Raw genomic sequence first — 72,089 nt, 5'->3', positions numbered from 1 at the left:
AAGCTATCAAGCACTCAAATAGTTTTTTCCAGAGTTAACTTCTGCCAAAAATTTTGCCAACATTTTCCGCCAATTTTTTTGCCAATAAAGGACATTTTTCATATGATGCAAAAAGCTGCTAGCAGTATCTGGTGACATTGAAAAAAGATCCAGGTCCACTCTTATCACAATCATGTTTTCAAATTCTAAACCTCAAATTCAATAAATCTAAAGCTCTTCCATTTAAACTGTAAAAGTTCAAAAAGGAAGAAAACAGAAATGGACAGTTAAAGCGACCTGAGTGAAAACTGGAACTAAGTGTTTTGTGAAACATTTTTAAGAACAATCCGGAGGTGGTTGGTGTCGTGATACTGACACCCAAGCAAGCATCTCAAACCCAAAACCGGAAAAAACTTTTAACAACCTTGATTCAATGTTTGACTCAAAATGGATAGAGCTGAAGTGCAAAGCAAATAAGTCAACAGGTTGCTAAACATTTCACACAATTCTAGCAAATATACTTTGTATCTCTTCGAGAATTTAGCTCAAATATTAATAACGCAACCTCTGATAACAAAGATATAGTTTTGATGGTTGATTACAACATCGAATTTCTAGGCGAACAAGAAAAACTCATGTCATGACAGAGTTTCGAACCTGCATGACCTAATCGACCGTAACAACTGTCAACCTACAAGATATTCCGAGAACAGGTACTCTGATAGAATAAATCATTACTGATAATTCGTTGAAAAACAACTACAGTGAAATCTTGACTCACCAATAAAAAGTGAGCATTTTGCACATTGTCATATCAGACAAGCAATTGGAAAAAGTTCAGAAACTAACGAAGAAAACAATCTACAATAAAAACTACAGAGTACAAAAACCCTTACGGTAATCAACTGGCCAGTAGTTATTATGCCAGCTTTTGAGCAAACACTTGAGCATGCTATTAATTAAATGCTCCCATAAAATTTATTGGAAATTAGAAACCAATATTCTCGCTGGTTAAATTTTTTCTGACATGGAAAACAAAACAACTTGATATGAAGACAAAGAGATGATCAATGGGCAAAATTTGAGAAACTTAAACACGTTACAAATTTGAATAAAAGCTATCTGGATGACTTTGAGCGCATTCACCAACAACTAATTTTCATTTCTACACCCTGGAGAGAAAAATGAAAAATAATCAACAAAACCAGAAGCGGACAAAAACAAAAACTTCTTATTTTTCAAAAATAACATTTCTTGTGGATTTAGTTGAGGATAATAAGATTTTGTATTTATTGTATTACAGATTTGGTAAACTTGACCACTTCCTTTTTGAATAGAAAAAAAGATTTCTAAAACGTTAAAAAACACTCTTCGTGTGCAGTTAGTTTACTTGTAAGAAAAGCTGGAGCATCTTAATGAGATTAAATTCCAACTAACCCCAGAGTCCTTCAAAAACCACATATTGGGTGTTTGGAAGGCGCATTCAAATTAGCGGAATTAGCAATAACTTTTCCTTTTCGAGAGTATCCGAAGATACAGCAGTTTCCATGTAGCCTGATGAAGGCAAACATCCCTCCCCTTTTTAAAAGGGCTCACATTGAAGATCCATTAAACTATCGACCAATTTCGCGTACGCCGGCATTAGAGAATGTTTTTGAAATGAAACCAAAAAACTTGCTAAAAACTCTCTTTTCTTGATATGGCATGAATGACGTTAGAACAACCAGTACCTACTTGGATCACAGGTAAACCAATTCGCTGAACAAGGTGCTAAAAATTGGAAAAAGTGTTAGAGCAGGGAGACGTCCTTGGTCCGCTTTGGTTTAACCAAAATGCAATTGGCATGTGCACGCAAGCAAACTGTAAAACTGCCCAGTATTCCGATGACACCGTTTTAATTAACCAACAACGACAAAGTTGTTGAAAGAGCAAATGTACTTGACGTAAACTGCCTTAACTACAGAAGTCGCAACTATGACCCTTTAAAATGCGATGAGCACATAAAATTGAATACAACGCCAAAAAGGAGTGTTGCAGACTCTACTGATCACTGCAAATCTACCGGAGGTCAACTTTTTGGTGATCTCGATGGGAATTAATAAAAGTAAGAACTTCACTTCAACCACTTATCAAGAGAGTATATAAATCTCGGTATTACAGATACAGTTCAACTCATAAATTTGCTGCTTTTCTTCATTTATCAATTAAAGATTTAAGCGTTTGATTCAATAGATCATAATAGCATGTAAAGAAAACTATTTTCTATAGGATTCGCCATGAAAGCAGTTAGAACAACCAGTAGCTACTTGGATCACAGGTAAAAGAAAATGATTGAATACGGAGCAAGAGATTGGTTAAAACATGAAAATTGGTTAGAGCAGGGAAACGTCCTTGGTCCCCTTTCGTTTAACCTGTATGTAATTGATATGTGCACGCAAGCAAACTGTTAACTTGCCCAGTATTCCGATGACACCGTTTTGATTAGCAGTAATGACAAAATAGATGAAAGTGTGAATGTACTGAAGTAAACTGCATTATCAATATGACAAACTTCATTGAATTTCTTTCAATGAAGAAAGGCTGACAAGACAGAATTCATGGTTCAAGTCAAGTCAAGATGTGAAATATCTTGGTGTAATAATGGACAAAAATGAGGTGTCACTCGAAAGCAAATTCTAACAAAAATGGCTAAAGGAAGTATAGCAATGTATTCCTTGAGAAATCTTTTACCATTTTTTGTGAGCGTGATATAACATTTAATCATTTTGATCTAATTTTCATGTTTTGAAATTTTTGAAAGAGTCCTTGCTTAGCAAAATGTTTCAAGAATCCTCAATTTAAACTGCTGTAATTGTTTGTGACAAAAATAGAGAACCAAGTAGCAGACTTCTTAAAATGGTCTATTTTCCACTCCGAGCAAAAACAAATTTTGGCAAATATAAGTTTGCGAGAAAAACGTTTTTTTTTGGGAGAGAGCAATTTAGAGAAATCCTCTGAGAAGCTAGCCAGAATTACCGGCAGGCTTTTCTGAGAACGATTAAAAAAGAACAGAAAATCAAGATTTTCGTCAAAATAAGAAGTCTTAGAGAACATTTAGAAAAAATTTGAAGTTTGATTTTTATGTCTATGCAATACTTCAATTCAAATGGTGTATGAGATTAAGCTCAAGAAAATGTACTAAGTACTATTTTGCCGGGATATTTTTACACTAAAAATTATTCTGTCGGTCAAGAACAGTGTACAAACCTGGAAACTGGGAACATCAGAATTGGAATGCTCTGCTACTGATGAAGGTTGAGATTGACTGTTCTAAGCTAAGTCATATACAGTATTCAGCAGCTTTGCCAAAAACAAGCTTTAATTTAAATATAACATTAGAAAAACTACTCAGTTGGTCGGTGAAGGTCTCCTTCCATTGTGCTAAAAATGATTCATTAGCACAACTAAAAATGAAAAGCCAGGTCCTTCCAACTAAGTTCCTATTAGAATAGCGGCTAGCAACATGTCAGACTCTTAATTAAGCACATTTTCAACCGGAATTGGATCAGAAACACTAACTGCTAAATTCTATATGAAAAAAGAACAAATACAATTTCCTTCGCAGAAAAATCATCCTCAGGGTCACTCGATGTTAGTATTGTAAAGGAAATTTAATTCAAATTTTTTTTGCCTAAATATTATCTAGATATCAAACGTTGCACAGCAAACGTCAATTATAAGATTTTTTAATGGAACAATTCAAGAAAGACTTTGGACAAATACATGGCTCAATGAGTTGATGAGCATTCAAATTCAGTAATTATTATTTATATTTTCGTATCTAAGAAATGTAAGCTATTAATGATGCCTCATCAGAATTTACGTGGCTCATCATGTATGTTTATATACCATCTGAGAAAATGCAGTGTTCTTTTTGTTCAAATTGCAGCCTTTAAGACTGCTTTGAGAGCACCAAAATGAACAATAATTCAAAAAAAAATAATTCTTTGTTTATTGGAGAAGGAAATAATGATTTTTGACAGACCCGAGAGTGCAAAACAGGTACCCTTGGAGGAATTCCCGATTGCGAAGGTCCCGATACTTACTACGAGGCAAGAATTCATAATTCAGTAGTTGAGCTTCCATTTTGGGAAGCAGTTAACGAATGCAAAAAGATTGGGGCACAGCTTATTGGAGAACACAATGATTTCGTATCACAGCTTAACGTTACAAAAGTCAATGGAAAAGTTTGGGTGGGTGTCGTAAAAGACGACGACGGCGTCTACCGAAGTCTCCGAGGCACAGTACCACATGCGGTATGGTGGGTCAATGACTATCCGAATGGACAAAAGTATGTGTTCACTATACTTGACGAAAATGGTGGAAAAATCGAATTTAGAAACACAGGAAATGATTCCGAGCCAATGAGCTTCATATGTACCAAAGTTTTTGCCGAATGGCAATACGACACCTTGAAACTCCAGATCACGGACAATAGCCAAGAATACAATGAAACAACGACCCAATACTGCTACAGAAGCCACGACTATGACCATCTAAAATGCGAGGGAGAGCCCAAATCCCAACTAACAAAATACATAAAATGGAATACAACGCCAAAAAGGAGTGTTGTAGACTCTATTGATCACTGTAAATCCATTGGAGGTCAACTTTTTGGTGACCTTGACGGGAGTTACGAACAGTTAGAATTTCTATTCAACCATTTATCAAGCGAATATATACATCTCGATATTACAGATACAGTTCAAGAGGGCAAATGGGTCAATTTTAGAGGTCAAGATGTCACAAATATCGCTTTATGGAAACCTGGCCAGCCAGACAGTGCAAAAAACCGAGAAAACTACGCGTTCATCAATAATGACGGAAACCGGCTGCACATTCATGACACTACCGGAATTTCCTCTGGTAAGTCCGCCTGTCAAATGATTTGGGCTGAGCTCACACCCTGGACAACAGTATCCGAAGAATCGACAGATCCGAACAGGTACATGGATGCCCATCAAAACAGATCATGTTCCAGGGGGAGTTATGGATCACCTCCGGATTGTGTTGGTCAGTTAGCAAGAACAATTCGCTATCATTGGATTACACAGGTTTGTAGTCACAGTAGGATAACTGATAGCGACATGTTGCTGATGACCAGGTTTAAAAACCAAATGTAGACATCAGAGCTATCATAATTTAATATGATCTCTTGAATTTAACAACGATCAATAATCGATTCATTAAAATCTAATTTGACTTCCAATCAAGCTAGTTCTCTAAAATATTTCAGTTGTACACATTCGGAGATGCAACATCCAATTGCGAGATGCTAGGAGGCACGTTGTTCGATGATCTCGAGGGAACGGTAGACCAAATCAAGTTCCTTTCAAATGGGATGAGGAGTAAAATCTTTTGGACTGGAATATCGGGCAAAGTAAAAAAGGGCGATTGGTTGAACTTGCAACAACAGAATGTTGAATTTCAGGTTCATATCTTTCAATGATAGCATTTCCAAGCATCGAACAATATGGCAATCAAAACCATTTCAATTTTGGACACGGGTTGAGGTTACGCCTTATAAAGATGTGCCAATTGGAATAATTTTTGATTTCTAATGTTCGATCCTTCATTTGATTACTGACAGTTGAGAAGCGAACAATAAGTCATACGATTGAAACACTTTAAAAACGATCATTTTTGAATTATGAACGAAAACACAACAGATGCAAAAATACTCAAAATAGCAAAGCAAGAAAATTTTGTTTATCGAAAGTATAGATCAAACTGGTACACAGTTCGATATTCCACAACGGTGCGTACGTTTCCTCCAAACTATATGAAACAGCCACATTTATTGTAACACAGTAAAAACATCTGCTACAATCTGTGCTAATTTCGATGCTATTATCCCATTACGTGGCCAATGTCCCAAAAATCGAGTACATGCTCGATTTTGTCGCTTTGTACGACCCATGTTTGTATCGATTAGAGTTGCAAGCGTGCTTGAAAACGAGTGAAACTAGGTTCAGTTGGTTCAAAATTGCTTATAACTACCCCTTTCCCACGGATACAGTATCTAATTACAGAAATTAAAGAAAGCCCATTTGGCGATTAATTTCAAAATTGTCCCTAGTAATAGTAGTAGAGGATTTAGGAGCTGGGTCCTCGGGTTGTTAGTCCAGTCGGTTTTGTGATGTAGATCGTGAGTAACGTCCGTGAGTTTGACTAAAGTATCGCAGCCTCCAGAGAGAACTCCTCAAGTGTGTGTGTGTGTGTGCGTGTTTCCACCTAATCACACGTTTTCTAATCACCCTGCCACAAAAACTTGTTAGCGGTTACGTTAGCGGTACAGCTGCCATATCAATAACTCGCAATAAATAATTGTTGAGTATGGTAGTTCGTCGGAAAAAAAATCCGTTCAAATTTTGGTATTTTGAAGTCCTGATTTTGGTATTTGGAGTTCCTTTCTACTACCTTGAAGTGTATTCAATTGTACTTTATCACCAAGCTTCAATATTTTATCATAGTATTTGATGCCTCGAGCAGAAGTAAATCTTGCAACTCCGTGTAAAGAGAACCAATAATACGAGTATTTTTAATTTTTCGTTCTACTGGAGATTTGCTCCAACAATCCATTATGTAGCCGATAACTGTACTTTTTCTAAGGATCTGAGATTAGTTTTTGACAGATAAGTTAACTGTGAGGCGTACGTAGTCATGTGCACAACGTAGCGTGGATATGCGTTGAGTTTGTTCTGCAAAGTGGAGTTGTTTGACAGATTACGCTTCAATTGAAAGACCTGAAGTAGCGTTTTATCTACGTCTCTTGTCAAGCTATTTCTCTAAAATATTTCAGTTGTACAAATTCGGAGATGCAACATCCAATTCCGAGATGCTAGGGGGCACATTGTTCGATGATCTCGACGGAACGGTAGACCAAATTAAGTTCCTTTCAAATGGGATGAGGAGTAAAATCTTTTGGACTGGAATATCGTGCAAAGTAAAAAAGGGCCATTGGTTGAACTTGCAACAACAGAATGTTGAATTTCAGGTTCATATCTTTCAATGATAGCATTTCCAAGCATCGAACAATATGGCAATCAAAACCATTTCAAGTTTGGACACGGGTTGAGGTTACTCCTTAAAGATGTGCCGATTGGAAAAATTTTGGTTTCTAATGTTCGATCCTTCATTTGATTACTGACAGTTGAGAATCGAACAATAAGTCATACGATTGAAACACTTTAAAAACGATCATTTTTAAGTTATGAACGAATACACAACAGATGCAAAAATACTCAAAATAGCAAAGCAAGAAAATTTTGTTTATCGAAAGTATAGATCAAACTTGTACACAGTTCGATTTTCCACAACGGTGCGTACGTTTCCTCCAAACTATATGAAACAGCCACATTTATTGTAACACAGTAAAAACATCTGCTACAATCTGTGCTAATTTCGATGCTATTATCCCATTACGTGGCCAATGTCCCAAAAATCGAGTACATGCTCGATTTTGTCGCTTTGTACGACCCATGTTTGTATCGATTAGAGTTGCAAGCGTGCTTGAAAACGAGTGAAACTAGGTTCAGTTGGTTCAAAATTGCTTATAACTACCCCTTTCCCACGGATACAGTATCTAATTACAGAAATTAAAGAAAGCCCATTTGGCGATTAATTTCAAAATTGTCCCTAGTAGTAGTAGTAGAGGATTTAGGAGCTGGGTCCTCGGGTTGTTAGTCCAGTCGGTTTTGTGATGTAGATCACGAGTAACGACCGTGAGTTTAACTAAAGTATCGCAGCCTCCAGAGAGAACTCCTCAAGTGTGTGTGTGCGTGTTTCCACCTAATCACACGGCCACAAAAACTTGTTAGCGGTTACGTTAGCGGTACAGCTGCCATATCAATAACTCGCAACAAATAATTGTTGAGTATGGTAGTTCGTCTGAAAAAAAATTCGTTCAAATTTTGGTATTTTGAAGTCCTGATTTTGGTATTTGGAGTTCCTTTCTACTACCTTGAAGTGTATTCAATTGTACTTTATCACCAAGCTTCAATATTTTATCATAGTATTTGATGCCTCGAGCAGAAGTAAATCTTGCAACTCCGTGTAAAGAGAACCAATAATACGAGTATTTTTAATTTTTCGTTCTACTGGAGATTTGCTCCAACAATCCATTATGTAGCCGATAACTGTACTTTTTCTAAGGATCTGAGATTAGTTTTTGACAGATAAGTTAACTGTGAGGCGTACGTAGTCATGTACACAACGTAGCGTGGATATGCGTTGAGTTTGTTCTGCAAAGTGGAGTTGTTTGAGAGATTACGCTTCAATTGAAAAACCTGAAGTAGCGTTTTATCTACGTCTCTTGTATTTTCATTCCATGACAGAGAAGTATTGGTAAGTTTTTTTGACGTTCAATCTCTTTTGTAATTGGTTTGTCGGGGTTGAAAACACTTGCAAAGTCGTATTGAAAAGATCACATTTTTCTTGCTTCATTTCGCTTTTTCCTTAACAAAATGCATCGTCAACTGGAGTTGTGGAGCTCTTCAAATATTTCTCCGATATATTTTTGATTCTAGAGAATTTTCTACTGCTACGATATTTGATTTGTATCTGAAAGGTCAGCTTCTGTAGCTTTTTAATCTGAGTTTCTATATTCTCCATCTTCTGCTTTTCTTGGTTCCTCGGAGCGCTTTAACCTTTCAAGCTTTAGTTTTCTCTTGATAAGGTTGAATGTTGGCGGCGAAAACCATGGCGGAAGATTTGCTATGTTTATAAGTTTTGGTACACAGATTCTCAATCTTCTCCTAAATCCACCGATACCATTGATCAGAAGATCGATGCTGCAGTAACAACTGCCACGTGATGCCGTTGAATTCAATCAAAATTTTAAAAAAATTATCATTTCAAGCAACAGTCTTTTATTTCATTTGAATGTTATTTTATTGAGTACCTCAAGTGTGAACGGTAATCTGGATGTCATTCAAAGTGCAGCAGTGCTGGATCGATTTTCTCTCTTGTATTGCTGCTCACAATACTGAATTTCAAAATAATTTAATTCATGAATACCAACTGATTTTCAAAAATCAAGATGTTAGTTTGAAAAAAATAAATTGCTCCTAGCAGAGAAACAACAAGATCGAAAATTTGCAAGCACAACCACTTTTCCTGCAACCTGCAAATCTAAGCAACGAAAAAACGGAGATTTGACAGATCAGAAAGTTGCGTACAGTTTTGATATTAATTTCTACAAGACAAAAATCTTGTAGTCAAAAGCTCAGTATAGCAGACATGCAAGCATACCATCCGAAAATTTCTCATATCAAACTCAGCGCCCTAAAAAGACATTGTTCAAAAGATACCAAAGAAAAGACGTTCTTTTCCAAAAAAAGACGTTCTTTTCCAAAAAAAGACGTTCTTTTCCAAAAGATACCAAAGAAAAGACGTTCTTTTCGGCACATAGATTAGTGAAAATTGTCGGATTGAAATAAAACGACAACAAAATGGGGGTATTGCAGTACTGCTTCGAAAATGTGATTTCCTTTGATTTTGATTAACTGTTTGTCAGAATTTATATAAGTTAAATATGTATAAAGAAACAATTAGTCAAAAATCAGAAGCCATTATATATTTGAAACAGTACTGCAACTTAATACCCCGAGTTTGTTGTCGTCTTGTTTGCTTCATTTCAACAAATAGGAGTCGCTTTGCTACCCTCGAGTTGAACGGCAACCTTTCTAGGGGAGAGACTTTCTTTCAATTGAGAATAAAAAAATTTCCGTCAAGGCAAGAGTTCATTTCATTTGCAGGGATTAATCCGGTGGGAAAGTGGACACCCATCCACTTTATCAACTGACATCGAGGTAAATGGGGCAGCTATCAATGGTCCATGTGTCTCAAATACATCCAGAAATGGCAACTGTGTTCGAAATTACGATGTCAGCACTCAATTGGCTTCTGTTTGCATTAGCATGAGATGATAGACTGACATTTACGAACTCACTGAAGCTTGCACTTGACTAGCATGCTTCAACGAAACAGTTGTACATTATGCATGCAATTTATGATCGTGGTTAATTAATTATAACCATGGTTAGTTTTTATAAAAATCATATAAAAAATTGTTCAATTCGAAAAGCTCAAAAAAATTATTTCAATTAATTTTAATTTTAATTGAAAGAAAGATACAAACGCTGCAATATTCGGCAGAACCTTATGGAGTGAGTTAAAATTCATATGATTCCTATGAAATTGACCAGAATATTACTTGTGCTCCATGTTCATTATGTTTTGTGGACATTAAGTAGAGAATAGTTCGGTAATTTCTAATTTCTCAGAAACGCTCGCTCAAAGCAGAGAGCTTGCTGCCATTAAAACGTTGTTGGTTTGCATAATTAAGCCGAGTGCTTCACATTTTGACTTTTTTCAAGAAGTTCGAATTTTTATTCGGAAAAACAAAAAAAACGGTTTTCTAGAAAAACAGGTTAACTTCTAGAACCAAGCTAACACGACCACTTTTTCAGCCTTTAATCACCTACACATTACTGACACATCATAAGAGAAAAAACAATTCAATAATCAATCTCAAATTGTACATTTTTTTCCAACAAGCATAGCTTACGAATTGATCAGATTCTCATGAGAAGTAAACTAATAGAGAAAGCAATGGCAAGGAAGCTTCTTTTAGAAGATATATATCTTTTTTCACCTTCAAAACTCTTTAGTAATTTCTACAGTTATTATCCTTCACTAATCATCAATACGATCTGATGTGTCTCTCAGTTTGAACTGCAATATAAATATAACCGGCTATTAAAGTAGGACAAAATCCACTCAAACAAATGGCACAGGGTTGGATTTTGTTCTGAAGCTTTCCTAAGCGCAAGTAGGCAGAAAAGTCGAGGAGGCGCCTCAAAGGCTTCGGCGAATTACGGATATACAATTGTGACGCCCTCGAACGTCAACAGTTTATTGTAAGCCACTAAAAATTGACTTCCAGACGAAAAATCCTTACTAAGAAAAAATCTTAAAACAACCAACAGGACTAATATAATTGCTAAAAACTTCGTCTGAGAAAGATTAACGAAAATGAGAAAGATTAAAGAAAAGACAATTTCTTCTTTCATTAGGTTAAAAATACAGCCTATTTCTTTGGGTCAGTCGAGTGACTTTTTGTTTAAATTTAGCGCTATCTGGCATCAGTCAAGTGAACTGCAAGTGGAAAATAAGTAAAGAGAGGAAACCACTATAATCATAATGTTTCAAACAATTGACTTTTTGTTCCGACACAACTTAGAAGGGAAGGAACTATTTGCTCAACTTTCCTTTAGTCAGTCAATTTTGGCCGATCGATATTTTCACCGTAGAGTTGTGAGTGGTATCATTAGAAAGCCCATCCATAGTAAAATCTATAACAAACATTTTTTAATTTTTTCCACAGTTATGGAGGTTTCTTGAACACTCGGCTGATTTCCGTAGTTTTTGTTAACATTTTCAATATTTTTGCTCAAGTTTTGTGACATTTGGAAAAACAATACGCTAAAATTGCTCACGACAGTGTGATTGGTTTAACGTGTAAAGAAAGATAAGTGTTGCCGAACTAAGTGTTACTGATCCGACTTTTTGTCTAAAACTTCCAAAATTCAGCCAATTTTTTAAATCAAAAATGAGCCCAAATAGGCTCATTAGCCCACACAGTTGCAATATGCCGGAATCAGAAACCCAACTAACTGCTGACACAGTATTCTAAAACTCCGGAGACGACTATTGTTAATTCCGCGTCCTATGAAAGTGAGAGTTCTACCAGTTTTTCATTAAATCCAAAATTTACCATGTATTTTTTGATATATACGAATATTTTGTCAAATTATTAAGGCAAAAGCACGAATGATTATGGATGTTGCCAATTAACTATTGTGTCGCTGTCTTTTTAATGATTAAATATTTTCGCAAATTTTGATATTTGGCATTTTATGCCGACAGAATGATTTTAAATCAAGGCTCCGTTATTACCACATCAATTTACGTGCAAATGAGACCAAATCAACACATAGATTAAAAAGTGATTTTTACGGATTCAACACTGTTTGCGTAAAATTGTTATCGAAATTATGAATTTGGCCGATATTCGTTGTCATTGTTTAGTCTTAGAACTTAGTCTCACTAATTAGAGGTCCTATGAGCATCCTAACGAATCAAAGTTAATCTATTTAGTACTCTTTTAGTTGAAAACTAATAGTTGTTACGACTTTCAAAAAAAATCGTTTAAAAAACAATGAAAGTTTGAGCTATATCTTTCTGTCAACTTGCATCATATTCACAGCCAAGAGAGGTCGTTTCTTCTTTTTAGTGAATTACATTTTAGTCTTCATTGCGGTTTCAAGATGGAAATAATGGTTTTTTGGCTACGAAAAAAGTTTTCATTTTTTTTATTCTTTAAACAGTAGCCCAATTTTGCGGTTTTGTCACAATATCATAAGAAAGATATCTCAAACATCACAGTAATTGCTCTGAAAGAAAGCACAATTCAACATATCTAATGTTTTCAGCGAATAGATTATGGTTTCGACGTTTTCACGAAATTTTCATTAAATTTCAATTTTTGCCGGATGTGGATATTCTTTCTGTAGTTGTATGACAGATTCTGTATAAAAAGGTCTCGGTGGTGTATTATGGAGGTATATATGAACCTATTTAATGATTTCAGTTGGAAGCTAATGGTTTTCATGACTTTGAAATCAATTGTTTTCAAAAAACTATAAAACCGACTAACGTCGGGCGCATAGCTCTCAAACAATCGGCTACCGTTTAGAATTGGTAGTAACCAGTTGGGGCTTAGGGATTTTAGCATTAGGGGCGGTGGCGGAACTTCCAGTTTCTGAGGGTGGACGGGGGAGCGTTGAGGGGGGTGACCAGGGGTGGGGGTGCTTGAGGGGGGTCAAACTTAAGGGTCAAGATCAAGCAGTGCTGGATCGATTTTCTCTCTTGTATTGCTGCTCACAATACTCAATTTCAAAAAAAATTTAATTCATGAATACCAACTGATTTTCAAAAATCAAGATGTTAGATTGAAAAATAAATTGCTCCTAGCAGAGAAACAACAAGATCGAAAATTTGCAAGCACAACCACTTTTCCTGCAACCTGCAAATCTAAGCAACGAAAAAACGGAGATTTGACAGATTAGAAAGTTGCATACAGTTTTGATATTAATTTCGACAAGACAAAAATCTTGTAGTCAAAAGCTCAGTATAGCAGACATGCAAGCATACTATCCAAAAATTTATCTCAAAATCAGCGCCCTAAAGAGACAAATTGTTCAAAAGACACCAAAGAAAAGACAACGTTCTTTTCGGCACATAGATTAGTGAAAATTGTCGGATTGAAATAAAACGACAACAAAATCGGGGTATTGCAGTACTGCTTCGAAAATATGGTTTCCTTTGATTTTGACTAATTGTTTGCCAGAAGTTAAATATGTATAAAGAAACAATTAGTCAAAAATCAGAAGCCATTATATATTTGAAACAGTACTGCAACTTAATACCCCGAGTTTGTTGTCTTGTTTGCTTCATTTCAACAAATAGGAGTCGCTTTGCTACCCTCGAGTTGAACGGCAAACTTTCTAGGGGAGGGGCTTTCTTTCAATTGAGAATAAAAGAAAATTTCGTCAATGCAAGAGTTCATTTCATTTGCAGGGATTAATCCGGTGGGAAAGTGGATACCCATCCACTTTATCAACTGACATCGAGGTAAATGGGGCAGCTATCAATGGTCCATGTGTCTCAAATACATCCAGAAATGGCAGCTGTGTTCGAAATTACGATGTCAATACTCTATTGGTTTCTGTTTGCATTAGCATGAGATGATAGACTGATAATTACGAACTCACTGAAGCTTTCACTTGACTAGCGTGCTTCAACAAAACAGTTGTATATTATGCATGAAATTTATGATCGTGGTTAATTAATTATAACCATGGTTAGTTTTTATAAAAATCATATAAAAAAATTGTTCAATTCGAAAAGCTCAAAAAAATTTCAATTCAATTAATTTTAATTTTAATTGAATGAAAGATACAAACGCAGCAATATTCGGCAGAACTTTATGGAGTGAGTTTAAACTCATGATTCCTGTGGATATTAAGTAGAGAATAGTTCGGTAATTTCTAATTTCTCAGAAACGCTCGTTCAAAGCAGAGAGCTTGATACCATTAAAACGTTGTTGGTTTGCATAATTAAGCCGAGTACTTCACATTTTGACGTTTTTCAAGAAGTTCGAATTTTTATTCGGAAAAACGAAAAAAATTGGTTTTTAACACGTTAACTTCTAGAACCCAGCTTACACGACCACTTTTTCAGCCTTTAATCACCTACAGATTACTGACACATCATAAGAGAAAATACAACTGAATAATCAAGTCTCAAATTGCACATTTTTTTCCAACAAGCATAGCTTACGAATTGATCAGATTCTCATGAGAAGTAAACTAATAGAGAAAGCAATGGCAAGGAAGCTTCTTTTAGAAGATATATATCTTTTTTCACCTTCAAAACTCTTTAGTAATTTCTACAGTTATTATCCTTCACTAATCATCAATACGATCTGATGTGTCTCTCAGTTTGAACTGCAATATAAATATAACCGGCTATTAAAGTAGGACAAAATCCACTCAAACAAATGGCACAGGGTTGGATTTTGTTCTGAAGCTTTCCTAAGCGCAAGTAGGCAGAAAAGTCGAGGAGGCGCCTCAAAGGCTTCGGCGAATTACGGATATACAATTGTGACGCCCTCGAACGTCAACAGTTTATTGTAAGCCACTAAAAATTGACTTCCAGACGAAAAATCCTTACTAAGAAAAAATCTTAAAACAACCAACAGGACTAATATAATTGCTGAAAACTTCGTCTGAGAAAGATTAAAGAAAATGAGAAAGACTAAAGAAAAGACAATTTCTCCTTTCATTAGGTTAAAAATACAGCCTATTTCTTTGGGTCAGTCGAGTGACTTTTTGTTTAAATTTAGCGCTATCTGGCATCAGTCAAGTAAACTGCAAGTGGAAAATAAGTACAGAGAGGAAACCACTATAATCATAATGTTTCAAACAATTGACTTTTTGTTCCGACACAACTTAGAAGGGAAGGAACTATTTGCTCAACTTTTCTTTAGTCAGTCAATTTTGGCCGATCGATATTTTCAGCGTAGAGTTGTGACTGGTATCATTAGAAAGCCCATCCATAGTGAAATCTATAACAAACATTTTTTAATTTCTTCCACAGTTATGGAGGTTTCTTGAACACTCGGCTGATTTCCGTAGTTTTTGTTAACATTTTCAAAATTTTTGCTCAAGTTTTGTCACATTTGGAAAAACAATACGCTAAAATTGCTCACGACAGTGTGATTGGTTTAACGTGTAAAGAAAGATAAGTGTTGCCGAACTAAGTGTTACTGATCCGACTTTTTTTCTAAAACTTCCAAAATTCAGACAATTTTTTAAATCAAAAATGAGCCCAAATAGGCTCATTAGCCCACACAGTTGCAAAATGCCGGAATCAGAAACCCAACTAACTGCTGACACAGTATTCTGAAATTCCGGAGACGACTATTGTTAATTCCGCGTCCTATGAAAGTGAGAGTTCTACCAGTTTTTCATTAAATCCAAAATTTACCATGTATTTTTTGATATATACGAATATTTTGTCAAATTATTAAGGCAAAAGCACGAATGATTATGGATGTTGCCAATTAACTATTGTGTCGCTGTCTTTTTAATGATTAAATGTTTTCGCAAATTTTGATATTTGGCATTTTATGCCGAAAGAATGATTTTAAATCAAGGCTCCGTTATTACCACATCAATTTACGTGCAAATGAGACCAAATCAACACATAGATTAAAAAGTGATTTTTACGGATTCAACACTGTTTGCGTAAAATTGTTATCGAAATTATGAATTTGGCCGATATTCGTTGTCATTGTTTAGTCTTAGAACTTAGTCTCACTAATTAGAGGCCCTATGAGCATCCTAACGAATCAAAGTTAATCTATTTAGTACTCTTTTAGTTGAAAACTAATAGTTGTTACGACTTTCAAAAAAAAATCGTTTAAAAAAACAATGAATGTTTGAGCTATATCTTTCTGTCAACTTGCATCATATTCACGGCCAAGAGAGGTCGTTTCTTCTTTTTAGTGAATTACATTTTAGTCTTCATTGCGGTTTCAAGATGGAAATAATGGTTTTTTGGCTACGAAAAAAGTTTTCAATTTTTTTATTCTTTAAACAGTAGCCCAATTTTGCGGTTTTGTCACAATATCATAAGAAAGATATCTCAAACATCACAGTAATTGCTCTGAAAGAAAGCACAATTCAACATATCTAATGTTTTCAGCGAATAGATTATGGTTTCGACGTTTTCACGAAATTTTCATTAAATTTCAATTTTTGCCGGATGTGGATACTTTTTCTGTAGTTGTATGACAGATTCTGTATAAAAAGGTCTCGGTGGTGTATTATGCAGGTATATATGAACCTATTTAATGATTTCAGTTGGAAGCTAATGGTTTTCATGACTTTGAAATCAATTGTTTTCAAAAAACTATAAAACCGACTAACGTCGGGCGCATAGCTCTCAAACAATCGGCTACCGTTTAGAATTGGTAGTAACCAGTTGGGGCTTAGGGATTTTAGCATTAGGGGCGGTGGCGGAACTTCCAGTTTCTGAGGGTGGACGGGGGAGCGTTGAGGGGGGTGACCAGGGGTGGGGGTGCTTGAGGGGGGTCAAACTTAAGGGTCAAGATTAAGAACCACCCTTCACACGAAATTGTCGCCCCCAAATTTTCAGTGAATCACCTACTTAGACTAATACGTCTCTAAAAGAGCTGAAAAGCCTCTTAATGCTTTTTCGGCTTCAGCTGTTTATCCAGTCTTTGAAAACGTAAAGTTAAAAGGCCAAGATCAAAATTCGGTAACGCGAAAAATCGCATACAAAATAGCACAGGACTAATATAATTGATATCATCCAATTTATAACACATCTAATTGCGATACTAATTTGACTTAGTTTTTGAGTTTTTTAAAAAAACCTTTATTAGTTCTGGTCATAAAAATTGGTTTTTGCTGTTATTAGATATTATTTTTTGTCTTGTCTCGGCCTCACCGGCTCTCTAATGGTGCATTTTTTACCTCATTTAGTGATTTGAGATCAGAGCATTTTTTTAAATGGACACGCCAAATATTTTCGACCAATATATGATTTTTTAAGTTTCCTATCTCTTCCTCATTTGGTTGACAATTACGTCAAAAACGTGGTTGAGCGGTGACGGAACATAATGTGCAAAAGCACAAAACCGAGCCTCCTTTTTACAGTTTAGTATATAATTCTGCAGAGAACACAAAATAGCAACCTGTTGGACAAATAAGAACATAGACGGCAGATTGCCGGAAAATAGCCGCAATAGACGCTTGTGGCCTTCCATGAATTGAAACAACTGAAGAAATAAAATAGACAGATCGACTATCACTACATTAATAGACCACTAGACGTTTTGGGTTAGATTCGGACTGTCAATTTAATGACACACACGGTCTATAAGGAAAAAATCCTAAGGAAGCTTTTCCAAAATTGATATTCGAAAACAGAAACTCAAGACTAATACTCAAGAATTAGGGCATATAAATTTGGTACTACTTAGAAGCACGCTATTGATCTTTAACTAGTAAATGTTCAAATGGAGTTGAGAGGTCATTCTTTTGAGTGATGTAAGTCACCCAGTTGACCAAAAGCAGAAATGACGTCACGCACGCACATTTTAACTGCAAATCAGTAGAAATCACTGAAGTCATTGAAAAAGTCAATTCCAAGTTAGGTCATAAGAATCATCGATGGAGACGACGAATTAAAAAACATAGCAGGACTGACTCCTGACGAAAACAAGGCCTAGAATGAAGTATGAATGGATTGCAAAAACCATTTAGAAAAAAAATCAGATCCAAAATGTCAAAAAAACAGTAAAAATCAACGTGAAATTGCCGCATGTGAACAAAAAACCACAAGCGGGAAAGCGAATTTTAGTTCAAACACCTTTTCTCATTCTATTTTAAAAATAGAGCAAAAAATTTCACGCCGCAAAACCATTTGCTTTTTCGCTCCACTCCCTCGTTCGGTGTGACCAAAATCACTCCTCCAATTTGACTTCAAAAATCATGAAAATCTGTGAACAGATAAAAAAAAGACAGCGCCCCAATACAATTCAAAATCTTTGAATTGCAAAAATTCTTTGAATTCTAAAAAACCACGATGTTCCCAATAATAGCCGCTATCGCTTCGCGGCTATTAACAACATCAACAGTAATCCCATATAATTTGGGGTCTACTCAGGACAACTAACCCCGCCCGCCGCCTTCTCACAGTTCCAGCGATTTAGCATAATCAGGGCAGATTTAACAACACCCCCCCCCCCCCAAAAAGCGAGCCATTCTTGACGAGGCTTGCAGAAGATGCCTTGCCTGAAAACATTCTCTAGACCATGAACCGTTGTACAACTGATTACGACTTGTCTACCGTGTTAGTCATTCCAACATATATTCCCATTGTAATTTGATTTAATCAATTAAATAACTAACATACACTACTATGTATTTCACTGATAATGTCAATGGATATACCAGGAATTTAAGTCTTTTTTAACTCAGAAACGCATTAGCAAAGCCACAAGTTTGACATTGCTCTTAAAAATATCTTTTAAGATCGTGGTCTTTTGGCGTACTTTATCAAAAGGCACAAAAAGGACAACTATACACATGTTTTTCTCACAATTTTATACACATCACGAGTGCTATAATAAGGTGAGGACGTCAGAAAGTCAACTAACATTTAAGGAAGTACCTTTTTCTGCTTAGCTGAGAAAAAATAATTGTCTCACTGTTTTTGGGTTATTTTTGAGTTAAAATGTACAAAACTATTTGACAAATTAAAATATCCATTTGCAAAATTCAAAGCATCCAATTGTTTTCTGCCAGAAATCTGCACTTTTTTGAAGCCTGCAAAGCCATCGGTACATTTCACACAAACAGCATCAATCAAATGAGAAACGCAAACAGCTCCCGGCCGTACTAAATCATCATCCGCAAAATTACTTGGCACCAAGCTTTCGTCTGTTGTGTATTTCGGATGTAACATTTCAAGCAATTTCACTTGCTTTCCATTGAAAAACGTCTTTAAAGGGAACCTGAACGAAAGAGCTCTGTAGGTTCTCCAAACATCATCGACTCCAACGCGATCCCAGTTTATAAAAGCATCATTAGCAGATAGTTTGTAAGCATAAGTGATGCCATGTTTTGATTGGGGTTTAGAATTTGCAACCGATTGTTCAATATTGTCCAAACAGTCAACGAGTAACTTGTTCCCCTCCTTCAAAGCGATTCGGGCAAGGTCATGCGTGAACACATCTTCGGGAACTGTGAATTGTTTTTGAGAGATGATTTTGCCATGATCAAACTTGTAAGGAGAGAGCAGCATTAGAGACACGCCTGATGTTTGATCACCAGATAAAATTGTTTTAGGAAGTGGACTGCTACCACGCCATCTGGGCAGATGACTAGTTCCAACCAAAAGAACAAGTTTTGACACCCTTTTGAGAGAAACATGTTTAGTCAGTATTAAAACAAACCATAAACTGACTAACGTCGGATGAATTGCTCTCGAATGACAATTGGAGCGAATTAATTTAAAGGGGTTTTAGCTGACACATTTTTATGGGAGCAAAAAAAAACGTAATTACAGCAACTTAGATCACTAAAAAAGAAGAACTAAAGTGACAATGTTACTCCAGAAGTCAAAGAATGCTCAAAAGCGCAACAAGAACAAAAGCGCAAAAAGGGTCAATCAATAATTTCGCGTAAAAAACACATGTTAACAATAATTGCTTCAAACATCGTATTAAAAGCAGCCAAAATAATAAGTTCCACTTACAAAGTTCAACTTTTATCTTAATTTTTTCAAAAGTAAATAGATCTTAGTCCTCTAGTGAACGGAAATTTAAATTTGAAACCAAACAATCTATTCCAAGCACAATGTGTTTATCTTTCTTCCTTCATTCTTTCAAGTATTGAAAGAAAAAATTCAGATTTTTTTTTTGTTTTCGCCCATCTAAACAACTCATCAATACGTTTCAACGGATCATATTAGAAGAACACTTTTCCATAATCAAAACTGAACTCAAAGAAGAGGTGTCAAAACCTGGGATGGATATTCACAATTCCAAATTTAATAGCATCGATCAACTCGGAAGGAATTAGCTTCCCAAAAGATGACAAAACTCCAACGTCAAAGTTTAAATTAGCAAATGAATCTTCCCTTTCAACATCGTCCCAATTGTACAAAGATACTCCATTATCCAGACAGTACTTAGCAACTGGATTCAAATTCCGCGGAAGAATCCGGGTCAAAACGTGGCAAGATACAGTGGACCATCGCCGTGATAGTTTTGGGTACTCTGAACAGAGAAATCTGAGAACTGGCAGTGAAACTAACTCATCAGAGCCCATGAAGAGAATTTTCAAGTTATTCTTCGAATTCGTTTCCGACAGAAGAGCACGTGTGCATCTGGTACGAGCTGTGTGAAAATTTCTCCATGTCATATCTCATTATATTTTACAAACAGTTAGCAAGGCAAACTGAAAATGGGCAAAATGAAATAACTATAATTGACAGAGAGCCAAAAAACAGCTGAATGAAATGTCCCAGTTGCTTGATACATTGAAAAGCTCTTGTGTTTCCTACAGATTAGCCGTTAAAATTAAACTGCTTCAAAGAGTAACATAACAAACTTTTGCCGCTCAGGTATAAAATGAATTTTGTTCCATATATTTCGTCTAATTGATCCACAAGCGCAGCTGCTTGAAATTTCGAATTAGATGGATTGAGATCAAGCAACAAATTTCTTTATTAAAAGTATACTGCAAAATTCATTACGTCAAAGTATTTTTGTTGCTCATTTCAAAAAACAACAGCAACTAGGTCACATCTATATATTAGGATACTTAGCTGTACTTTGTCAGAAAGGTGAAATATTTCCAAAGTAAAAAATTATATTCAACGAAAAAATAACACGAAGGAGAGTGACTCCTCAAATACATAACTAAGAGTACGTACACTTCCGGGATCAACACGTTTCTCCATGAAAATCGAGTGAAAAATCCACTAGTTGAAAAAAGAAACATAGCAGGCAACTTGCTAGAAAACAGCTGCGATACCATTGTAGATCTGCAATATGAAAAAGATAGGGAAAAAAGTTTCCGTTTTCTTTACTAACTACTGATATGTCATACTCTGATTTAAAAGGAATTGTATAACTTGTCCGTTGTTTCTATCAGCTGCCCTCAAACAACCTTCAATTAGAGTGACATACACTTAGTTGACCTTATCTCCTTCAGTTATAGTCAAAGTCTCTTTGAGAGTAAGGAAAGTCATTTCTGGCAGATTTGTAGCGTGAGCGTGACGTCACATCGTCTTAACAAAAATCTTCACAATGAAATTTTTAGAAAATATATAATTCAAGGCAAGACCTGAACAACAATTTCTATTCGCTGCACAAAAAACTAAACCTAAAAAATTTACAAATGGTTTTCGAAGACCATTCAGAAAAAAAAAAACGATCAAAACCTGGAAAAAACAATCACCGAAGACAAATTGCCGCATGTGAACAAATAAGATACAATTATGAGAAAGCCAAATTTTGCAAACACCGTTCTCTAACTCAACTTCAAAAAATTAAAACGAGTATTTTCAATGCGAGTGACGAAAATCACTAATCCAAATTGACGCATCATCAAAATGTCAACCAAACGTGTGAGCAGAAGAGACAGCGCCTCAAAACAATTCAAAACCTTTTAAATAAAAAATCCAACATAAGGTCAAAAACAGATTGCTACCACAGCTAATAATTAGAACTACGGATTACGAGCAAACAGTTTCCGCGCTCGATATATTGAGCTCAAATAAATTATTTTGCACGCCATTGAAAGCGCAGCGAGACTTCAAAGAGAGTAAGAGCGCCACTTTTACAATAATTTGACAGAAAAATAGAAATTCGATGAAGTTACATACACGAAATAATTTCTCATTACCACGATTAAATCTTTGTTAATCAAATGAAGTAGAGGGGAACAACATGCTCAAATGGAATTTTTTAGCTAACTAACATTTGGCTGATCGATATATTTGACGTAGAAAGACAACAGTCATATCGATAGAAAACCCATCAAGAGTAGAAAAAAATAAAAAGCAATTTTCAAATCTTTGCATTTTTGAAGCGTTCTGCAGATTGAGTTTTTTGAACACTCGATATTTTACCGCAATTTGTTTTTCAATTCCATCGCAATTTCCGACCAATTTCAGATATTTTTTGCCCAATTTTAAAACGAGCAATTTCGTGCTGCTAATAACTGCTCTAACCAATAGCGAACCACTTAATAGTTTTGTTGAAAGATTTGAATTTAAATGGGGAGGTTTCATTTTCAAAATTAGCCTTTTAAAAGGCAATGAGAAGCCAAACTGAAGCAGTGATTTTCGAAAAAATGAAAACTGAAGGAAGCAGACATATGCGTGGTTTCAAAGCGTCAATATTTTCAAGCTGCTTTCAAAATGTAGAAAAAATTCCACAATTTTGTGCGATGGTCAATTCGACTGCTGTTTCTTGATATTCTACAAATGCTCTTAAAGCTGATAAATGTGGTCTAGTGGTGCATAAAAACTGTTGTTTGAAGCCATCAACAAAAAACAACATAACCGACTAACGTCGGGCGAATTGCTCTCAAACGACCGGCGAGCGGTTGGCTTGGTCAGTAGCTAGCCACGGGGGGGGGGGGGGGTGCACCGGGGGCTGATGGGGGCAGCACTGGGTGGGGGGGGGGGGCAAAAGCGCGGTGGGGGGTGGAGCCAATAGTGGGGGTGGGGGGGGGTCAACAAAGGGGGGGGGGGGGTGTCAACCTCTAAGAACCGCCCCTCACACCATAAGTATAAGTATAAGTCTCCAAGACAGTTTGAGCTGAAACAGACCTGAAAGGCTCTAAGAGCACATAATGCCCGCTGGGCGCTACCTGTTTATCCCGTTTTTGAGGACGAAAAGTCAAAAGCGTCAGACGAAAAATTGGTCAAGCGAAAAATCGCATAAAAAAAAGACCGACAGGACTAATATAATTGCTACAAACTTCGTTTGAGAGCAATTAATAACAATTAAATTATATGGCTTTGACTCTCCATAAAATATGTTTTATTTCTAGTTTAACCCGTATTTGTTGTAATTTTACTGTCTTGGCACTTGGTTTCTTTAAAGCTAAAATTCGGATACCTAAAATTTATACATGAGAGGGCAATTGAGATAACGAAAGAGGCTTAATTTAAAATTTGTGCCTCGAGGCACTTATTTACAATAAGTGGTTTTAGATTCGAGGCACTATTTTACAATTAGTGCCTCGAATCTAAAAAATTGTCATGAAATAGTTTGAACTTTTAAAGCGTTTTTGGTGAATATTTTAGGGTTTCATTATTTTCTCAATGTGCGCATTAAAAAAACTTCTTGGAAAATCTCATGCAACCAACTGTGCGCAATCGGTGGTAATCCATAAAACCAACCTAACTTAAAAACAACCAAGTATTGAGGAATCAAAACCGAAATTATAAAAAAAACTGACTAACGTCAGGCAAATTGCTCTCAAACGATCAATGAGAGGTAGGCGTCGGCTGGGGATGCTCGCAGCAGACGAGGGAGCGGAATGGTGGTGGGCATTGAGGGTTAGTAAGCTGAAAGGCTCCAGGAGTCCTTAATGCCCTCCGGTTGCTAGCTGCTTATCCCATTCTTAACGACGAAAAGTTCAAACGGTATAAAATCGGTCGAGCAGAAAAATTGCAAAACGACAACATGACTAACAAATTTGCCATAAATTTGTTTGAGAGTAAAAAAAATACAATCACAAGAAATTAACGAATCTAAAAAAATTTGGTATCAGATAATTAGACCAGTTGAAATTTTCCCTGAAAAACAATATAGTGTCACAAATTTAGAAGAACAATAGATGAATTGCTCTCGTACGATAGGAGGGGCAATTTATTGTAAGGGGTGTAGATTAGAAGTGTTCTACGGATGCATAAACACTGACCCCAAAGGGATTCGGACACCGGACGTTGGTGTGATATCTTAGCCACTCAACTTTTAGTCTCGTTCACTCACAATTGTTTTCATATTAGAATTAACTTTATTTCAACTTAGCTCACTCAAAAATGAAGAAATCAAGCGTGAAAAAATACTCAAGAAGTCAAAGAATGTTCTAGAACAAAAGCGCAAAAACCGTCATGCAAAAAATTGGCATAAAAAGGCAACACATTTACAATTAGTGTCTCGAAATTCGCTGGAGAGCAATTGAAAGAATCGAAAGTGCATACTCTTTTACAATCAGCGTAATTAAAACTCTGAACAAAATAATACTCTTAAATTATTATTTATACTAATACTCTTTATTTATTGTTAGAAGGTTGAGAGAGAGCAACCTAATGTAAATTGCGCAAAAGATAAGCTTGACATAGCTTGACAAGAAGCTCTACTTGTTCAACGTATACTTGGCTAGAAAAATGAAGCCTTGAGGAACAAGAAAGAACGTCAGAACGGGTTATAAGAGATGCCCAAGTTCGAGAGCTTAAGACCAGTTGGTGTAATTGGGTAGCACACTCGGCTTGCAAGTAAGAGATGCTGGTTCGAATCCAGCACTGGTCCATTTTCACAGTAGTTGCACCTGAATAGAACCCCTAACATTTATAATAATACTCTTTAATAATAATTTAATACTCTTAAAAAGATTAAAAATAAAGTTTGCATTACCAATATATATATATATATATATATATATATATATATATATATATATATATATATATATGGAGAAAGTGAAACATATATACATTTTTTACATGTTTTTTTTCAGTGTCGGAAAGTGTTCTAATTTGGCGTGCAGTTTCAGTTAGATTCTAAAACTATACATAAATCAGCTTCTAAACTGAAAGCTAATATGCTTAATACCAATGTCAGCTAGCCAACAATCTAATGAAATTTGATAACCAAAATCTCAATGCCTTAATGACCGGGATTCCGGTTTATCGCGTCTCTTTTGATTCTGCTCTTTTGACTTTAACAGTATTCAAAACATAGCTGGCAGATTGCCAGAAAATAGCCGCAATAGCTTCGTAGATCTGCATTCCCAAAAAAACATTAAAAAAGATAGACCAAAAAAATTGGTCTTTTCATTGAAGGCTGATATGTTACATTTTGATTAAAACTCTGTATAAGTTTTTGCCGCCTCTATTGGCTGCTCTCAAATAAGCTTCATTTAGAGTGACACACACCCATTTGACCTTATCTCTCTGAAATAAAGTCAATTTCAAAGCGAGGAAGTCATTTTTGAGTGAGGTAAGTCAAGTGTGACCAAAAATTTAATCACGCGGATGAACAAAAAAACTCGCTCTACTAAGAGCGAAAAATAACGTCACGCACGTAATTCAGTTGAAATTGCATGAACGAATGAACAAAAAGCAGATTTGAAGTGGTTGTGACGTCATATGGTCGTAACAAAAATCGTGACGACGAAATAAAAGAACATAGCAGGACAAGTCCTGATGAACAATTCAAAGAATTTTCATTGACTAAACAGAAAAACTAGACCTAGAATGGACTATGAGTGAAATCAGAAATTCATACGAAAAAGACAAAAAATCGATGTCAGAATGCCGCATGTGAACAAAAAACCACTAGCGAGAAATGAAAATTTAATTCAAACAAAAAACTAGGTCCAGAATGAGCTGTGAATGGATTGGGAAAACCATTTAGGAAAAAATCCGATCCAAAAAATCGAAAAAACAGTAAAAGTGAGAGTGAAATTGCCGCATGTGAACAAAAAACCACTACCGAGAAACCGAATTTCGTTCAAACACAGTTTTCTCACTCTACTTTAAAATTAGAGCGAGGAAAATTCACGCCGCAAAACCACTCGCTTTTTCGCTCAGATCTTAAAAAAAAGACAGCGCCCCAATACAATTCAAATTCTTTGAACTGTAAAACATAGCTGGCAGATTGCCAGAAAATAGCCGCAATAGATTCGTAGATCGGCAGTCTAAAAAAACAGTAAAAAAGACAGACCAAAAAAATTGGTCTTTTCATTGAAGGCTGATATGTTACATTAAGATTAAAACTCTGTATAAGTTTTTGCTGCCTCTAATAGCTGCTCTCAAATAACCTTCATTTAGAGTGGCACACACCCATTTGACCTTATCTCTTTGAATTAAAGTAAAAAAAGTCAATTACAAAGTGAGGAAGTCATTTTTGAGAGTGAGGTAAGTCAAGTGTGACCAAGAACTTAATCACGCGCATGAACAAAACAACTCGCTCCACTAAGAGCGAAAAATGACGTCACACATGCAATTCAGTTGAAATTGCATGAGCGAATGAACAAAAAAGTGGCTGTGACGTCATATGGTCGTAACAAAAATCATGACGACGAAATAAAGAAAAAACAAGAGAAGGCCAATAATAGCCCCAGCTATCGCTGTGCGGCTATTAAAAACCAAGAGAAGGCCAATAATAGCCCCAGCTATCGCTGTGCGGCTATTAAACATTGAGTAATTCAATGCGTGAAAGAATTTATAATCCATTCAGTTGAAACAGTGAATGAACTAAGTCAGAAGTCAAACGCGAAAGTCGTGACTCATGTAAAACAAAAAAGGTGATCAAAAGGTAAAGCAAACCTTTAAAAAGGAGAGCGTCTAAATAATAGCCGTTGAGAGGTTGACGGCGGCTATTAAAAACTTGAAGAATTGAACTATTTTGGGCTTGAAAACTACAAAAAAAAACATATTTTTACCTTTAATGTTGGCCTTCGAGCAGGTTCAGCACTCTAGGCACTTGAAAAGTTACCAATGCCTGCTTAGAGCCTTTAATGAAACTTAAGGCCAACTGAGCTTTACCTATTTATCCGGCTTTTGAAGTCATTAGAAAATGTGTGAACACAATACATCCCACAAAAAAAGACAGAGCACCAATACAATCTAAATTTATAAGATTGTATAAGATCACCAGAACTCCTCTTCGAATCGTGAAAAATGGGCATTCTATATTAATCAGCAGAGAAGATGAGGTCAGCTATTAATCAAAAGAAAGTCGAATCAAAACCTTAAATTACTCAAGCTCAGCTGAAAATAAAATTACAGAAATTAGATAGATGCAAAACTACAATCTAAATTTATAAGATTGTATAAGATCACCAGAACTCCTCTTCGAATCGTGAAAAATGGGCATTCTATATTAATCAGCAGAGAAGATGAGGTCAGCTATTAATCAAAAGAAAGTCGGATCAAAACCTTAAATTACTCAAGCTCAGCTGAAAATAAAATTACAGAAATTAGATAGATGCAAAACTGCAGAGATTAGATAGAAAAATAGATACCACTAAATAGATATTAAATAAGCTAAATATAAAAGAAGTAAAAGCACAGCTTTCTTCTATTTTTGCTATCATTCGAGTCAGAGACAAAAGATTTAATTCACAAAGGACAGAAAGCAAGTCACATTGAAGTGCAAAATTGAAAAACCGAAATTGGCCTCAATGTAAGCACCAGGATTGTTTTGTACTATTATACGCAATTTTTAAGTGACCGCAAGAAAATGATTAAAGAACAAGATTGATGAAGCAGATCGTTACTTGATATGGTATGAACTATGCGACAGATCAGATAAAGAGTCAAAATTCAGACACTCGCAAAAAAGGATTAGATTGACCTTCATCAGCACCGGCTTCAAAATAATCATCACTGCCGAATAACTCAAGGCTAGCACCACTATCAGGAACAGCAATGTTTTCAAACCCTTCACTGTTCGGACGGTGGGGTGTTGGGCGTATCATTTCACGTGGGGCATTGTTGACTTCGTTTTGGGGGTACATCTCTTGAGTGAAGTTACTAGTACCAAGACTAGTTTGGAAAAATGCTGCTACATCTGGCTGTCCATTTCCAGCAGAACTGACCATAGGATTAGGTGCATTTCCCTCAATCCCAAGCATTAATTCTTCCACCTCATTGTCTAAATTAGGCAGCTCACTAGTGAAAATCGGGGCCCGAGGCACTTGCATTTCAATCTCTCCTCGAAATTGGTTACTCGGCTGGCCAGCATGAACACCATTAGAATGTAAAGTTCTCGCAACATTAGATGTTCCAAATAACGTGTCAGGATGGCCCATGAAGACTTGCAAATTGAGCTGATTATTGGCTGCAGGAATGACTTGTTTTTGGTTCGCCTGTTCGATTCTTAATCTGTCCAGTTTGATCCGAATGCCCAGTTGCGTTAAAGCCTGACTTCCATCCTGGTAAACACCTTCATAATCGCTCTTCTTTTTTCTGTCATGACAGTATTTCGCCAAATGACTTGTATTGAATACCTTCATGCTAAGCTTGTTCAACACTGAAAAAGAAACATCCAAAAATTAGAATTATCTGTCGTAGCTCTGCGAACAAATGACAAGGCTTCATCAGTTTAACTTAATTCTGGTTTCGTTTATTTGCCTCGAAATTGCTTTGCATAGAAAACGTTGTTAAACCGCCATATGACAGTGTGAAAGAAACAAAGACAGCATACTGCCAGAAAATAGCAGTCCTTGACCCCTTCTGACCGACTCGGATTGAAACAGTCAAAAATTTTAAAAAAATGTCTGTTTTCTGTAAAAAAAAAACGTGTTCTAGCTCGGTCAGAGTATCAACTTTTGGATATTTGTCGTTTGTGACCCACCTTCAAACCCAATACGTTATGCTCCTCCCTAGTTACAGAGCAAGTGTCATTACGTGTTACATCAACTACGTAAAAATATGGCACGTGCGTCTGGGGGTGCAAATAATATGCACCCACTAAGCTGGGGCGGGCACAAACGCAAAAATACCAGCTTTTATTAGATTACACAAATACGCAGAAAAATGCCTATATACACCACGTCAAACATAGCCGGCAGATTGCCGGAATAGCTGCGAAATAGACTTGCGTGCCGTAAAATACAGATGGAAAAAGATACAGAAGTGAGTTGATAAGTTATCGCCGCCGCCTATAAAACTTACAAGTTTATTTCAAAGGAGGTTGTTTTTGGGTGCAAAAAAATTTTCCCTGTCGCGTCTCGAACCGGCGATCTCCGGATTAACAGCCAGTCGCCTTAACCACTCGGCTGTCGGACCATACAATCTGTTTTCTCACAATCAAGTTTGTTTTAGGAACAGATTCTGTTTCTGAATAACCGAAATTTAGGTCACGCAGAAAGCGTGAAATCAAGCGCGAAAAAGCCATTTAAGCAGTGACGAGACAGAATGTTCTAGAACAAATGTAAAACGAAAATGAAGCGTCAGACGACGAAACAAAAAAAAACCAAGAGCACCGCAATATAGCTACGCTCAGCTTACAGCTTCGCAGCTATAATAAACATAACCAACTAACGTCGGGCGAATTGCTCTAAAACGACCGCCGAGCGGTTGGCTTTGGCAGTACCCAGCTTGTGAGAGATGCTACTAGCTAGGGGTGTGACCAAACCAGCCGGCGAATAAGGGTGGACTGGGGGTTGAGGGGGGTTACACAGGGGGTCAAACTTTTAACATAAAGAACCGCCCTTGAGGGCGAAAAGTCAAATGGGTCAGACGAAAAATCGGTCAAGCGATAAATCGCATATAAAACAACACAGGACTAATATAATTGCTACAAACTTCGGTTGTGAGCAATTAAACACTTCAGCATTTATTCTCATTAACTTTGGCAACTGAAATCACTAAATGCCCAAAGTTCATTTTTTGACTTCTTTTGATTTAGCTCTTTTGACGTTGAGTTTGATGACTTATTTCTAATTTCTGTTGTAACATTAGGTGAGATATGTCAGAAGTCAGAGTGAGATAGCATAGAGTGAATATCAGAAATCAGTAGCAAAAATTACTTAAGGTTGGCGTCTTCAAACGAAGATTCTGTGCTCTTCAACTCTATCCTCACAAAAAAATTTCAAAAAAATGGCACATTTACAAATTCAAATATCTAAAAAACAGACAGGAAAAAATCCTGCTTGCACGATTACTAACGTTTAAAGAAGACCCATTTAGCAAAAAAAACTTATAAAAAACGGCGCGGAAAAATGAAATTCGGAACCTATTTTGGCTCAAAAACTTGAAACGAGCGTTTCACCTTGAACTTTGAATTTCAGCGTTGTTTCCAATTTGAGCACATGAAAGTCTAATATACCTAGCCCAGAGAATCCGATGTACCTTTAAGACCCAAGGGCTTTTACCTGTTTACCCATTTTGAAAGCTCAACGTCAAAAACCGTTTAAACACATCTTACTAAAAAAAACGTGTCAACTCATCTTACAAAAAAAAACAGAGCACCAATACAATCCATCCTGGATTGTATACAAAGATGGATATCCAATACCATCTAAATTCTTTGTATGTGAAAAGAGTAGAGAGCGTAAAATAGGGGACGGGAGTGGGTGTTTTAGGGTCGGTTTCTGCGGGGGTCAAACGTTTAAGATCAAGAACCACCCTTCAAATCTAAAGGCTAGTAAGGCGTAAGCCTCTAAGTGAGCTGCTCAGCCACTTTATGCCCTCCAGATTTTATCAGGTTTTGAGGGAAAAAAAGGTAAAATGATCAGACGAAAAATCGCGTTTAAAAAAGACAACATTACTAAAATAATTGCTACAGATTTCGTTTGAGAGCCAGTCAAAAGCAGATATTTTTAAAAGCAATTAAAGTAGAAGTGTCATGAATAACAAAAAAATGTCCACTGAAGTTAAATTAGACCTCAAATTCACTAGGAATGGACTTTCAAAATCATCTACAAAACTGTCCGACCGAGAAACCCAAAAACCCTAAAAAGAAACAAACCGCAGAATATGAACAAAGAGCCACTGTCGAGAAAAGGAATTTTTGTTTAAATATGAACTCCACTAAAAAATTACAGTGAAATAATTTTGTGCTGCAAAAGATTTATTTCCACTTCGAGAACAGATGTTAAAAAACATAGCCGAAAACTAAACGTCCCATTCAAACTTACGAAGAATTGAGAAGGCATCAGCGGTTTGAAATTAACACCTTGCTACAAAGATTGAAAAAGAGGAAAAAATTCTAGAAAAATTAACAAAAATTACCTATTATCGACTCTGAGATTTTAAAAATACCTCGAAAAAATATACTGTAGCCCCGTCCAACCAAATTTGTAACAGAAACAGAGTTAAAAATTGCAAGTATGCTGAATAAGCAAAAATTTCTCCGCCCCTACTTTTCTCAATATTGCAGTTAATTTTACGCTACGCATTTCCTGTTTCAAATAAAATTCAAACATTTTATAAGTAAAACGACGCTTCACCGAAAACTCCTTGAGTCGTAGATCAAATCATCGTGAATCCTCTTGGAGTCATCAAAGACAGCATCTCAAAACAATTCAATATTTTTGCTTCATAAACCTATAGATCACCTACAGAACGCCTACAAAAACTCAGAACATGACGTCACGCACACAAATTTTATCTGCAAAGCATTAGAAGTCACTGATATTCGAAAAAGTCAATGGTCGGAAAAATCATCCATGGAGACGACGAATTAAAAACATAGCCCGCAGATTGCCGGACAAAAGCCGCGATAGACGCTTGTAGCCTTCCATGGAATTGAAACAACTAAAAAAAATCAGATAGTCAGACTGACCACCAGTACTTTAATAGACCACTAGACTTTTTTGGCTCGATTTGGACTGTCATTTATATGAGACCCATACGCTCTATAAGGAAAAGATCCCTAAGAGCTTTTTCAAAAATAATATTCTAAATCAGAAACTCAAGACTACTAAAGAATTAGGCATATACGTTTAGCATTACATAGTTGCACACTATTGATCTTAACTAGTAAATGTTCATAAAATTTGAAGTTCATTAAGCGAGTTAAGAAACGTGCAAAATGTGTGAACAGATCTTAAAAAAACATAGGAAGAATTCCGGAAACGACTCGAAGTAGAAATCCACTTACACGCCATCCAACTACTCGTCAGACAAAATTTACCTCCACTAATTGATGATTATCTTGAAACAAAACCATAAAAGCAAAAAGTAAAAAACAAAAAATCAAATCTGTTAAAAAATGATCAAAAAATTGAGCTCCAACAAACAACTTGGACTAAAAAATTGGAACCTACCCGGCAGATTGCCGGAAAATAGCCGCCATTGATTCCAATAAGCATGATTGGGATTGAAAGAATAGAAGATATTGAAAAAAAAAGATTTTTGTACAAGAACATTATTTAAGTCCGATTTATTTTGATGGCATTTCGTAGATGAACATAGTTCTGTTTCTTAGAGAGAGGCAACAGGGGCTACTATCAATACCAATAAGCATTAGAGATGGTAACTAAGACTAATAGGAACGACGTTCAAATAGCGGGCATCTAAAATTGGGCTTTATGGGTTTATCCCGTTTCTACTTCTGACTTCAATTTTTTATACTGACTCTGTTCATTTTGAATTGCTTTGCTGAGCAACTGATGTTCAAATTCACTTTTAGCAGAATGAGAAAAGAGAGAAACTAGCCTACAGAAGTCAAAAAGATTTCACGCAAAATGTCGAAAAAGCGGCAAAATGGTAAAGCGAAAAAAAGTTCGACGAAGTCAGAAAAAATAGGAGCGCTATAATAGCCGGCTGAGAAGATGAGGGCGACTATTAAAAAAATACTAAACTTTTTTATTACAAAAAGCATATAAATCCAAAAAAGAATTTCTTTCAGCTAATAGGGTATCCAGATGCGCGCAAAACAATTGGCCAGTCATAATAGGCTGAGAGAAACAGAAAGAAAACGAAAAACTGCAAAAGAAATTAAGAAAAAGTTTCAATTTTCGCCATTTTTTTGTTATACTTCTCAACAAAAAAACGCTTCAAATCTACAAAACTGTAACCACTTTTTATCTAAAAATTACTCAAGTAATCGGGGTCTTTTCAATACCTATTTGAGGCAGTATAACAAACCAATCGTCAAAAAAATTAGCCCAAAAATCAGCAAAATGCATGAAAAACCTCCGAATGAGCCTAAAATTCATGAATTTCGCTCGCTTACAATTTTTTTCACACCTTAATTTCTCGCTCTTTATAAAACAGCGAAATGAACAGAAACCACTCTCTTTTCTCTCAACTCTTCATTTTTTTCAGCAACAAATTCACTCCCGATTTTTTCACGTGTTTCATACCGTGCTTCAAAATTCACTCCAATAAAATTGATTTAAAAAAGACTTCTCCAATACTTCTCTTCGATTCGTAAAAAGACAGCGCCCCAAAGCAATTCTATTTTTTTGAAATTTTAAAAAAACCACGATGTCCACAATAACAGCTGCTTCGCGGCTATTAAAAAAACACGATGTCCCCAATAATAGCCGCTATCGCTTCGCGGCTATTAATACTAAGACTTACATTTTTAGGTGTTTAACACGAGAAAAATCGTTGCATCTATTAAATATAGCGGGTAGTAAAATTTGCAACGTTAGACGCAAATAAACAATGACGACTCCCCTTTTTTCACTTTAAAACAAGATATTAACAACTGAATACGTACCACAAAAATTAAACTTTTCCACAATGTTCAACACTCGACATAGAACACTTTCCTTTTGACCAACGGCAAATGTTCCATGCGAGTACTGACCCATGTCATCAATGGCAGAGACCAGGTTGCAAGAGTCTGATTTGGAGTTACTGAATCTCAGCAGAAATGTTCCAGCCTGCAACAAATGGATCAAGATAACTCACTTGTTGGAAAATTTAATTTTCTTCCTGCAACTTTTTTGGTGATTGTACCCCCCCCCCCCCACCAATTGAACCCACTAACCTTTGGGGAATACGAGGCTCAAACGGAGACGATCCCAAAATTTTTTACCCCAAACCCTCCACTCTTTTCATTTTACTCAAATTGCATCGCTTATCACAAATTAGTGGCACCAGGTAGCTCGATATAGCACACGTATACCCGTAGTTAGTCAAGAATTTAGCGTTATGGGTAATTATTACATCACCTTAGTATATTTTCAATTTTCAACAATACAGTTTCGAGAAAATTTTTGCATGACAAATTTCGAACTGAAAGATTATTTGTCTTTCAATATCTTGAAAATATCTTTTGAACTCATCTTTTTCAAATTGAGTTCAAAATCTGGATGTCTTCTCTTTCAGTCCTGAAAGATTCTAGCCAGTTTTTAATCCGATCCTTACTAGTGTAACCCAATAAACGTACTTTATGTCCTTTCAAAACACTCTCGGCATTCTCGCGTGTCATCATGCCGAAATGGAATCCATCCAAAATCATCAGACCAAAATTCTCAGTCTTGGTAACGCTGTCTTTGGTACTCTGGCGTCCACTAAAATTGACAGAAAAAAAAAGAAAGAAAGAAAGTCAAAAACTTATTAACGAGAGATTTAGCAAAACTAAAAAAAAACGCAAAAATTTCATCTCCAATTGAAGATGAACACGACGTTTAGGATCTTCTTCTCTGATATACTTAGTATAGATTAGGTGACTCTGCTTGAAGTCACTGAGAACTTCCGACGTTTATTGAGAACCATTAAGCGGTTCCAGATGACGAGCCAGAACATCGAAGTGACTTCTGCAGAGTCACGTAACCTGGCTTAAAACACGCAACTTTATGTGCATGAGAGCGTTTTTAATCTTGCTTAAAAGTCTTATTTAAGTAGTTTTACTTGTTTAGTTTCGTTTCTATTCAAACGTCATCGTTTTCTCAGAAATCATGACCTTTTGTTTATCAGAAATGAACATAAAATGGCGACTCACATTAATTCAATCAAGATGGCGAATTGGATGATGCAGTTAATTGAGATGATCAATAATAGCCGCCTCCCAAGAATGGTCTTATGAATGCAGTCATAACCAGTTGATTGACCTCTGGTTGATATTTCTCAGAAATTTTATCAGAAATTACGTCATCCAAGATTAGCTATAAATTCTCTTTGCTTCGACTCTTTGGTCTCTATGACGTCATTAATGATTAGATTTGGTATATGAGATTCCAAACCTAATTCATTAGAAACGAAAGAAGTTCCGTTAGCAGTATTGATTCGTGTAAGGTTGGACGTACAGTAACAGAAAAAAAATCGTTTAAGGTCTTGATATATGGTATCGAAGAATTTTACCAGTCTGCATTATCTTGAACATCCGAAATAATGTACACAACACCACAAAAAAGTCATGTGGAATTGACACTTCAAACACAAGTGCGTAAACTCATAGACAAATATTCAAGTCTAATGCTATTATTTTTCACATTTCAGATATTTGCCACATTTCACTCTAGTCCAAACACGATGTCCACGTGTTCCAAATAAAGCCATATTTGCATCAAAACAAAACGGTTTTCGAAGCTTTATGGTCCTAGATTGAATTTTTGAAATCTGTGACTGACCACTTCTCGTCAATTTCCACAACGCAACCATAGACTAACGGATGACTTAAATTTTTGTTTTAGTTTGGAGATCATTTTCACATCTACAAACTCACGATCGTTGCAGGTCAATTGCATTGAAGATACTCCCGAACCAATTCCAAACTCTCGTTTTCTCAGTAGAATCTGTGATAGGAACCGATTCACTCACCAACTGATCTGCAGTGATCATGGTAGTTTTTGCTGCAGAAACCTGTAAAGAATTTTTCTAGATCATACTTATTCTTGTACAACAATTGAGCATAAACCGACAATCGTCTGACATATTGCTCTCGAACGACAGGCGAGGCAATTTAACCTACAAGGGGCTGCAGCCTAGATCATTTATTATGGGTGCAAAGCAATCTACCAAGGAACGGTGCGAACCTCCAACTTCCGGCGTGAGACTGAATCGGCTCTCAGAGCCTTTTGATACCCTATCTTACAAAGAGGTTCGTTTGAGCAACAGACATAATTTCTGAATTCAGCAATTTATATCAGGAGAAATCGTACAATTGTATGTTCTAGAACAAAACGGTCAAGCAAAAATTTTGCATGAAAAGAAGCACATGTTTACTTGCATAGCTGGCCGATTGCCAGAAAACAGCCGCAATAGATTCGTAGATCTGCAGTCTAAAAAAGCAGTAGAAAAGACAGATCAAAAATTTACACTTTTCTTTAAAAGCTGAGATGTCATATTTTGACTAAGAATCTGTATCACTTATTGTGGCCTCACTTATTGCGGGTATAAAAATTACCCTTTTCTTTAAAGGCTCAGATGTTATATCTGATTAAGAATCTGTATAACTTATTGCGGCCTCTATTAGCTCTTTTATATCTATTAGCTCACTTATATCTTTGAAGGAAAGAAAAGCCAATTTCGGAGTGAGGAAGTCATTTTTGCGAGTAAGGCAAGCCACGTGTGACCAAAAAATTAATCACGTTTATGAAAAAAAACTCGCTCCACTAAGAGTTAAAAATGACGTTACGCACGCAATTCAGTTGGAATTGCATGAACGGATGAACAAAAGCCAGATTTGAAGTGGTTGTGACGTCTTATGGTCGTAAAAAAATCTTGACGACAAAAAAGACAACATAGCCAGCAGATTGCCCGAAAATAGCCGCGATAGACGCCTGTTGCCTTACATGAATTGAAACAAGAAATAAGATAGACTGATCGACCACCAGTCTTTTAATAGACCACTAGACTTTTTGGATTAGATTCGGACTGTCCATTTTATGACAAATACGGTTTACAAGGAAAAAGCCCTAAAGCCTTTTCAAAACTAATACTCAAAATCAAAAACTCAAGACTAATACTCAGGAAATAGGGCATATAAGTTTGGCACTACTTAGATGCACACTATTTTATGTTCAGAAAATTTGAAGTTCCATAAGTGAGTTTAGAAGTCATTTTTTGAGTGACGTAAGTCACGCAATTGACCTTAAAGCAGAAATGACGTCATGCACACAAATTTTAACTGCAAAGCAGAAGTCACGGAAGTCATTGAAATAGTCAATTCCCAAAAGTCAGGCCGTAAGAATCATCGATGGAGACGACGAATTAAAAAAACATAGACGGACAAGATCTGACGTACAATTCAAAGAAATTTCTAAACAAACAACAAGACCTAGAACAGACTATGAGTGAATTGGGAAAACCATTTCTAAAATCACATAAAAACAGAAAATCAACGTCAAAATGCCGCATGTGAACAAAAAACCACTAGCGTGAAAGCAAAATTTGGTTCAAACAAAAAACTAGGCCTAGAATGAAATATGAATGGATTGGGAAAACCATTTAGAAAATTTAAAATTTGATACAAAAAACGAAAAAACAGTAAAAATCGAAGCGAAATTGCCGCATGTGAAAAAATAACAACTGGCGAGAAAGCTAATGTTTGTTTAAACACCATTTTCTCACTCTATTTTAGAATGAGAGCGACAAAATTTCACGCTGCAAAACCACTCGCTTTTTCGCTCCATTTCCTGTTTCGGCGTGACCAAAATCACCACTCTAATTTGACTTCAAAAATCATGAAAATGTGTGAGCAGACCAAAAACATAGCTGGCAGATTGCCAGAAAAAAGCCGCAATAGCTTTCTATATCTGCAGTTTCAAATAAAAACAGTAAACAAAGACAGACCAAAAAATCAGTCTTTTCATTGAAGGCTGAGATCTTACATTTTGATAAACAAATCTGAAGTTATTGCTGCCTCTATTAGCTGCTCTCAAATAACCTTCAATTTCACTTGACCTTATCTCTTTGAATTAAAGTAAAAAGTCAATTTAAAGTGAGGAAGTCGTTTTTGAGAGTGAGGTAAGTCAAGTGTGACCAAAAATTTAATCACGCGCATGAACAAAAAAACTCGCTCCACTAAGAGCGAAAAATGACGTCACACATGCAATTCAGTTGAAATTGCATGAACGAATGAACAAAAAGTGGCTGTGACGTCATATGGTCGTAACAAAAATCATGACGACGAAATAATCTCCTTAACTATCTAATTATCTCTTTAATTAAAGTAAATAAAAGTCAATTTCAAAGTGAGGAAGAGTGAGTTAAGTCACGTGTGACCAAAAATTAATCACGCGAACGCACAAAAAAACTCGCTGCACTAAGAGCGAAAAATGACTTCACGCAAGCACTATAGTTTAAATTGCATTAACAAAGGAACAAAATGCAGATTTGAAGTGGTTGTTACTTCGTATGGTCGTAACAAAAATCTTGAAGAAAAAAACATAGCAGGACAAGTCCTGAATTACAATCCCAAGAATTGATTCAGGTTAGACCTGACAAAAAATAAGCCGGGTTAGATGTCCAGTGAGAACAATTAGTTTGACAGCGTTGAGATTAAGCAAATTTACCAACAGAACAAAAAAGCAAGACTAAAAATCAGATCTATTTTTTAAATACAAGGTCAAAATCAAAGAAATTACTTCTAAGACCTCATGCTACTAAATAAAATCCCTTGTTTCCCATTATCAAATGATGATAAGTGTCAAACTTAAGTTGAAATTGCATGAACGAAAACAAAAAGAAGATTTGAAGTGGTTGTGAAGTCATATGGTCGTAACAAAAATCTTGACGACGAAATAAAAAACCAACAGAAGGCCTTAATAGCCCCAGCTATCGCTATTCGGCTATTAACAAAAGCGCCCCAATACAATTCAAATTCTTTGAATTGTAAAAAAAAACAGGATGCCCCAATAATAGCCGCTATCGCTTCGCGGCTATTAAAATCATACCCGGCAGGTTGCCGGAAAATAGCCACCGTTGATTCCAATAAGCATGATGGATTGAAAGAATAGATATGGTAAAAAAAAATTTTGTTAAAACATTTTTTAAGTCCGATTTATTTTGATGGCATTTCGTAGTTGAACATACGTCTGTTTCTTAGAGAGAGGCTACAGGGGCTACTATCAATACCAATAAGCATTAGAGATGGTAACTAAGACTTACAGGAACGACGTTCAAACAGCGGGCATCTAAAATTGGGCTTTATGGGTTTATCCGTTTCTATTTCTGACTTCAATTTTTTATACCGACTCTGTTCATTTTGAATTGCTTTGCTGAGCAACTGATGTTCAAAATCACTTTTAGCAGAATGAGAGAAGAGAGAAATTAGCCTAGAGAAGTAAAAAACATTTCACGCAAAACATTGAAAAAGCGGCAAAATGAGGCAAAGCGAAACATTTTTTGTTCGACGAAGTAAATAAACATAGCAGGACAAATCCTGACTTACAATTCAAAGAATTTTCATTGACTAGACAAACAATTAGACCAAGAACAAATTGAGTGAATTGGGAAAATCATTTCTAAAAAAAATCAGTTAAAAAACAGAAAATCGAGGTCAAACAGCCGCATGAGAACAAAAACCATAAACGAGAAATAGAAATTTGGTTCAAACAAAAAACTAGGCCTAGAATGAACTACTAATGGATTAGGAAAACCATTTAGAAAAAAATCCGATCCAAATAAAATGGAAAAAACAGTAAAAATCAGAGTGAAATTACCGCATTTGAACAAAAAAGCACTAGCGAGAAAGCGAATTTTTGTTCAAACACCGTTTTTTCACTCTACTTCAAATTTAGATCAAAAAATTTTCACACCGCAAAACCACTCGTTTTTTCGCTCCATTTCCTGTTTCGGCGTGACCAAAATCACAGATCAAATTTGACTTCAAATGTCTGAAGATCTTAAAACATAGCCGGAAGAATTCCGGAGACGACTCGAAGGAAGAATTGCCCACAACAGTGACTTAACATTTAGAACAACAATTATGAAGCCTAAACCTTCACAAATGCCATAATTGAGAAGTCAAGAATAGTAACGGCATTAAAAAACAAATTGAAAAAAAACCTAGAAAAATTTAATGTTTTTTTAATAGTAAAAGGAAACATAGAGCCGAATAAAGCCCCTTTGCAATTAGAGCAATGAAAAGCTAGCAAAGCAATGGGCAAGTCAAAATAGGCTAAGAAACAAGCAAAAAAGGAAAAAAGGTTTAAAATTTCTCAATTTTTCTGTCATTTTTCCTTAGAAAAAAATGTTTTATACCAACAACACTTTTATCTGAAAATTCCTTAAGTAACAAGCTTCTAATCAAATCCCACCTAAAGAAGTAAAACAAAAAACATCTAAAAAAAACCAATAAATTTCGTCTAAAAATCGGCAAAACTGATCAAAAACCTCCAAATAAGCATTAAACTCAAATTAACTACTTGAAACCTTCAATTCCTATCAAAGCAATGCTAAAACTAATACAATATCACAATCAAACCTCATAACCATCAAAAGTTGCAAAAAACTGCTTTTAAAAGCCGCACGTGAACAAAAAATTTTGCTCGTTTAGAGAAAATTTTTTCACACATCAATTTCTCGCTCTCTCAAAAACAGCGCTATGAACAAAAACCACTCTCTTTTCACTCCGCTCTTCACTTTTGTTCAGCTCCAAAATCACTCCAAAGTTTTTCACGCGTTTCATTTCGCGCTTCAAAAATCACTCCAATAAAATTGATTAAAAAAGGACTTCTCCAATACTCCACTTCGAGTCTTAAAAAGACAGCGCCCCAATACAATTCAAATTCTTTGAATTGTTAAAAAAACAGGCGCGCTATAACAGCCGGCTGAAAAGATGAAGGCGGCTATTAAAAAGAAGAGAAAGACAAGGACAATAATAGCCTCAGCTATCGCTGTGCGGCTATTAATAAACACAAGATTTAAAAACAAAGTTGAAATATTCACCAGTTCTCTGATTTGTTCTCTATCTGCATTCTGTGTTGTAGAAGCTATGCGTTCCTGCGGTTTGAGCTGAAAAAAATCAAAGGTTTCAAATTGACTATTAGGGCCTTTAATAAATTTCTTTGTTACCACGGCAAAAAGTGTTCAATTCGAGGAACTGCGATAATACCCCCACCCCTTTCATTCCCAAACTACATAATTCTACGTTAAAGACGAGGCATGAAACAGAAAATTAGTACTTACACATTTGAAACATTTAAGAATCATGGCAACTCTGGTTGTCTGATCGCAGACATTATCCAGTGATTGATCAGAGGGACATTCCCTTCTTCTGAACTGAAACATAGAAGTCCTTATAGTTAGGGATGGATAATATCACACGTTTGTTATCGCCATCAAAAATTTACAAGAAAAAACTCCGAAATGTGATTAAATAAACTAATGAACTAATGTAGCAGACCAATTGCCGTCAGAAGCCGCAAGATACAGTTGAGACCCTAATTAAAAATGACAACTCAGACCAAGATTAAACATAACCGACTAAACGTCGGAACAATTGCTCTCTTACGACTAGTGAGAGCTCTAATCAATTGCAGCCTGCTTCAGTCGGGGGGGTGGGGGGGGGGGTGGTGGCCTAAATGAGACTAAGAAGTGCAATAGTGGGCTTCAAATACAACATTAGAGGTTAATATATACCACTATTAAGATTTAAAGTAAAAAATGGCACCAGTTTCGGCGCACTTTTCATCTGACTTTTAGTTTTAAATTGCCGCCAATTGAGTTCAGCTGCTTGAAATTGTTGTTGAGAGAATTTAAGATCACGCAAAACGCAAAAAATTGGGCTCAAAAGTCACTCGAAAAGTCAAGACGTTCAAGCGAAATTTTGCATAAAAAGACATACACGTTTACAATAATTGCTTCTCTACGAGAGCAATTAAAAAAGTGCGATCCAAAAACTGCGATTAAAAAATCGAGATTCGAATTTCACAATAACATTATGATTATCTAGTTTGGGTAACCTCTAATGAATTTCAATTAGAGTTTACATTCTCAATTTGATTTAATTGAACCAAAAACCCATACATTATACATTAAAAAAGGACCCCACACAAGCAAATTCAAACCTAGCCTGAGACCAATAATTGCCTCGATATCTCGGCTCCTAGCTATTAACAACCAAGCTAGCACCTTTCCGACCGACTAACTGCCAATTTGTGGACATGTAGCATAGAATTGAAAAAACAGAATCAGACTCAAAGATAACGGCAAAACCAGTCCAAATTTCGCTACTACTTGCTGTGACCTTATCGAATCAACTAAGAGCGCAAATCCTCAATTAAATAGAATAAGAAACAGACCAAAATAAAACTTTTAAAAAATGCCGTTATAATTTGATTAATTGTTTCACATTGATTCTTCTATTAGCTGCTCTCAAAAAACTATCGTTTAGAGCAACACACACTCATCTGACCATTTGAGGTAAGTCACGTGTGACCAAAAACTTAATCACGAACAAAAATTCTCTCCACTAAGGATGGAAAATAAGTCACGCATGCATTGCATGAACGGATGAACCAAAAGCAGATGTGAAGTGATTGTGACTGACGTCATATATTCGTAACAAAAATTGACGACTAAATAAAAAAGAAGAAGGCCAATAATAGCCTCAGATATCACTTTACGGTTATTAAAGAACCTGGCGAAATATAAGAAAAAACTGTTACTAGCCAAGTGCAACCACTTTAGTTTCGTTCTTTAACGTTTATCCCGTCTCTAAAACTCAGTCAATCCATGTTTTCTGGCCGGTAAAAATTTGGAATGAGGCCAAAAAGGGCAACTGAAGAGATTCGAAAATGATTATGAATGGAGTCTATTAACAGATGACAGAGTTACAAAATCGCAAAGTTGACAAAACTGTTTAGAAATCCAGAAAATTTTCAAAAAAGTAAAGATTCCAAGGCCCTAAACTTAATCACACTCAATTGTAAATATTTTCATTTGGAAGTGTTGTACTACTACCATTCTCTCACATATCCGGTGTATTAATTTTTTGAAACAATTTTGATACCATTGTTCCAAATTTTGTCTGTGGCAACATATTGCATAAAAGTTCTTTGTCCATAGTTTTACGGAAATGCAGAGTAGACCTTATAGCATGCGAAATCTTCCACAAAATGATTGTAAGGATGACTGGTAACATATTTCAATTTTAGAAAAAAGTCGATTACCACTCTCGAAGGACAAAAAATTACCTAGAATTTTATGACAAAACTTTACTAAAACCTCAGTGGAAATCAAATATGACACCATTAATTGTAGCAATTATTACGAAAGCGACAAAAACAATCAATACCCAAAAATTTACTCATATTTTTTGAAAACTAAAACTAAAACACAAGGTTCATTATATCCACTCATGCCTGATTCCTAACAGATAGGACCTGCAATTGTTCAGATTAAGCCATAAAACAAATAAAATAAGAACATAACCGACTAACGTTGGGCGAAATGCCCTCAAACGACCGGCGAGCGGTTGGCTGCGTCAGTAGCTAGCCACGGCTGTGAGAAGAGCATTAGCTTGATTCGACTCTGCAACTTTTCGTTTTCTAGCCTTGTTAGTAAATAAATCACAGAAAAAAACTGATATTCAAAATTAATATATTTTAAATATTGCAAAATATGAAAGAAAAGTTCCTAGATTTCGCAGTGAAAAAAAATGTTCAAAACCATTTTTTGGCTCTGGAGTTTTGTCAAGTAACCGATATGCAAAACATGAAAAATTTTGACGCCCACTAATGACCGGTAAACTCAGAAAAGGACAAAAACATTCAAGGATTTTGAAAACAATTGCAAATTTTAACAAAATCTTGCTAAAATTCAAGCGATTAAAATCTTCAAAAACATTTCATTGTCTCAAGAGACTATCCAGTATCCCTATTTCAAGTTTTAAATAGTTTCACTGGCTCATAAAGATCCACAAACTTGGAACGTGATAATAATTTGCCGAAAAGTTGAAAAAAATTAAAATTTTATCAAAAAATTGTTAAAGCTAGAGTTATTAAAATATTGATAACCATTCTATCATCTAAAAAACTCTATTAAACCTGAAAAAAATCATTTTATAAAAAACTATGTAACAGCTTATAATCAAACCTTGGAGGAGGTCCCTAGGACCCTTGAGCCGAAAAAAAAAATTTAAAAAATTTGATTTAAAAGGGAAAATCAAATTTAAAAAAGATTCAAAAACTTTGAAAAAAATGGCACAAATTTTAATATAAATTGCTTAAATCCGTGATATTTAAATCATGAAAAAATTTCATTGGAACTAGAAACTATGCGGTAACCTATTATCAAACCCTAGAGGAGGTTATTTGGCTCTTGAGGCCGGGGAAACCTAAATAATGACAAAACATTTTAAAAAAATGCAAAAATTATTCAAAAAATTGCAAAAACTTGGGATGTTGAAAACTAATCCATAACCCAAAAATTTATAATCCAGTTACTTATCATCGAACCCTAACGAAGGTTTTTTAACCCAGAGGCTGAAAAAACCTGAATGTGACAATAAATTTCAAAAACATTGAAAACTCAAGTTTTGTATAAAAAAAACAATGCTAAAATTCATAAAGGACAAATCTTAAAAAAATACCATTACATCAAGAAACTATATAGTAACTTATTGTCATTACCTAGAGGAGGTTATTTGACCTTTGAGGCTGGAGAAACCGGAAAAACGACAAAAAATTTCAAAAAATTTTGATAAAAGTTTTATAAAAAATTAAAATTTGTGATATTAAAAAGTTGAAAACTATTCCCTGGCAAATAAAAACTTTCAGAAAAATTATTCACAAACCCTTAACGTGGTTTTCTGGCCCCTGAGTTTGGAAAGACCTGAAAACTGAAAAATAAATGTCAAAAAAATTGATAATTGCTTGTTTTGTAAAAAAAAAACGCAAATATTAGTAATGTTAAAATGCTGAAATCATTCCACTACCGCCAGAAAATAAGCAGTAGTATAAAATCAAACCCTGGAGAGGAGATTTCTAGACACCTACGGCTGATTAAACTCAAAAAATGACAAAAAAACTTCCAAAAAACTTGAAAAAATTGTGAAAACTAGTTTGAATTTGCGTGTTTTTATCGAGCGGTTGTTCGAACTCACTAAAAAACCATAGCCACAAATATTTTCAAGTGATAAAAACCACTATTATGAACTCAGAACTCAGGTTAACAAAATTAATTCATTTGTGCCTTATTAGCAACTGATCGGACACGTCATTAATAGGGCTAATTAAGATGTCAAAGAAATGAACAAAAAAGTACTAATTTCTGAAATCAAAAAGTGTGTTAAGTCAGAGAAACCATTAACTAAGAAATCACACGTTTGATTCAATTACACCTCGCTAGCAGCCGATGGAATCCGCTATTAGTGAGAATAATTGATAACACAACAAAAATTTAAAACATACCCGGCAGATTGCCGGAAAATAGCCGCCGTTGATTCCAATAAGCAAGATTGGGATTGAAAGAATAGAAGACATCGCAAAAAAGATTTTTGTACAAAAACATTTTTTAAGTCCGATTTATTTTGATGGCATTTCGTAGTTGAACTTACTTCTGTTTCTTAGAGAGAGGCTACAGGGGCTACTATCAATACCAACAAGCATAAACGATGGTAACTAAGACTTATAGGAACGACGATCAAATAGCGGGCATCTAAAATTGGGCCTAAATACAAGAGTTGGGATTGGGGGAGGGGTGGTGTTGGGGGGATTAGCTTCCCGGGGTCTTTTACAGCCTGGACGATGTGCAAGGGTTGGGATTGGAGGGGGGGGGGGGGGAGGGGAGAGAGAGAGAGAGAGATGGTGTTGTTGGGGAGGGGAATGAGGGTCAACGACAATCTCTAAGAACCACCCACCACACAATAAGCATAAGTCCAAAACAGTTTCTGTGAATTGTATATTTGGAGACTAGTGAGCTGAAAGGCTCTAAGAATACTTAATGCTCGTTGGGCGCTACCTGTTTATCCCGTTTTTGAGGACGAAAATTCAAAAGGGTTAGATAAAAATTTGGTCAAGCGAAAAATTGCATGAAAAAAGCCGACAGGACTAATATAATTGGTACAAACTTCGTTTGAGATCAATTAAAACAAGGTCAAAAGATTAACAACGAACAAAGTCTAAGTCATAAAAAACGCTAGATGCCCATTGAGTGACTCGGGCAATTGCAAATAAGCACAATTAAAACACATATGTAGCATTCAAACAGCAAAGCAAAAATATCAAAACAAGCAAAACTGCCGCACCTCAAAAACCAAAAAATTTGATCTCACACACCCTTCTCAGTAGAATTCAAAAGCATTTTAAAAACATAGCTGGCAGATTGCTAGAAAATAGCCGCAATAGCTTTGTAGATCTGCAGTCTAAAAAAACAGTACAAAAAAGACATATCAAGAATTACTCTTTTCACTAAAGGCTGAGATGTTATATTTTGAATACCAACCTAACTTATTTCTGCTTCTATTAGATGCAGTTTAATAACCTTCAATTAGAGTGACACGCACTCATTTGACCTTATCTCTTCGAACTAAAGAAAAAGTCAAATTCAGAGTGAGGAAGACATCTTTGAGAGCAAGGTGTCACGTGTGACCAAAAACTTAATCACGCGAATGAACATAAAAGCTCGCTCTACTAAGAGTGAAAAATGACGTCACGCACGCACTTCAGCTTCAATTGCATTCTAAAACTGTCTGGCTTTTCAAAACTCAAGCACGCACTTCAGCTGGCTTTTCAACACTGCCTTTCCTCAACCAACAAAAAGTAATTCAAAGAAAAAAATCATTTGAATTCAAACTAAGACCCAATAAAATTCGTAGAAAGTAATTATGAGTCAAAATGTTTAAACGGCATTTGAAGCAAATTCTTAGTGCCACACTGTCAAATGAAAACAGAAACCAACTAATGTCGGAAGAATTGCTTTCGAACGACAGGCGGGTAGAAAAACTTTTGGCCCCGCCGGGATTCGAACCACTGACCTCCCATTCCATATCCAGATGTACTGACCACTAGGCTATCAGACCCTTGCTTCTGCTATGCTGTAACCGAATTTATATTAGCAACAAGGTTTACTTCGGGATGAGAGCAATGGAGATCACTCAAAAATGAAGAACAAAAACGTGAAAAACTCACCAGAGAAGTCAAAGAAAGTCCTAGAAGAAAAGCGCAACGTTTACAATAATTGCTATGAGCTTCGTTCAAGAGCAATCAATCAATTTAAAAATAAAAATCTTAAAGGGCAAAAATCAATATTTTTCACTACTTATAAAAGTAGAGCTGATTTAAACTATAGCTCTCAGGAAAAATGATAGACTGATATATGCTAGAATGCGGACAATATGGACAGAAACAAAAACACATAAAACAAGATTTTTGAAAGTTTAAAAGCAATTTATAAAAAATGAAATAAAAACAATTACATTTCCTTATTTGGCATAAAATTATATAGCTATCCCCCTGTATAGGTTAAAATATAGAAAAATAGTTCAAAGATTGAAAAAATATTTTGCAATAAAATTGTCAAAAATTTTTCAAAATTTCTCTTAAAAAAATTGCAGAAATTCAAAAACAGAAACTCCCCCAAAATAATTCAGTTATTAGTACAAATACATTAGGATCCCTGACAGAGCAAAAAACCTTCTAGTAATTAAATCCAAAAAAAAACAAACGAACGAGAAAAATTACACAAAAAACTTCCAAAATCGGGCAAACATATGTACAATTCTATAAAACCAAAAATACCTCATGTTATAAAGATGCATTTAATGCATGAAATATTAAAAGTAAATCGCCGGGAGGGGTCAATCTCTAACCGCCCTTCGCACATCAAGTATAAGTCTCCAAAACAGGTTCTGTGAATCGCATAGTTGAAGACTACTGAGCTGAAAGGCTCTAAGAGCACTTAATGCCCGCTGGGAGCTACCTGTTTATCCCGTTTTTGAGGACGAAAAGTCAAATGCGTCAGACGAAAAATCGTTCAAGCGAAAAATTGCTTAAAAATGACCGACAGGACTAATATAATTGCTACAAACTTCGTTTGAGAACAATTAAACAAAATCATTTACTATATTTTTAGGACAAATTCACCTCGTACGCGTTAGTGAGAACACCTCTGTATCTTGGCATCAACATCTGATCAACCACGTCTTCAATTAATTGCGGCTGATTGAGAGATTCGAAGGTCAACTTCCACAAGTAGAAACCATCTGGGTCAATGTCCAGTTTAGTGTGCATCTCTAGCACAAGTTCAGGAGACACAAAATAATTGCGCAGCTTCTCAATTCTATGTTGGTTCTCTGCCGAAAAAGAACAAACAGTAAGGCTCGGATGAGGTGTAAGCTTAGCACATGTTCCGCTGCCCGTATTTGACAGTAAAATGCCCTTTGATCAACTCTCGTTGGGTTAACTACAGTAGTGTATAATCAGTGAAATAACTTGTTAATGACCGATGACTGCTAAAAAAATTTCAGTGAAGAAACTCTGCTTTGGGAATAGAATATCTTGGATCTATTCTGTTTTGTCCCCTCCTCCCTCCTCCCCTCCCCCAGCTTAGTGAGCATAAACTTTTTATGACCCCCCCCCCCAGGCGCACGTGCTATTTTCTTACATAGTAACGTGCTATATAACAACCTATAATTTGTTACTGCGGGTCATAAAAAACACTGTGGGGCCGAAACATAATAGATCCAATATCTTTTCTCATCACTCTTTTCTCTATTACTCTATGAAGAGTGGCGGAAAAGGATAGTCTCATCAAGTTTAGAGTTGGTCTCATCAACATCAAAGTCATGAAATTGTTGTAATCGCAATGAGAATTGATTAAAAACATTACTACTCGGTTGTAATTGCCCTCTCAAAGTTATTCAACAACTCCATTCGCATCGGAGTTTGATAATGTCTTAATGATGATGTCTGATAATATTAAATATATAAACATAGGCTGCATACTTCAGCAAAAAAGACGTTCAATTTTTTAACCTTGATGGGAGAAACAAGCATAGGTGCGAGTCAAGTTTAAAAAGAATGGGCGATTCAGGAGCTTTCGAAAGTGATGAGCATAACCGACTAAAGTCGGGCGAATTGCTCTCAAACGACCGGCGAGCGGTTGGCTTCGTCAGTAGCTAGCCACTGTTTAGTGACGCTAGCTTTAGCTTAATTGAAGGGGCGTGAGGTAAGCAGCGCGGGGGGGGGGGGGCGTGTGCACCGCAGCGGGTGGGCAACGGTGCGCGGCGGGGGCAACGGTCGGAGGGAATGATGTGGGGCGGGGATGTGTCAGATGAAAAATCGTTCAAGCGAAAAATCGATTAAAAAAAGAACAACAGCTTAAGTTCGTGATATTTTAATGAACCGGTTATCAAACCCTAGAGGAGGTTCCTTGGCTCTTGAGGCTGGAAGCTTTATCAAAAAATTGCTAAGGTTTTTGATATTGAAAAGCTGAAAAACAATCCATGGCCAAAAAAATTTAAATTAATATTATCAAACACCAAAGAGGTTTTCTGACCCCTGAGGCTGGAAAAAAAACGAATAATGACAATAAATGTCAAAAAAAATTGTCGGTAACTTATTATCAAAACCTAACAAAAAATTCTTAGCTCTGAGGCTGAAAAAATCGGAAAAATGACAATTGTCAAAAAAAGTTAAAATTGCAAGTTTTGTAAAACAAAATGCTAAAGTTTATGAAGTTAAAACCTTGAAAGACATACCATTACATCTAAAAACTATACAGTAACGTATTATCAAACCCTAGAGAAGGTTCATTGGCTTTTGAGGCTGGGGAAACATAAAAATTGTCAAAAGATTTTTTTTTAAATTTGAAAAAAAGTTTAAAAATTGATAATAATTGTGATTTTAAAAATTATGATAACTATTCCATGAACGGTAAAAAAGTTTCAGTAGCTTATTATCAAACCCTTTAGGAGGTTTACTGCCTGCTGAGGCTAGAAAAACTTGATTAATGACAAAAAATGTTTAAAAAAATTGCAGGTTTTGTTAAAAAAAATGCTAAAAATTGTTGAAAACCATGTCATTACACCTAGAAACTATGCAGTAACCTATTATTAAACCTTAGAGGAGGTTCCTTGACACCCAGGCCTAAAAATACTGAAAAATTTCAAAAAGCTTGAATAAAAAACGAAAGTTTGTATCAATTTGCGTGCTTTTGTTTGGATTTGTTTACAAAACATATAGCTCTTAAAATGGTCATTAAAAGTACTTATGTCTTGCTAAAGTCATTTATCAACTTTAACCAGCCTCAATTTTAGACTGGCCCAATAAAACTTTTGAAAAATGACACGACAAATTGCAACATTTTGGGCTCAACTCTTTAAAATTGACCTTCTAACATTAAACTATGGCCTTTCCGGCACAAAGCAGTTGAAGGACTACTAAACACGGCTAAGGGCCTCTAATGAAACTTAATTATAAACTAACTAAAAACGGTATGTATTTTAAGCTCATTGAATTCAAAACTCAGTAAAAATTTAGCAAAATGAATTGCAAAGAAGCTATGGTTGAGCCCGTTAGAAACAGACGAAAACAAAAAGATAAAAGCTACCAAAACAACTACCTCATGGACAAATAGGTCTTCAAAATTTCTTCAAAAACAACACTCCCAAGTTCAAGAAAACGTGTGAAAACAGTCTTGAAACAGAAGATTTCAGTTAAGCACCGTTAAAAAACTTTTCATTATTTTTCGCCAGACTAAGACCACGCTACGAACTTGACACATTACAATCAGTGTAAGACAACCTACAAAATATTTTCTTAAAATCAAGAAAAAGGAGGCATATAAAGTTTTGTTCGATTAAAGTTGGCAGAAAAGGAAAAAATTGAAGATTAAATTCGAAAGAAAGACCAAAAGAAGAAAAACCCAGTAACAGACAAAGCAATGAACATAAATAAGGGTGTTCAAACTTCTTGACCATGAAATTGTCTCCTCAAAAAAGTTTCGGTGAATGGCATTCTTAGAGTATAGTAAGGCTTAGGGATCTAAGAGAACTTAATGCCCTCTGAGCGCTACCTGTTTATCCGGTTTTTGAGGACGAAAAGTCAAATTTGTCAGGCGGTCAAACAAATCGGTCAAGCAAAAAATCGCATGAAAAAGACGACACGCGTAATATAATTGCTACAAACTTCATTTGAGAGCAATTTGAAAGATTTTAAAATATTTTTACATTATAACGAAACCAAACATTACATAATTTACAATTTATAGCATTGATGGAAACTGACAAATTGATGGAAACTGAACAATATACGAAACAAAACAAGTTAACTCTAAATGAAGGGAAAACAGAAATAATGGTTTTCAAAAATGAGAAGTTAACAACTGTCAATTGCGTTGAATTTAATAGTCATTCATTGAAACCAACCGATGAAGTCAGATACTTAGGTGTTATTCTTGACAAAGAGTTGACGTACCAAAAACAACTTAATAATGTGATCAGTAAAATGGCTTTAGCTATCAGATCAATTTATTTGGTAAGCAATCAAATACCTTTAAAGGCTCGAATAAATCTCTTTAGATCACTTGTTTTATCTCATTTAGAATTTAGTCCAATATTTTTTCAAAGTTCGCCGTCCTACTCAATTGACAGAATAAACAAACAAATTAGATGGGGCATACAAGTTTGCTTTTTTCGAACAAAATATGACAGTGCTCATAAACTACTTCTTGAAAATAAAATACTTCCCGCAGAACTTCAAATAGCAAAAACTTCATTAAATAGACTTTTCGATATTGTCCAACAAACAAACATACAAGACCAAAAAAATTCAGAGTAATCGGAGACGTTGAAATTAAAGTTAATAAGCGTACATATGATTTTTCTATCACAACAAAATGTAAATCAAAATGGAGTCAAAATTCAATTATAAGAAACTTTGTTCGGAAATGGAATAAACTTCCAAGAGCTCTAAGAAAGGAAAAATCAAAAAATTTAAAAAAGAATTAAAGGAAGAGATGCAAAAAAGACACAAACGAGTTCCAATGGACAAAAAAATTGAAGGCTTTAAAAGTTTATTTTTATAAAATAATTCACAAGAACTAGAAACTGAACCTTAGTTTTTTATTATTATTATTATGTTTAGTTATTCAAGGGAAAGATGTAGTATGTTTGATTTATAATATTACAACATGTAACTTTAACCTTGGGGTTATTCGAATTTACATGTTTGAGATTTCAAAAAAAAATTTGTTTTGGAAGTAAACTTTGTGAGCATGTACACGGTTAATTTTTATTTTAAATTTCAGATTCTAAAACTGGGAGATTTTAAAGTAAGTAATTACTTTGTCTGATTAAACATTTCCATGCACTTCGAAATTAATTCAAATAAACTAACGGAAGTCATGCGATCGACTGGTGTGGATATTTTGAGGAGGTAGATCGAATGTAACCACAAGATTGTAGTATTTCTTCGCAACCAATGTTTCCTGATTAGAGTTGCCCGAAACACCTCTCTTAGATCTCCCGTCCTTTTTGAATTCATCGAATTTATCGTTAAATTCTGCCCGCAGGTCGTTCCATACGAGGAACCAATACTCTTTACCTCCAATTTCCCGACGTTTAGCAACTGGCGTAAAGCTATCCGTATTTTGACCTTCAGATGACGATTTCGATTTTTTAAGTTTTACGGCAGGTTTTAATTTCAGCCAATCGCCGTTTTTATTTGATAGTAATTTGTCTAAGGCACCAAGTTGATATGTTTTAATGTCTTTGAGTCCATCGGCAGTTGAACGCATCAAGTACATCTTGCACGACTCACACCACTTCTTAAAATTCTCACTTTGGTTATCTAAACACAAATCTTCAAATCAGAATCAAAATCGTTCCAGGAAAATTTATTACGAAGAATATAATATTGCACCGTAAATTTAAAACATTAACAGTGTCACTTAAAAAAAGTATAGAAAAGCTGGAATTAAATATAGTAGCATAGTTGCAGTGGGTATTAGAAAAAGAATGGTTGACCTTTTATGATTGTTTTCGAGATAAAAAAAATAAGTCGCCCTTTAACCAGTTTTTGTCAAAGTTTGAAATGCTCAAATGCTCTGCCATTTTATTTTGTTATCAGGGCATATAAGAAAAACTACACTAGTGCAAACACTTTTTCTACAAATTTTGTTTCTCAGAAGACACGGGGATGTTTGATGGGCGAGTATTAACTCCTTCTATTGTATGTCTCATCACGTGCGGAGTCACTGATCGAAAAGAAACTATCGCCAAATTTCTCGAGAGTAGTTTATGGGCGTCACAAGTTTAAGATAAATTAGAAAAATGATATCTAAATATTAACTTCGTTTTTTCGTGTCTTTTCTTCATGTCATTGTTGAACAAAATCTGTATTACCCCTTCTGTTCAGAATAAATGTTCAGGATTCCGCGATTTTTCTCAGATCTGGCTCTTTCCATTTTTCTCTTTTGCTTCGAATTGGATAGCACAATGAAATATATAGTTCAATTCGAACCTACTCGGTTTCGGAACCCCAGCTTAGTGAGCACACATCTTTTCTGTCACCCATGAGCACGTGCTATTTTTACATAGTAAAATGCTACATAACAACACAAACAGAATTGGGGGGTCATAAAACACTGGGGGAAGGGGAAAAACAGAATAGGTCCTTCAATTGAGTATCTACTGACTAATACCTCAGTCATTTACCTCGAGTCCATTCCGGCAACGGTTTTAACTGTTTTTCACACTCTTTAATATAAGTATTCGAGTGATGATAAAGATCACGCTGAAAAAAAATAATAAAAGGGAAAAAATTCTTTGAGGTGTATTTTTTCACATTTTACAGTGTTTTTAAATTTTTTATTTCGTTTTTTTTTTCAGATTTTTTTACACATATCCGACAATTTTGTTCGACTTCTTTGTTCGCTTACTAGGATTGGGGGTCTTTTGATAGTCGCAAAGTGGTTAAGAAGTAAGCTTCTCGGCCAAGACTACCCATCTTCCAGATACAATTTTTTGATTGATAGCTTTATCGGAGTGCAGTTCAAACGCGAGACGGCACAAGTGCCAAAGTTTTTAGATAAATCAGCTGAAAAAAATAAAAAAGATTAATTTGTTCATTCTTCATGTCGAAAGCGTGAATTATAAGCGTTAGCAATTCCCTAGTTTTGTAAGCTGAGAGGCGTTTTGAAAATCTACGTTTTCTATTTTTTGTAGATTTTGACGCTTTTCAACCAGTATTTAACCAATTCATTCAGTTTAATGTGGAGGAAACGGCTGACAAATCTACATTCACCAATTCATCAGCCCGTATAATTGAAGTTAACGGGTCAAAGCTATCCGCACAATAAGAAGTTCAAAAGTTTTTTCGTTATATTTTGAGTATATTATTTTTCAAGTCCTGGATTTGCAAAATATTGTCAAAGTTGTTAATATTTCTCAAATTACAGAGCGAGTCGAAAGTTTCGGTAGTCCACCGGCTATGGTTCCTTTTTTCGTTGTTCACGCGTCTGAACAAAAACCGGAAAAATCAATTTTATCACGCATGAGTAACCAACCACGCACTCATGACATGACTTCGACATTCACAATCTCAATTGTCATTGCTAACCGAGAGTCCTGTTAATTGACGGTCACTGGAGCAAAAATAAACCTATCTTCTAGTTCATTAATTCGTTTATATGAAATCAGTTGCTATTATTGTAATAGGTATTATCAATCATGCATTCCCAAAAACAATTTCAGTTTCTGGAAAAAAAAATGTTTGGTCTTAATTTTAAGATCCATCCATTTGGTGTCTCCGGAGGCTACTATCTATATTTTTTAACTGTAGCACCTTTGCTCATGATCTTGACTTCTCTCTATTCAAACAGTCATTTCTGTTTCTGACTGATGGACACCAACTTTAAGTGTATTCAGTAGATTTCTAGCGTAGTAGTTAGTAACCTCTAGTAATATTTAACCCTTGAACAATCCCCATCTCTACCTCATATACTCCTTCCAATACACCTTCCCCAAGAAATCGAACCGTTAAATCCTCCCGCCAACCTCCCTCCCATCACCGGCACACATCCTATCTATCAATTCAGTTCTATTGCCTAGCTATTATTCTACCAGCTTCTTTAGTGAACACAATTTAACTTTTTGCATTTAAAAAGCCAGAAAACCAAATATTTTATTGTCATGTCATAAGGTAGTGGCTGGGAAGCATTTCGTAAGGTCCTGGCAAAAAATTTTGGATGGGAAGCAAAAAAAATAAAACAGAGTGAAAAAACTTTCCATAACTTTTATGAGATTTATCAACTGAGACTTATCACCAAAGCCCTTGCACGTCAGTTTTACAAATATCTTAAAAACCAGGGGTTAGCCTGATTGGGACTAAGAAATTCACTAGGGGGCTTCAAATAACCTCATTAGATGTTAATATATAATTAGGATTTAAAGTGAAATATAGCACCAATTTTGGCGCACTTATCATTTAACTTTTAGCATAAAATTGCAACTAATAGAGTTCACCAGCTTGGAATTGTAAAGAGAAAACTTAAGATCACGCAAAACGAAGAAAGTCAAGGGCGTAAAAGTCAACCGAAAAGTCAAAAAACGGTCAAGCAAAAATTTTGCATAAAAAACAAGGCGCTAGCAGACTGGAAACGACTCGAAGCGTCGTGCATTATAATCTCTAATCTGAACTTAACGAAATCAGAACGTCAAAATAGACACGAAAAAAGTAGCCCACTAAAACACATTAAAAAATTAGTTCTGGGGTGTGGGTAGGTGATGGGGGGTTGCATGTAAGTAGGCAGGTGGGGGTTGCAGGTAGGTAGGTAGGTGGGGGAGAAGGCAAGTAGGTGGGTGGGATCTGTTGTGTAAATAAGCAGGGGTAATAAGGTACTGTTGAAGTCCAATGTTCGAAAACAAGTCAACAATCAAAAACAGAGGTAAACGTTCGAAATGAAAGAAGTCAAAAGTCTACTGTTAATAAGGCTGTTGATAAGTCTACTGTTAATAAGTTTACTGTTAATAACTAGAAGTAATAAGGCTACTGTTAAAGTCCAATGTTCGAAAACAAGTCAACAATCAAAAACAGAGGTAAACGTTCGAAATGAAAGAAGTCAAAAGTAATTAACAAACTTGCTCTAACTTTAAAATACTCCTCTTAATATACCAATACTCCTCTTCGAGTCGTAAAACTACACACACATTTACAAAATTTGCTTCTCTTCTAGATCAAATAAAAAGCTAGCTTTTTATCGAGCTATAGATTAGTGGAAAAGATAACAGCCTGCGGTAGTTATAAAACACCATTTCCATCTATCGCTTTTTGCTATTTCCAGCTAACTTGTTTACGCAAAAACTAGACTCACTAAACCGTAGCTAGGTACTGTCGAAGCCCAAAATTCGCATAAAAAAGATCAACAGGACTAAAATAATTGCTACAAACTTTGTTTGAGAGTACTTAAACAGCCTGGAGATCATACTTTAAAAATCTAAAATTTTCAAAACCTTTCCTGCAATTATTGATATCTTCCCTAAAAAATCTGCCAACTCACTGCTGTATAATAGAAATAGTATTAAAGTAAAAACTCGCCTCTTTCTAAAAAGTTTTTTTTTATTAATTGCTATGAGCAGTTTGACGATTTTTTCGATTGTCTGGATAACAGTGCGATAAAATAAGTTCACCATTAAAAAATTGATTATCATCGTTCACGAGCTTAACGAAAATCGCATGAACCAGAATTTTGAAAATTTAGAAAAAAAATATAATTTTTCTTTAGGACAGTCGTTGAATTTTGGAATTCAATTCGAACTCAGAAAGTCAATGTTGCAAGAAATACGTTTGATTTTTTTCTAAAAAAAGCAAGGGGAATCGGAAAATTTGATCGCTCAGATCAAGTTGTTTCATTGTAAGGAAATTACATTTTTCGAACCTAGGCGCAATTCGTTCAGAGGTAGATTCACAATAGCGCCCATTTCTCCAAAAGAGCAAATACCATTTGGCCGGTTGCCGTCTATCTTAGCTGCGAAAACAAAGTCAGTCAGTGTAACAGATGACATGAAGAGACGTGTGCACCCCTGGTCCATGAATTGATTTGATAATTGTCCATGCTCGATCGCTCCGTCTTGTGATAGACGACCCAGGTCATTGCTCCTTGATATCTCAAAGCATGTCCGCATCAATTTCTCCAGCCATTCTGAAAACGACGTCACATGAGAGGGATCCTTTCCTTTTGCCCCCTCCCCCCTAGAAGTAGTGGTAGTAATAAAAGATTTAATTGCTCAATCAAAACACTTAAAATGACGAACGGTTATCGAACTTATTCAACAAAAACTTGAACATAGCCGGTAGATTGCCGGAAAATAGCCGCGATAGACGCTTGTGGCCTTCCATGGAATTGAAACAACTAAAGAAATAAGATAGACAGATTGAACACCAGTCCTTTAATAGAACACTAGACTTTTTGGGTTAGATTCCGACTGTCAGTTTTTTAAACACATAAGCTCTATAAGGAAAAGCCCCTAATAGAGCCTTTTCATAATTAATGTTCAAATCAAAATCTCATTTAACATACGTTTGGCACTACTTAGATGCACACTATTGATTTTTAACTAGTAAAGGTTCATACAAGTTCATTAAGTGAGTTGAGAAGCCCTTTTTTGAGTGAAGTATGTCACGCAATTGACCTAAAAGCAGAAACATAGCCGACAGATTGCCGGAAAATAGCCGCGATAGACGCTTGTGGCCTTCCATTAATTGAAACAACTAAAGAAATAAGATAGACAGATCGACCACCAGTCCTTTAATAGACAACTACACTTTTTGGGTTACATTCGGACTGTCAATTTTTTGACATATACAGTCTATAGGGAAAAGGCGCTAAGAGAGCTTTTTCAAAATTGATATTTGAAATCAGAAGCTCAAGACTAATAATCAAGAACTAGGGCATAAAAGTTTGGCACTACTTAGATGCACACTATTTTATGTTCATAAAATTTAAAGTTCCATAAGTGAGTTCAGAAGTCATTTTTGTGAGTGAGGTAAGTCACGCAATTGACCTAAAAGCAGAAAAAATGACGTCAGACACACAAATTTTGACTGCAAAGCAACAGAAGTCACTGAAGTCAATTCCAAGAAGTCAATTCCAAGAAGTCAGGTCGTAAGAATCATCGATGGAGACGACGATTTAAAAAACATAGCCGGAAGCGACTCGAAGCATCAAAACTTCACTAAGAAAACCGTAATTGCAGCGTAAGCCACTACTTTCTGTATTAAACCATTAACTCACTACCTTTCCAGGTCTGCTCTAAAAATTGGTGAAACTTAAACCACTGTCACCAAGAGAAACAAAATGCAGCAAAATTTTATATCACTTAAAACGTTTGGTAACGTTAAAAAACCGAATTGCAGAGGTCAAAAAAGTGATAGACTTAAAAAGCTGACAAGGTTATCAATTGCACTCAAATAATTCATGATTTAAATCTGAAGAAGATCGCGAAAGCAAACGGCAGATAATAAACTTAGAAACTAAGTTAAATCTTTTCAGAACAGAAAGCTCAAATTTAAGAATCAGAAAACACCTATAATTAAATTTCTTATCACTGCAACTAAGACAAAAAACAACACACACTTGTTCCTTGCTCTACATATGCTAGACAACATGATTTCATACTATATCAAAAATTAAATTGATCATAGAAAATACATAAGCAGCAAAAGAATATTCAAATGCAAAAAATCGTTTAATTTAATAACAAGGACGGAAGAAAGTTGCAGTAAATAGTCTTAAGTGGAAATTGCGGAAAAGGCGTGCTATCAAACTCTCAGTACAGCCTTATGTTGAATGAAATCAAATGCAAACCAAAGAAAAGACGAAAATCTAAGAAAAAGCTGAAATCATTCATTTTTGAAAACTGAAAATCAATATACCGAAAAAAAAGTAGGTGCCAGGACAAAGATAAAAAGATACAAACTAAAATGTGAAGAATATGGGCACAATGTAAGGTACACCGTAACAAACACATTCTTCATTTTTGAAAGTTAAAAATCAATTAAAAATTCAAGAAAAACGAATATATTTCATTGTTCAGCTTTCAAGACATATAAAAGATAACTAATCATCCGATACAAAGATCTATTCTCCTGAAGAGAACAAAAAATAGGAAAAAAGCAGAATTCATAAATACGAAAAATTGAAACATCTTGCAAAAAAATGGTCAAAAAACTTTTAAGACAGCATTTATGAAAAACTTCTAACAGTTTTTCAAAAACCTAACGCCAAAGAATGATTGAATTTTTATTGAAACAAAATTAAAGTCCCTCATGTTGCACAAAAATACTATTTCTAGCAATTACAAACCGTAACAAACACATTCTTCATTTTTGAAAGTTAAAAATCAATTAAAAATTCAAGAAAAACGAATACATTTCATTGTTCAGCTTTCAAGACATATAAAAGATAACTAATCATCCGATACAAAGATCTATTCTCCTGAAGAGAACAAAAAATAGGAAAAAAGCAGAATTCATAAATACGAAAAAATGAAACATCTTGCAAAAAAATGGTCAAAAAACTTTTAAAACAGCATTTATGAAAAACTTCTAACAGTTTTTCAAAAACCTAACGCCAAAGAATGATTGAATTTTTATTGAAACAAAATTAAAGTCCCTCATGTTGCACAAAAATACTATTTCTAGCAATTACAAACAAAAAACTGACAAAAATTGGAAAAAAAAACTACCAAAATCGGATTAGCATATGTAAATTTTATAAAAACAAAATTACATCGAGGTAGAAAGAGGCGTTGTGTATATGAATTATCAAAGAGAAGTTGCCATATTAACTGATTTTTGACAAAAATACGGTTAAAAGATCCAAAAATGAAAAAATTAATAGAAAAAAAAGCCAAGAATTAACAAAAAATCAAGAAATATGTGCCAATTTTCAACTTGAAACGCATTTTCAGGCTCTGCAAAACACTGTGGAATCAATTTCCGAGGTTGACATTTCAATATAGTATCGAATAAACTTTATTTCTATAAGAAACCAAATTAAAAGCAAAAAAATTGGGCCACTTAGTCCAAAAAACGGCTAAAAACGGTTATCTGTATGTGCCATTCAGTCAAAAACTACTTTTCACAGTCAAAAAGTCATTCACTAAACGAAGGGCATGATCAAAAAATTTCTCTCGCTTAGCGAAAATCTGTTCACCGACACAGCTTTTCTCACTTTCGCTTTTAGGTCAAAATGCCGCGTGAACAAATCTACTTCCTGTAAAAAAAAGACCGAGAGAAAACCAATACTCCTCTTCGAGTCGTAAAAAACCACGATGTCCCCAATAATAGCCGCTATCGCTTCGCGGCTATTAAAAGGAGTGTCTTTAGATCTTTACGAAAGAGCAAAGGGTCAACGAAAACGTTCGATGACATTGTTGTCAGAATGAAGTTTGTTAGACAGTTTGAGGACGCGAACCAAAAAGCTTCCATCAGGGAGAGATTTTCTCGTTTTTCTCATAACTAAAAGAGGCTTGGAGAAACTTCTAAGGGAAGGGTTGTATTGGATATGGACAAATCGCTCCATGTCAAACTGATACAAGTCTGTTCAGAAGACGATTGAGCAACAATAGGTCTTTAGGCTGCAACAATAGAGATGTGCAGCAAAATACATTTCAGCAGTCATTCACAATATCTAGCTCCAAAAGTTATCCACTTAGTACACCTGGTTCGAAATGATTCCATTTTGTTCATTTCAACACAGACACCGATTATGAGAACCATGCAACAAAGTTGTTAGTAGCTATAAATTTTAGAGCATAAATCGTTGACATGGGAAGTTTGAAGGACCAATTTATACGGATATCATAAGAGAATAGCATAGGCCAGGACGAATGGAGATAGTTTGAACAAATAGCTCATTTGAAATTAAGATACCGAGGTCTTTAACATGCTTTGATGAACGAATGTTTGAAATATAAATTTTCAGCTCTCGAATTTCTGCTTTGTTACCAATTACTACAAAATGTGTTTTAAAATCATTAAACTCCGTGTATTTTTTTCTGGTCCAGTTAAAACAGCTATCAAGATCCGTTTGTGGGCTAGTGATATTTGTATCGATGAATTTGCTATCATCACCAAAAAGGTAAATTGTTTATGTGCTGGCCAAAGTTGGAAGATCGTTGATAAAGGCTAACAATAACAAAGCGTCAAGATGGCAACAGACAGTTGTCAACCCAATTGTTGTATATCTCCTCAAGATGATATTAGCTGTTTGATTGTTGATCTGCCCCTCATGAAACCAAACTGATAATCAGACATTTTATCTCATGAGGGAAAATAACTTATTGAAGATAAGTCTTTCCAACACCAAAGAGAGCTTTGGGAGAATACATATATTCTCCCATGAAGCTATGTTCCTATGTATGAAGCTATGAAGCCTGTATGAAGCTATGTTCCTCTTTGAGGCCTGTATGTTCCTCTGTATGAAGCTATGAAGCCTGTATGAAGCTATGTTCCTCTTTGAGGCCTGTATGTTCCTCTGTATGAAGCTATGAAGCCTGTATGAAGCTATGTTGCTCTTTGAGGCCTGTATGAAGCTATGTTCCTCTTTGAACAACTCTTGAAAAAAAGGAATACGGACTGCAAATTTCCATGACCAGGAAAGCTACCTGATAATATAGCGTTAAAAATTTCTGCAAATGGAAAACAATCGATAAGATTATATCCAACACCCATCGAAGCTTGAGCTAAAGCTTGAGATAATTCATCAGAGTTGAGGATCATGACATTGTGATTGCGATCGCACAGATTTCCAAAAAATCAAAAGCAGGCTGGAAGACATCGACAAAATAATCGTTGAAGGCATTGGCTATAGCAGAAAAACCACGAATTGTTTTACTGTTGTACACCCTATCACAATGAATTGTATCTCTCAACAGATATTGTAAGAGTGCAAAACAAGATTGGATTCCAGAAATAAGAGGAGGTGGCGTTTTCACAAATTAACACCGTACCAAGCTCTACAGATTCATCAACGATTTTAAGCAAAGTTGAATCTGCTGAGGAAAATAGTAGCTGGTATTACGAAGCGCGGTATGAAGGAATATTCAATTTATGCATTGTGGGAGAATTATAGTACCATGATAAGGCCCTGCGTTCAGATATCTGAGACTTGTGAAAAGGACGATGGATGTTTTGAATTTCATCAAGAAAAAGGGAATAAAAACGTTGGAGAGTGTTGCGACCCAATGAAAACAAACTGCACGATCAAACTAGCTTGATATTATCATAATAATTTCGGGGAATATAGTAGACGGCTGAGAGCTCACGGCAGCATAACGATAAGAGAACGCGGTATTCAAAAAATGATTATCTGGTATGTACACTTCATGAACCTTAGAGAACACAAAGTCGAGTATATTTCCAGAAGAGTGGGTGGGTACTGTAACTGATTTTTGCAGGTTTTTGCCAACAAGAAAATCGAAAAAAGTGTCCATCTCACTGGAGTTTGAGGTAAATGATTGCCAATCAATATCAGGTTCAATGAAGTCACCTGTAATAATTAAATTATCAAAATTAGAAACCAGCGGCTCAAGTACAGATGTAAGTCAAGTCCATTTTTGATTAGACGCACTGGATTTAGGAGGGTTATATCAGTAAATCAACAAAATAGAAACTCCATCTTCACCGATCTCAATAGTACACATGCAGTGAGTCTCGTATTTGAGGTATGACCGTCAATCAAAATTTGTTGCTGTATATAATAGCAACACCGCCATATAAACCAGAACTGCAATCAGTCCTAGCAGCTATAACAATCACTATTCAGAGTATGTTGAAGTAAAATTTGAGTCCAGCCAGATTTCAGTAAGGCAGGCGATGTCAGGCTGGTGTAAGGGAAGGACATTTGAAAGTAGAATACGTTTGTTGATAGAGAGGATACTGCGGCAATTGATAGTAGTAGTTAGTAGAAGATTTGGGTATGTTTCCCCGGGGTTCAATTTGTGCCCCTGTGTCAGTACAGTTTCAGTTGTCAAGTTTTTTCCAACTATTACAATTGTCACATCTGCAAATTATACGCGAAGAGCATTTGTTTGTTAAGCTGAATTGAGTTGTGAAAAAGTGCCCGTATGCTTTAGTGATAGTGTGTTTGTTTAAATTTTGAATATTTCTATTAACAACGTAGTTTTTTTGGTTCGGTAGAAGAAGTTTTCATCGGACTTGACTAGTCGGTTATTTTCAATTTTCAGTTCACCTCTGCAGTGTTGCCTTGTCCTCTCGTCTTCGAGGCCTTCAAAATTTGTTGGAATGTCACTCATTACGTGTAATAGCTAGGAAGAGAAGAAGATAATGCGGTTCAACGTAGTGACATAGTGGGAGAAGTTTAAGGCTAATGGGACGCTCTTGTAACTTCGAAGTGAATTTCCTAAAATCCATTTAGTGGCCATGATCTTCACTTTTTCAATTTTGTACATGTTGGTGCGCTTTGGCAACCATGCTTAAGAAGAGTACGTCAGTAATGGAACAATAAAACCAGTATAGCAGTTCATTTTGTTTGATGTTGAGCTGATCTGATTGCTGTTTGATGTTGAGCTGATTGCTGACATGATAGTAAAAATATTAATATCTGGTCGGTCAATCGAAACGACAATGAGATCCATGAAAGGCATAAAGTTTCGAATTTTGATCTGGGATCGATCGCAACCACCATTGATCAGCTCATATCGTTTCTTGAGCTATATCGTTTCAATTATTTCGTCAGTTGTAGAAAGCTCATGCAAGACCAAAAGACCTTTCTCTTTTATAGATTGACCTCAAATTTCGAGTGCTCATTATTTGCAGCCCTCAAGCGCTCTTGCCAAATCTCTACAATGATTTATTATCGAATGACACGTGCGCTGTAACTGAGTGTCATAACGTACTGGGACAGGGAAGGGGTCACATACAGAAACGAGGGAGGGAGGCAATGAATCGAGTGAAAAGAAGTAGAATTATATTATTTATAAACAACCCCGATTTCATGTGCTATATCAACCAGTAATTTGCTATGTAATGACACATACTACGTATCTGGGGTTGTATAGAGAGAGAGAGAAGACTTTTTTAACTTATTCAGCAATTGCTTTAAAAAAATTATTGAGAGATAAACTTTTTTCTTCAAAGCGCGTTTAAAAGATAAGTGATCATCAAACACATTCAAGTTTGTTTTCTGCTGTATGTAGTTTCCAGCCCGAGCAGCTCGCACGAAGAAATCCGCATCAGATAACTTTTTCCCTCGCTTCGGTATTTTAAATTGCAGTTTTCTGGCCTTCGGAGAGGGTATTTGGTCGGCTTCTGAATATCTATTAAAACTTGAACGTGAAACTCAAAGCCACCAGAGACCATTTTGTTCAATAATAGTAACTCTTTGTATTCGGGATAAAGACTGAAGGGCATCAACTTAGATTCTCGGAGTCGGTCAACGTAGTTTGACTTGCTTGAATACCATTTGGTAGCCCGTTTCTGGAACAACTCTATTTTCTTCAAATCCGTGTTAGAGGGCATCCAGACTTCTGAAGCTTGAAATAGAACTGAAACAAAGAAAGACCGATAGATGTTAATTTTTGAACTCTTTGCTATGTATATGGGAAGATTTCGTTTCAAGAAAGCACCAACAAAATTTTGAAGATTGGTTTTCACATGACATCCCCATTTGAGGTGCTCCTCTATTATTAGACCAAGATCGGTATTTGCTTCAGATGCTAGAACGACAGCAGAGCTTAATTTCAATTCTTTTTCATCAGAGCCTTTACTACCAATGAACAGGTAATGCGTTTTTTGCAAATTGAAATGCATTCCATTATCTGAAATCCAGGTAACAAAGTGTTGTAGATCGCTTTCAAGTTCATGTACCGAGGAGGACTATAGTTTGCTATCATCAGCGTATATGAACAGCTTTGAAAAAGTAGGTAGGTTAGCAAGGTCATTGATGAAACATACAAAGATCAGGGGGCCCAATATTGAGGCCTGAGGCACGCCGCTTGTCACAGGGATAATATCAGATTCTGATGAGCCTACAATAACGTGCTGATGTCTTCCACAGAGGTAGGAGCTAATTATATCAAGCAGAGATCCGCCTACCCCAAATTCTTTTATCTCTCTGCGGAGGATGTGATGACGCACTTCGTCGAATGCTTTACTGAAGTCAAGGTAACATACATAAGTAAAATTTTTGATCGAAGTTATCTTACAAATCATGAAGAAATAGAAGTTGGAGAACAACCAATCGTTTGTTGATAAACACAAATTGACAATCACAATTTTGATATCATGTGACCCCTATAAGTTTCTGTAAATAATTCTTTCGAATGCCATAGCCAATTTGGAAAGATTGCTTATTGGTCTATAAGATGTGACGTCTTGGGTTGTCTTTCTTAAAATGTGGTTTTATCGAGGAATTTTTCCAGAAATCAGGGAAGTGTGACCACAGGGAAAGAGATTTGAGTAATTTAAAAACCTGGGAAAATACACTGGTAGAAAACCATTTAAGGAATTCTCCAGGCACAAGATCCGGCCGCATCCAGGAGTTGAGATACTTAGAGCTTCCTCATCATCATTTAAATTAAAAGAAATAATTTGGATCAAAATTCACTGAAATTCACCTCCATTGAATGAGAGAATACGCTGGAAAAATATTTATTGAAGGATTCAGCTCCAGATAAGTTAGTCAAAATATTCTCATCGTTTTAAATCATGACAGCAGGATAGTCACTCTCACCTTTCAGGGTGTTTAGTAGCTGAAAGCATGCTTGGAGGCCAGAATGATTTAGGGAAAACTTTTCAATATAGACTGCCGTATCCAATTCAATTGAGTCCTCTAAACGTGGATGATAACAAACATTTTCATTCTTTAGTTGCCTGCGGTAGAAACTATTTCGCTTATTTAATGCATGTATGGTGTGGGAGGTGTAATAAGAAGAAAAAAAGAGTCTTCTTTCTTTTGCATTTCGCATAATTAAAAAAAATTCATTAAAATGTAGAAACCAGTGATTAATGTAAGAAGAGTCAATATTTTCGATAGCTGAAAAAGCAGATGTAACGAGGTCAAAGGAAAGGTCTTCATAGAAATGCTTTTGTAGACGCGGTTTTGAAGAGTTCTCTTCAGATATCAGCCTGTAATTAGGAAACTGAAAACACAAATACTTATGGTCAGAAAATTCAATGAAGAAAGATTCGCTGTCTTGATAAAATAACTCGTCAATATTTGTAAGAGCTGGATCTAAAATATTCCCACTTTAGTGAGTTCCCTCATTAACAAGTTGTCGGTAGTTTTTTTGACAACAAATTCAATGAGGGCTCCTGTTTCAGGCAAGTTTGACGTTAACGCGTCCCAGTCGATTCCAAGTTCATTAAAGTCACCAAAAACGTTCTAAAGGAAACCGTAGAGCAAAAACAGACACGTTTAGAATAATTGCTTTCAACTTCGTTCAAGAGTGTTTGAAAATCCAAGAAACTTATTCGGATACTTTTGACTACGTGGTATCATCGAATAAGATCTGCGGATTTAAATTAATTCGATGTACTTGTGCTGTGGTCAGCTGCCTCTCTCTTTCAAAAACGTGCCCTAACTAATAGCTGGGGGCTAACTTTTAAACATTTTTTCTCGAGATGGCTTTTGCTCTCGATTGTTGCAAAATTGGTATGACAGTCATTTATAATAATGCTTAGCGCAAAAATATAAACACCTATTCTTTAAAAAAAAAGATCCGAACCATCATTTTTTTTCTTGTCGTAAAGTTATTAATGCAATCATGGCGCCAATAATAGCTTTGATCAACTTCATTTCGCCGCTCCTAAAAATCGCTATACTTAAAGAAAACGCACCAGTGTGTCTTGTGAAGTAGTCATCAGGTGCAACTAAAGGTCTTCTGCGTTTCAAGGCTTCTATCATTTTGTAGCTGAAACGGTCTTGAGTGCCATTCCAACCAAAATCTTTCATCATCTCGCCGAGACATATTTGCACTTTCTCTTTGCAGTCTGAGAGATAAGAATTGCTTTGCATTCTTTATCTAATATTTAAAGCACCCAAATTGCCCCAAATTTTCATTGCTTAACTGAAAGACAACATTAAAGAAAACAACACAGTTGGCAAATTTTAAATCAGAATAAATTAAAAAGATACTGTTTTAACAATCTCTACATATGGGTCTCTCCAATTACAGCATTACTCTCATTGCACTAGAACGTATAGGACAACCATTAAGATAATATCATGGGTCTGGTCTGGCTATTCATGGGAATCGCTTTGATAAATCCGTTAGCAATTTACGACAATGAATTAGCTACTACTAAAGAAAAACGTCAATTAAGATAAATCCCATTCCCTTATAGGGTAGTCGGCCAACTCGGGGGTGGTAAGTCGACTTTTGTATACATTTACAAATTCTGACAGAAGTCAAACGTCAAAGCATCATAAATAAAGATTGCTTCTGTAGGAAAAGAAGGTGTACCAGATGATTCACTAAAAAAAAATAAAAAAAGGGCCGTGTACACCATCCGGCATCGATGGATGTAGGTCGAAAAATAGGGTATGATGAGTAGCACTTAGTAGCCGGATGCTGCACTCCAAGCTGTTCCCCTCCAGACAGTGTAAAGACGGCCCAGTCACAAAAATAAATAACAAGTGGAGAGGAAAGCACCTATATATATATATATAGCACACATAGGGAACTAGAATGGAAGGATTAAAATAAAAATGGATCATCAAGGAATAAGCAAATGAATAAAGATAAGCAGCCAAACACTCAGTGCAGCCTTCCCTCCTCCACGACGGCGCTAATCGAAGTCTCACTGAGAACACGAGGCTTGAGGGCACGACATCCCCTCAAGCAGAGAACACAGCTCCTCAGAAGTGCGAAGCTGATTTTCGTTCGGATGTAGCTTATAGTGTCGGCGTACGGCTCTCCGCGTTTTTCGCTGATCTTGGTTGCGAGTTGTTTCATAACGCGCGATGCTGATGGACCTGGGCCACCCGAACAAGCAAAAACCAGTGCACTGAAGCTGCTGTGTTCGGTTTCGCTCTTCGTACTTATTTCGCTTGATGCTCTCGTGATATTTGTATGCATCTTTTATGGTCTTAGGGCAGCTCTTCGCATGAGGGTTGAAAATCTTCAATCGAAGAAAGTGCGATTAAAGCGGGAGCCCCACAGACCGTTTGCCTTGATGTCCAGTCGAGCGTCATCATCAGTGGTGGTGGAATTACTCGAGAAAATTTCTCAATCGAGCGACTGAAGTTTTGGCTCTATCTGTACATCGTGGCAAACGTCATCCATCAGGTTTGCAAACACATCTCTAATTTCGTTGTGTCGTAGGTGCGTATAACCGCCTTTGGCGCAATGGAGGGCATGGGTGAGGCTGAATTCTTTCCCGCATGGGCATATGGCTGGCGTGTTCTTCGCTTCCCAGGTGTAGCGAAGTGCTATTCCATCACGGAACTCAGTCTTCGTGAGGTCAAAACCATGTTTTGACAACGGAAGCGCGTTAAGCCAGCTTGATGCTCCTTTCTCCGAGGCCAGCTGGATGGTATACTTCATTTCTGGTAGATTGTTTTCGATTCTGGATTTTTTCGAGATGAGTTCACGTTGATTGTCTGCTTTCTGTCTGAGACTGATCTTGGTTTGTTCTACTTCACATTGTTGAATATTATTGAATGACGCCAATGGTCTTGAGAGTTCAACTGATTGCTCAAGATTTTTGTGAAGATCTTGTGGGAGGGCGATGTTAAGCCCACCCATTCTGAGAGGGAGAGAAAAAAGTTCTCTTTCCTCTTGGATTACTTCTTTGCCGACGATGTTCGGTATGACTCGGCCAAGCCGCTCCTCCACCTTGTCCAGAACCCCGTCCATGGAAGGTGTAGTACGCGAAAGGAAGCTCAACTTCTGTTGAACCCCCTTCGTCAAACATGCATAGGCATTCTGGGGAGAGGTGAGAGCAAATTGACCAAGTCTGTCTAAACTTTTTGTGTATTTATTTTCTGCATCTTTCAGGAAATTTTTACTGGCCTCAGAGCTTCCGATAACTGATCCCAGGACTCGAGCGCCCTGCGTGATTTCCACATTTGTGCCTGCAAACACAGTTGACGCTTGGCGCTCGCCTCCTGGCTTAATTATCAACTGACACTTCGGAGGATTGACAAGATATCCATACTTAGGACCGAGCTCGGTGAGCTTGTCGAAGAGTGCCCTGATATCTTCTAACTTACCGACGACGCTACCATCATCAGCATACCATTTTTGGGTCAAAGAGTCATTATGAAGTCTTGTTAGGATTGCGATTCCATACATTGCCATCGCAAGGGGATCGCCTTGTGTCGTACCTTCCTGAGACAGTATGGTCGACTTACCGATGTAGAGATGAGACGGGTGGCTATAGGAATTCTGTAAGGCAACATGCAAAGATGGGCATAAGGCTTTCACGTTCTCTAAAGCTGTTCGTCTATTGAGCACGTTAAAAGCGTTTTTGGCATCAATTAGAAGAATTGCTTCGTTTTCGGGATCATCAAAACTGTGGCGAAGCGAATGTATGGCATGTTCTATGCCACATTTCTGGCCCAGGCACAGTTGCATGTTTCCACCGAGGGATGTTAGATCTTGCCTGATGCAGTCGACGATTATGCGTCCGGTGATGCGACGCATTACTTCACCAATACCAATAGGTCTCACACCTGGACATTTATCCAGAGCCACACCTGGACATTTATCCAGAGCCAGATGATTTGAATAATTTACAACGTGATTTATGACAACAACTGCGCCTCTTCTACTATGGCTTCAATGGAAGCTTCGACAACGTGACGCCGCCGCATTGATCCCGCGGCACGAAGTCAGACTATGCAACAGCGCGAAGCTGAGTATTGTCCAGCAGTATGTAATCACACAGAAAATGAATCTTTCCTCTCGCGGATCTTTCCTCTTGCTGCAAATCTATGTATGGCTATCGAGGCTGACCGGCTAGCTCCCCCTGTTTAAGAGTGACGCTGCCGCATTGATCCCGCGGCACGAAGTCAGACTATGCAGCTACGCAACAGCGCGAAGCTGAGTATTGTCCCGAAGTATGTAATCACACAGAAAATAAATCCTTCCTCTCGCGGATCTTTCCTATTGCTGCAAATCTATGTATGGCTATCGACGCTGACCGGCTAGCTCCCGCCGTGCAGCAGAACATAAGTGGACAGAAGGTGGCCATCTCAGCCTCAAATACTCTGTTGATCATCCTTACTTCTTGATGACCTCGTGATATTTATATGAATCCGGCATGCTTATAGGGAACTCATAAACCGATTTAAAACCATTTAAATCAAAAAGTTTTACTGAAACGCAAACCATACAGCCCAAAGGCTTAGACATCAGATCGCGCGTCGCCATCAGTTGTGATACTTCTATTTGCGAAGGTTTCTCCTTGCTAGGTCTGAAGACCGGGCAGCACTTCCACATCATCACTGACTTTATAGAGCGAATTGTCAAATGAAAGGATTATATAGTTCAGTCTGAGGTTGATATAGCCACTTCTTGGGCAACTAAACGCAAGATCTATGTTAATTATTTATCCAAACGCACACGCTAATGGTGTTTTTACAGGTTCTCGGACGTATCATAAAGCAAAGCCTTCTCAAATTTTCCCTAGATCAAAAATGCATCTGTTTCACTGGAGCGCCTTTAACCAGCACGACGCTTTTCATTTGTTGGCAAGATCCACACAATAAAACTTAGTTTCATCGATGATATCTCTTACTTGCTAGACACTCTTGCGAGCCCTTAGCTGCTTCTCAACGAGCTCGTCTCGCAAAAATCGGTTCGCAATAATAAGTCAAACAAAGAGCCACAGAATGAGGGGTCGTTCTTTTGATGAAGTTGAGTTTATGTTGAACTCCATTTAAGTAGGACTTTCAGATTCTCTGAGGATATTCTAACTGTACAGAGAAGTAATTGTCAATTAAAACTTAAAATAATTAAAAAAACGAACGTTTTCGAACATTGCGTTCATCGTCAGGTTTAAAAATTAAATTAAATCAATTACACAGTATATATACTTGTCTTTGACTCTAATTCTAAGTAAAAGAAACCAATTTGTCAAATTAAAATTACTTCCAATACTTAAAACAAACGTTTTCGAACTTTACGTTCATCGTCAGGTTAAAACTGTTTTACAAATTGTTAAAAGATAAAATGAATATGTATTTACATTTGTCTGAGATGACAATTAAAACAATTCTAGGAAACATTCTAAAAAATTCAATCGAAAATTTTTCCTTATATACAATATTTAGCCTATTTACAACACATATTTACATCTGTTATCAATTTACTTAAAAACATTCCTATTCCGGATTTTTCGATTTTGTCCATGTTCTTGTATTTTTAGGGTTATTCCGAATTTTCCCTAACCATAAGTATCCCTCTTGTGGAGGTTTTGCAAATTTCGTTTTGTCATGCACAAAATTTTTTTTTGCCCTATGCATTCACATTTAGTCAAAATTATGATTTGAACTAATATTTTAGCGTGAGTTCCCTCCCCCTATATTCGTCGCGTGTGTTTAGTGCCGGCTTCAGCTTGCTGATATATATAGCTTCGATGATCATTAGTTTTTCTACTGACCGACAGGCGTCCAGAATTCTCCATTCAATGTCATTCGTGGCGCCACGACATTCAACTAGATGTTGACCCACCTGTGAATCCTTCTTTTGATGTTCTGTTATCCTTGTGGTAACATGCCGGCTTGTTTGCCCAACATAGATGGATCCGCATCCATTACATTTAATTTCATATACCACGTGGGATTTCAGATCTCTATCAAAGGATGATTTCAGGGTGGGGAGGCACGATCTTAATTTTCGCGTTGTAAAAACTACTTGCAATTCGCATAGTTTCTTCAATTTGCTTGCGAAGTTTTGAGTGAGGTTGCCTCTGTATTGTAGAAAAAAAGTTGGCTTATCATTAGATTTAGTCTTGCTTTTTTGATGCTCTTTTGGTGTTGTTCTTAATTGGTCTTTACCGCCACTTATTATTTTTTCTAGAGTCTGATTCACGATTTTTGAAGACCATTCCTCTGGATATTGATTTTTGGTCCAGCAAGATTTGTTCTTTTCAAGAGCCTGATCGAAGGCCAACCAATTAGAGGTTGCATTAAAAACCCTGTGAACCGTCCCTTGAATCACATTTTTCTTATGTTGAAGCGGTGCACAGCTGCGAAAATTCAGTATTATTCCAGTGTCAGTTGGTTTTTGATACCAATGACAGGTGATATTATTTTTGCTGCTCACATTTACGTTAATTCTAAGGTATGAGTTAAGACAACATCGAATTTTTGAAATTATTTACGGTTAAAAT

At 36.1% G+C, this 72,089-nt stretch overlaps 3 protein-coding genes across 3 annotated transcripts in view; 1 reads left to right on the top strand and 2 right to left on the bottom strand.

The window, feature by feature from the left end:
• LOC142354095 (uncharacterized) overlaps positions 1–9,947 on the top strand; it is a 13,268-nt gene extending 3,321 nt beyond the window's left edge. The window contains exons 2-4 of the mRNA XM_075406367.1: positions 4,002–5,072; positions 5,255–5,449; positions 9,777–9,947. Of these exons, the coding sequence (XP_075262482.1) occupies positions 4,002–5,072; positions 5,255–5,449; positions 9,777–9,947 (1,437 nt within the window). The remainder of the gene's footprint in view (positions 1–4,001; positions 5,073–5,254; positions 5,450–9,776) is intronic.
• Positions 9,948–18,831: 8,884 nt separating this feature from the next.
• Positions 18,832–20,659, bottom strand: LOC142354779 (methionyl-tRNA formyltransferase, mitochondrial-like). The gene is made up of 2 exons (XM_075407164.1): positions 20,203–20,659; positions 18,832–19,561 (listed from the first exon to the last, which is right to left on the bottom strand). Exons 1-2 carry the CDS (start codon positions 20,601–20,603, stop codon positions 18,883–18,885), a joined length of 1,080 nt encoding a protein of 359 aa, XP_075263279.1. The 5' UTR covers positions 20,604–20,659; the 3' UTR covers positions 18,832–18,882.
• A 6,695-nt stretch (positions 20,660–27,354) lies between these two features.
• On the bottom strand, positions 27,355–66,830 carry LOC142354428 (uncharacterized). Its single transcript, XM_075406723.1, has 10 exons — positions 66,588–66,830; positions 56,662–56,925; positions 52,122–52,574; positions 47,868–48,076; positions 40,969–41,061; positions 40,729–40,794; positions 35,561–35,697; positions 34,283–34,406; positions 33,608–33,773; positions 27,355–28,462 (listed from the first exon to the last, which is right to left on the bottom strand). The coding sequence occupies exons 1-10, from the start codon at positions 66,763–66,765 to the stop codon at positions 27,747–27,749; spliced, it is 2,406 nt and encodes an 801-aa protein (XP_075262838.1). The 5' UTR covers positions 66,766–66,830; the 3' UTR covers positions 27,355–27,746.
• Positions 66,831–72,089: the final 5,259 nt, after the last annotated feature.

This window comes from Convolutriloba macropyga, chromosome 15, assembly GCF_964194025.1.
Source record: "Convolutriloba macropyga chromosome 15, txConMacr16.3, whole genome shotgun sequence".
Taxonomy (NCBI): domain Eukaryota; kingdom Metazoa; phylum Xenacoelomorpha; order Acoela; family Convolutidae; genus Convolutriloba; species Convolutriloba macropyga.
This window is presented reverse-complemented; position numbering and strand designations above follow the sequence as displayed.

What these genes read in the sequence shown, in the direction of transcription:
- LOC142354779 (XM_075407164.1), bottom strand. Translation starts at nt 20,603, where the DNA reads ATGACATGGAGAAATTTTCACACAGCTCGTACCAGATGCACACGTGCT. An exon ending in ATTGTGAATATCCATCCCAG is followed by an intron (nt 19,562 to 20,202) that starts GTTTTGACACCT and finishes GGTTGGAACTAG; the next exon opens with TCATCTGCCCAGATGGCGTG.
- LOC142354428 (XM_075406723.1), bottom strand. Translation starts at nt 66,765, where the DNA reads ATGCAAAGCAATTCTTATCTCTCAGACTGCAAAGAGAAAGTGCAAATA. An exon ending in TTCTTAAATGTTTCAAATGT is followed by an intron (nt 40,795 to 40,968) that starts GTAAGTACTAAT and finishes GATTTTTTTCAG; the next exon opens with CTCAAACCGCAGGAACGCAT. An exon ending in GAGAACAAATCAGAGAACTG is followed by an intron (nt 35,698 to 40,728) that starts GTGAATATTTCA and finishes AATTCTTTACAG; the next exon opens with GTTTCTGCAGCAAAAACTAC.